Source organism: Eublepharis macularius, chromosome 1, assembly GCF_028583425.1.
Source record: "Eublepharis macularius isolate TG4126 chromosome 1, MPM_Emac_v1.0, whole genome shotgun sequence".
NCBI lineage: Eukaryota > Metazoa > Chordata > Lepidosauria > Squamata > Eublepharidae > Eublepharis > Eublepharis macularius.
Window position 1 is genome coordinate 3,605,569 of NC_072790.1, and position 67,136 is coordinate 3,672,704.

Here is a 67,136-nt window from a genome sequence, read left to right on the forward strand (position 1 = left end):
TCTAGCTCACCCTAGGGTCTTGAGCGTTCTTTGCCTGCTCCCCGCCTGAGAGCAGTCGGCCGCGGGTTATTTTCACCCCTCCGGCCGGTTAAAACGGCAATCCGGTCAGCTCCACAAATGGAGCTGCGTTAGACCTCCATGAATCCCAAACCGGAAGTCTATGTCTGTCTCTCTGTGTCTGTCTGCGTCTGTCTGTGTCTGTCTGTTTCTGTCTGTGACTGTCTGTGTCTGTCTCCCTGTCGGTCTATGTCTGTCTTTGTCTGTCCGTGTCTGTCTGTGTCTGACTGTCTCTATCCGTTTCTGTCTGTCTGTGTCTGTCTGTCTGTCTGTCTGTCGGTCTGTGTCTGTCTGTATCTGTCTGTGTTCATCTCTTTCTCTCTGTCTGTGTCTCTCTGTGTCTGAATGGTTCTGTCTTTGTCTGCCTGTGTCCGTCTGTGTCTTTCTGTGTCTGTCTATCTGTGTCTGTCTGTGTCTGTCTTTTCTGTGTCCGTCTGTCTGTGTCTGGCTGTCTGTCTGTCTGTGTCAGTCGGTGTCTCTCTGTGTCTGTCTGTCTGTGTCTGTCCGGTTTCTGTCTGTGTGTCTCTGTGTCTTTCTGTCTGTTTCTGTCTGTGTCTGTGTCTGTCTGTCTGTGTCTGTTTGTGTCTGTCGGTGTCTGTCTCTCTGTCTGTGTCTGTCTCTCTCTGTCTGTCTGTGTCTGTCTGTCTCTCTGACTATGTCTGTCTGTCTGTCTGTCTGTGTCTGCATGTGTCTGTCTGTGTCTGTCTGTGTCTGTCTGTCTGTGTCTGTCAGTCTGTCTGTTTTTGTCTTTCTGTGTCTGTCTGTCTGTGTCTGGCTGTCTGTCTGTCTGTGTCAGTCGGTGTCTCTCTGTGTCTGTCTGTCTGTGTCTGTCCGGTTTCTGTCTGTTTCTGTATGTCTGTGTATGTCTGTGTTTGTGTCTCTCTTTCTGTCTGTCTGTGTCTGTCCGTGTCCGTCTGTGTCTGTCTGCGTCTGTCTGTGTGTTTCTGACTGTGTCTGTCTTTGTCTGTCTCTGTCTGTCTGTTTCTGTCTGTGACTGTCTGGGTCTGTCTCCCTGTCGGTCTATGTCTGTCTTTGTCTGTCCGTGTCTGTCTGTGTCTGACTGTCTCTATCCGTTTCTGTCTGTCTGTGTCTGTCTGTCTGTCTGTCTGTCTTTGTCTGTCTGTATCTGTCTGTGTTCATCTCTTTCTCTCTCTCTGTCTCTCTGTTTCTGAATGTGTCTGTCTTTGTCTGTCTGTGTCCGTCGGTGTCTATCTGTGTCTGTCTTTCTGTGTCCGTCTGTGTCTGTCTGTGTGTCTCTGTGTCTTTCTGTCTGTGTCTGTCTGTGTCTGTGTCTGTGTCTGTCTGTCTGTGTCTGTTTGAGTCTGTGTCAGTGTCTGTCTGTCTATGTCCGTCTGTGTCTGTCTCTCTCTGTCTGTCTGTGTCTGTCTGTCTGTCTAACTGTTTCTGTCTGTCTTTCTGTGTCTGCATGTGTCTGTCTGTGTCTGTCTGTGTCTGTCTGTCTGTGTCTGTCAGTCTGTCTGTTTCTGTCTGTCTGTGTCTGTCTGTCTCGGTCTGTCTGTGTCTGTCTGTGTCCGTCTGTGTCTCTCTGTGTCTGTGTGTCTGTGTCTGTCCTGTTTCTGTCTGTTTCTGTCTGTCTGTGTGTGTCTGTGTGTCTGTCTTTGAATGTCTGTCTGTGTCTGTCGCTCTGTCAGGCTGTGTCTTTCTGTGTCTGTCTGTGTCTGTCTGTGTCTGTCTGTCTGTGACAGTCTGTCTGTGTCCGCCTGTGTCTCTCTGTTTGTCTGACCTTCTGTCTGTGTCTGTCTTTCTGTCTGTCTGTCTATGTCTGTCTGTGAATGTCTGTCTGTTTCTGTCAATCAGTCTGTCTGTGTCTGTCTGTGTCTGTCTGTGTCTGTGTCTTTCTGTCTGTCTGTGTCTGTCTGTGTCTGTCTGTGTCAGTCTGTCTGTGTCCATCTGTGTCTGTCTGTCTGTCTGTCTTTCTGTCTGTGTCTGTCTGTGTCTGTCTGTCTGTGTCTGTTTGTGTCTGTCTGTCTGTTTCTGTCTGTCTGTGTCTTTCTGTTTCTCTGTCTGTGTTTGTCTGTGTCCGTTTGTGTCTGTCTTTGTCTTTCTGTATGTCTGTCTCTGACTGTCCGTGTCTGTGTGTGTGTGTCTGTCTGTGATCTTGTGTCTGTGTCGTCTGTGTCTGTGTTTCTGTGTCTGTCTGTTTCTGTCTGTGTCTGTCTGTGTCTGTGTTTGTCTGTCTGTGTCTTTCTGTGTCTGTCTGACTGTGCCTGTCTGTGTCTGTCTGTTTGTGTCTCTCTGTGTCTGTCTTTGTCTTACTGTCTGTCTGTGTCTCTCTGTATGTTTCTGTCTGCGTCTGTCTATCTGTGTCTGTCTGTGTCTGTCAGTGTCTGTCAGTCTGTGTCAGTCTGTTTCTGTCATTGTCTGTCTGTGTCTACCACTCTGTGTTTCTCAGTCTTTGTCTGTCTGTGTCCGTCTGTGTCTGTCTGTGTCTGTCTGTTTCTGTCTGTCTGTCTCTGTCTATCTGTGCCTGTCTGTGTCTGTCTGTCTGTGTCAGTCTGTCTGTGTCCGTCTGTGTCTGTCTGTGTGTCTGTCTTTCTGTCTGGGTCTGTCTGTGTCTGTCTGGGTCTGTCTGTATTTGTCTGTCTGTCTCTCTGTGTCTCTCTGTCTGTCTGTGTTTGAGTCTGTCTGTGTCTGTCTGTCTGTCTGTCTTACTGTGTCTGTCTGTCTCTGTCTGTGTCTGTCTGTTGGTGTCTGTCTGTCTGTCTGACTGAGTCTGTCTATCTGTGTCTGCATGTGTCTGTGTCTGCGGTTGTCTGTCTGTCTTTTTCTGTACGTTTGTGTCAGTCTGTCTGTGTTTGTCTGTTTATTTCTGTCTGTGTCTGTCTGTGTCCGTCTGTGTCTGTCTGTGTCTGTCTGTCTGTGTCTTTCTGTTTGGCTGTCTGGCTGTCTCTGTCTGTCTGTGTCTGTTTGTGTCTGTGTCAGTGTCTGTCTGTTTGTGTCCGCCTGTGTTTGTCTGTGTCTGTCTCTCTGTGTCTGTCTGTGTCTGTCTGTGTCCGTCTGTGTCTGTCTGTGTCTGTCTGTCTGTGTCTGTCTGTCTGTCTGTCTCTGTCTGTCTGTGAATGTCTGTGTCTTTCACTCTGTCAGGCTGTGTCTGTCTGTGTCTGTCTGTGTGTGTGTCTTTCTATCTGTCTGTCTGTCTCTGTCTGTCTTTGTCTGTCTGTGTCTGTCTGTCTGTGTCAGTCTGTCTTTGTCCGTCTGTGTCTGTCTGTATTTGTTTGTCTGTCTCTCTGTGTCAGTTTGTGTCTTTCTGTGTCTGTCTGTGTCCGTCTGTCTGTCTGTCTTACGGTGTCTGTCTGTCTGTGTATGTCTCTGTCTGTCTGACTCTGTTCGTCTGTCTGCTTCTGTCTGTCTGTGTCTGTCTGTCTGTCTGTCTGTCTGTGTTTGTCTGTGTCCGTCTGTCTCTGTCTCTGTCTGTCTGTCTGTGTCTGCCTGTGTCGGTCTGGGATTGTCTGTCTGTGTCTGTCACTCTGTCTCTCTGTGTGTGTCTGTGTCTGTCTGTGTCTGTCTGTGTCAGTCTGTCTATGTCCGTCTGTGTCTGTCTGTGTGTCTGTCTTTCTGTCTGTGACTGTCTGTGTCTGTCTGTGTCTGTCTGTATTTGTCTGTCTGTCTCTCTGTGTCTGTTTGTGTCTGTCTGTGTCTGTCTGTGTTCGTCTCTGTCTCTCTGTCTGTGTCGGTCTGCATCTGAACGTTTCTGTCTTTGTCTGTGTCCGTCTGTGTCTGTCTGTGACTCTATATCTTTCTCTGTCTTTGTCGGTGTCTATCTGTGTCTGTATGTGTCTGTCTGTCTGTGTCTGTCTGTGTCTGTCTGTCTGTGCCTGTCTGTTCCTCTCTGTGTCTGTCTGTCTGTGTCTTTCTGTTTGGCTGTCTGGCTGTCTCTGTCTGTCTGTGTCTGTTTGTGTCTGTGTCAGTGTCTGTCTGTTTGTGTCCGTCTGTGTCTGTCTCTCTGTGTCTGTCTGTGTGTGTCTGTGTCCGTCTGTGTCTGTCTGTGTCTGTCTGTCTGTGTCTGTCTGTCTGTCTGTCTCTGTCTGTCTGTGAATGTCTGTGTCTTTCACTCTGTCAGGCTGTGTCTGTCTGTGTCTGTCTGTGTGTGTGTCTTTCTGTCTGTCTGTCAGTCTCTGTCTGTCTGTGTCTGTCTGTGTCTGTCTGTCTGTGTCAGTCTGTCTTTGTCCGTCTGTGTCTGTCTGTATTTGTTTGTCTGTCTCTCTGTATCAGTTTGTGTCTTTCTGTGTCTGTCTGTGTCCGTCTGTCTGTCTGTCTTACGGTGTCTGTCTGTCTGTGTCTGTCTCTGTCTGTCTGTGTCTGTTTGTCTGTCTGCTTCTGTCTGACTGTGTCTGTCTGTCTGTCTGTCTGTGTTTGTCTGTGTCCGTCTGTCTCTGTCTCTATCTGTCTGTCTGTGTCTGCCTGTGTCTGGGATTGTCTGTCTGTGTCTGTCACTCTGTCAGGCTGTGTCTGTCTGTGTCTGTCTGTGTCTTTGTCTTTCTTTCTGTCTCTCTGTGTGTGTCTGTGTCTGTCTGTGTCTGTCTGTGTCAGTCTGTCTATGTCCGTCTGTGTCTGTCTGTGTGTCTGTCTTTCTGTCTGTGACTGTCTGTGTCTGTCTGTGTCTGTCTGTATTTGTCTGTCTGTCTCTCTGCGTCTGTTTGTGTCTGTCTGTGTCTGTCTGTATTCGTCTCTGTCTCTCTGTCTGTGTCTTTCTGTGTCTGAATGTGTCTGTCCGTTTCTGTCTGTCTGTGTCTGTCTGTCTGTCTGTCTGTGTCTGTCTGTATCTGTCTTTGTTCATCTCTGACTCTCTGTCTGTGTCTCTCTGTGTCTGAATGTGTCTGCCTCTGTCTGTCTGTGTCCGTCTGTGTCTGTCTGTGTCTGTCTGTCTGTGTCTGTCTGTGTCTGTCAGTCTGTGTCAGTCTGTGTCTGTCTGTCTGTGTCTTTCTGTGTCTGTCTGTTTCTGTCTGTCTGTGTCTCTCTGTCTGTCTGTCTGTGTCTGTCTGTGAATGTCTGTCTGCGTCTGTCCCTCTGTCAGGCTGTTTCTGTCTGTGTCTGCCTGTGTCTGTCTGTCTGTCTCTCTTACTCTGTCTGTCTTTCTGTTTCTGTTTGTCTGTCTTTCTGTTTCTGTATGTTTCTGTCTGTCTGTCTGTCTGTCTGTCTTTGTCTGTCTGTCTGTGTCTGTCTTTCTGTTGGGTCAGTCTCTGTCTGTGTCTGTCTATCTGTTTCTGTCTGTCTGTGTCTGTTTCTGTCTGTGTTTGTCTCTGTCCTTCTGTGTCTGTCTGTGTCTGTCTGTGTCTGTCTGTGTCTGTCTGTGTCTGTCTGTCTGTTTCTGTCTGTGTCTTTCTGTCTGTATCTGTCTGTGTCTGTTTTTCTGTGTCTGTCTGTCTGTGTCTGTCACTCTGTCAGGCTGTGTCTGTCTGTGTCTGTCTGTGTCTGTGACTTTCTGTCTGCCTGTCTGTGTCTGTCTGTGTCTCTGTGTTTGTGTCTGTCTGTGACCGTCTCTGTGTGTTTATCTGTGTCTGACATTCTGTGTCTGTCTGTCTGTTTCTGTCTGTGTCTGTCTGACTGTGTCTGTCTGTGTCTGTCTGTGTCTGTCTGTCTGTCTGTGTCTGTCTGTATCTGTTTGTGTTCATCTCTGTCTCTCAGTCTGTGTCTCTCTGTGTCTGAATGTGTCTGTCTTTGTCTGTCTGTGTCCTTCTGTGTCTGTCTGTGTCTATCTGTGTGTCTCTGTGTCTTTCTATCTTTGTCTGTCTGTGTCTGTGGCTGTGGCTGTCTGACTGTGTCTGTTTGTGTCTGTCTTTCTGTTTCTGCATGTTTCTGTCTGTCTGTCTTTGTCTGTCTGTCTGTGTCTGTCTTTCTATTTTGTCAGTCTGTGTCTGTGTCTGTCTGTGTCTGTCTGTGTCTATCTGTCTGTATCTGTCTGTGTCTGTTTGTCTGTGTCTCTCTGTCTGTGTCTGTCACTCTGTCACGCTGTGTCTGTCTGTGTTTGTCAGTGTCTGTTACTTTCTGTCTGCCTGTCTGTGTCTGACTGTGTCTCTGTGTGTGTGTCTGTCTGTGACCGTCTGTGTGTGTCCGTCTGTGTCTGTCTTTCTGTTTCTGTCTGTCTTTGTCTGTCTGTGTCCGTCTGTCTGACTGTGTCTGTCTGTGTCTGTCTGTGCCTGTGTTTGTCTGTCTGTGTCTGTCTGTGTCTGTCTGTGCCTGTCTGTTTCTGTTTGTCTTTGTCTGTCTGTGTCTGTCTTTGTCTTTCTGTCTGTCTGTGTCTCTCTGTCTGTGTGTGTCTGTTTCTCTCTCTGTCTGTCTTTTTCTGTCTGTGACTGTCTGTGTCTGTCTGTGTCTGTCTGTTTCTGTCTGTCTGTCTCTGTCTATCTGTGCCTGTCTGTGTCTGTCTGTCTGTGTCAGTCTGTCTGTGTCCGTCTGTGTCTGTCTGTGTGTCTGTCTTTCTGTCTGGGTCTGTCTGTGTCTGTCTGGGTCTGTCTGTATTTGTCTGTCTGTCTCTCTGTGTCTCTCTGTCTGTCTGTGTTTGAGTCTGTCTGTGTCTGTCTGTCTGTCTGTCTTACTGTGTCTGTCTGTCTCTGTCTGTGTCTGTCTGTTGGTGTCTGTCTGTCTGTCTGACTGAGTCTGTCTATCTGTGTCTGCATATGTCTGTGTCTGCGGTTGTCTGTCTGTCTTTTTCTGTACGTTTGTGTCAGTCTGTCTGTGTTTGTCTGTTTATTTCTGTCTGTGTCTGTCTGTGTCCGTCTGTGTCTGTCTGTGTCTGTCTGTCTGTGTCTTTCTGTTTGGCTGTCTGGCTGTCTCTGTCTGTCTGTGTCTGTTTGTGTCTGTGTCAGTGTCTGTCTGTTTGTGTCCGCCTGTGTCTGTCTGTGTCTGTCTCTCTGTGTCTGTCTGTGTCTGTCTGTGTCCGTCTGTGTCTGTCTGTGTCTGTCTGTCTGTGTCTGTCTGTCTGTCTGTCTCTGTCTGTCTGTGAATGTCTGTGTCTTTCACTCTGTCAGGCTGTGTCTGTCTGTGTCTGTCTGTGTGTGTGTCTTTCTATCTGTCTGTCTGTCTCTGTCTGTCTTTGTCTGTCTGTGTCTGTCTGTCTGTGTCAGTCTGTCTTTGTCCGTCTGTGTCTGTCTGTATTTGTTTGTCTGTCTCTCTGTGTCAGTTTGTGTCTTTCTGTGTCTGTCTGTGTCCGTCTGTCTGTCTGTCTTACGGTGTCTGTCTGTCTGTGTATGTCTCTGTCTGTCTGTCTCTGTTCGTCTGTCTGCTTCTGTCTGTCTGTGTCTGTCTGTCTGTCTGTCTGTCTGTGTTTGTCTGTGTCCGTCTGTCTCTGTCTCTGTCTGTCTGTCTGTGTCTGCCTGTGTCGGTCTGGGATTGTCTGTCTGTGTCTGTCACTCTGTCTGTCTGTGTCTGTCTGTGTCTGTCTGTGTCTGTCTGTGTCAGTCTGTCTATGTCCGTCTGTGTCTGTCTGTGTGTCTGTCTTTCTGTCTGTGACTGTCTGTGTCTGTCTGTGTCTGTCTGTATTTGTCTGTCTGTCTCTCTGTGTCTGTTTGTGTCTGTCTGTGTCTGTCTGTGTTCGTCTCTGTCTCTCTGTCTGTGTCGGTCTGCATCTGAACGTGTCTGTCTTTGTCTGTGTCCGTCTGTGTCTGTATGTGTCTGTCTGTCTGTGTCTGTCTGTGTCTGTCTGTCTGTGCCTGTCTGTTCCTGTTTATCTGTGTCTGTCTGTGTTTGTGTCTCTCTTTCTGTCTTTCTGTGTCTGTCGGTGTCTGTCTGTGTCTGTCTCTCTGTGTCTGTCTGCGTCTGTCTGTGGGTTTCTGTCTGTGTCTGTCTGCGTCTCTCTGTGTCTGTCTGTCTGTGTCTTTCTGTTTGGCTGTCTGGCTGTCTCTGTCTGTCTGTGTCTGTTTGTGTCTGTGTCAGTGTCTGTCTGTTTGTGTCCGTCTGTGTCTGTCTCTCTGTGTCTGTCTGTGTGTGTCTGTGTCCGTCTGTGTCTGTCTGTGTCTGTCTGTCTGTGTCTGTCTGTCTGTCTGTCTCTGTCTGTCTGTGAATGTCTGTGTCTTTCACTCTGTCAGGCTGTGTCTGTCTGTGTCTGTCTGTGTGTGTGTCTTTCTGTCTGTCTGTCAGTCTCTGCCTGTCTGTGTCTGTCTGTGTCTGTCTGTCTGTGTCAGTCTGTCTTTGTCCGTCTGTGTCTGTCTGTATTTGTTTGTCTGTCTCTCTGTATCAGTTTGTGTCTTTCTGTGTCTGTCTGTGTCCGTCTGTCTGTCTGTCTTACGGTGTCTGTCTGTCTGTGTCTGTCTCTGTCTGTCTGTGTCTGTTTGTCTGTCTGCTTCTGTCTGACTGTGTCTGTCCGTCTGTGTTTGTCTGTGTCCGTCTGTCTCTGTCTCTATCTGTCTGTCTGTGTCTGCCTGTGTCTGGGATTGTCTGTCTGTGTCTGTCACTCTGTCAGGCTGTGTCTGTCTGTGTCTGTCTGTGTCTTTGTCTTTCTTTCTGTCTCTCTGTGTCTGTCTGTGTCTGTCTGTGTCTGTCTGTGTCAGTCTGTCTATGTCCGTCTGTGTCTGTCTGTGTGTCTGTCTTTCTGTCTGTGACTGTCTGTGTCTGTCTGTGTCTGTCTGTATTTGTCTGTCTGTCTCTCTGTGTCTGTTTGTGTCTGTCTGTGTCTGTCTGTGTTCGTCTCTGTCTCTCTGTCTGTGTCGGTCTGCATCTGAACGTGTCTGTCTTTGTCTGTGTCCGTCTGTGTCTGTCTGTGACTCTCTATCTTTCACTGTCTTTGTCGGTGTCTATCTGTGTCTGTCTGTGTCTGTCGGTCTGTGTCTGTCTGTGTCTGTCTGTCTGTGCCTGTCTGTTCCTGTTTATCTGTGTCTGTCTGTGTTTGTGTCTCTCTTTCTGTCTGTCTGTGCCTGTCGGTGTCTGTCTGTGTCTGTCTCTCTGTGTCTGTCTGCGTCTGTCTGTGTGTTTCTGTCTGTGTCTGTCTGCGTCTGTCTGTTTCTGTCTGTGACGGTCTGTTTCTGTCTCCCTGTCGGTCTATGTCTGTCTTTTCTGTCCGTATCTGTCTGTGTCTGACTGTCTCTATCCGTTTCTGTCTGTCTGTGTCTGTCTATCTGTGTCTGCATGTGTCTGTGTCTGTGGCTGTCTGTCTGTCTTTTTCTGTATGTTTGTGTCTGTCTGTCTCTGTCTGTCTGTTTCTGTCTGTCTGTGTCTTTCTGTGTCCGTCTGTGTCTGCCTGTGTCTGTCTGTCTGTGTCTTTCTGTCTGGCTGTCTGGCTGTCTGTGTCCGTCTGTGTCTGTCTGTGTCTGTCTGTCTGTCTCTGTCTGTCTGTAAATGTCTGTGTCTTTCACTCTGTCAGACTGTGTCTGTCTCTGTGTGTGTCTTTCTGTCTGTCTGTCTCTGTCTATCTGTGTCTGTCTGTGTCTGTCTGTCTGTGTCAGTCTGTCTTTGTCCATCTGTGTCTGTCTGTATTTGTTTGTCTGTCTCTCTGTGTCAGTTTGTTTCTTTCTGTGTCTGTCTGTGTCCGTCTGTCTGTCTGTCTTACGGTGTCTGTCTGTCTGTGTCTGTCTCTGTCTGTCTGTCTCTGTTCGTCTGTCTGCTTCTGTCTGTCTGTGTCTGTCAGTCTGTCTGTCTGTCTGTGTTTGTCTGTGTCCGTCTGTCTCTGTCTCTGTCTGTCTGTCTGTGTCTGCCTGTGTCGGTCTGGGATTGTCTGTCTGTGTCTGTCACTCTGTCTGTCTGTGTCTGTCTGTGTCTGTCTGTGTCTGTCTGTGTCAGTCTGTCTATGTCCGTCTGTGTCTGTCTGTGTGTCTGTCTTTCTGTCTGTGACTGTCTGTGTCTGTCTGTGTCTGTCTGTATTTGTCTGTCTGTCTCTCTGTGTCTGTTTGTGTCTGTCTGTGTCTGTCTGTGTTCGTCTCTGTCTCTCTGTCTGTGTCGGTCTGCATCTGAACGTGTCTGTCTTTGTCTGTGTCCGTCTGTGTCTGTCTGTGACTCTCTATCTTTCTCTGTCTTTGTCGGTGTCTATCTGTGTCTGTATGTGTCTGTCTGTCTGTGTCTGTCTGTGTCTGTCTGTCTGTGCCTGTCTGTTCCTGTTTATCTGTGTCTGTCTGTGTTTGTGTCTCTCTTTCTGTCTTTCTGTGTCTGTCGGTGTCTGTCTGTGTCTGTCTCTCTCTGTCTGTCTGCGTCTGTCTGTGGGTTTCTGTCTGTGTCTGTCTGCGTCTGTCTGTGTCTGTCTGTCTGTGTCTTTCTGTTTGGCTGTCTGGCTGTCTCTGTCTGTCTGTGTCTGTTTGTGTCTGTGTCAGTGTCTGTCTGTTTGTGTCCGTCTGTGTCTGTCTCTCTGTGTCTGTCTGTGTGTGTCTGTTTCCGTCTGTGTCTGTCTGTGTCTGTCTGTCTGTGTCTGTCTGTCTGTCTCTGTCTGTCTGTGAATGTCTGTGTCTTTCACTCTGTCAGGCTGTGTCTGTCTGTGTCTGTCTGTGTGTGTGTCTTTCTGTCTGTCTGTCAGTCTCTGCCTGTCTGTGTCTGTCTGTGTCTGTCTGTCTGTGTCAGTCTGTCTTTGTCCGTCTGTGTCTGTCTGTATTTGTTTGTCTCTCTGTATCAGTTTGTGTCTTTCTGTGTCTGTCTGTGTCCGTCTGTCTGTCTGTCTTACGGTGTCTGTCTGTCTGTGTCTGTCTCTGTCTGTCTGTGTCTGTTTGTCTGTCTGCTTCTGTCTGACTGTGTCTGTCTGTCTGTCTGTCTGTGTTTGTCTGTGTCCGTCTGTCTCTGTCTCTGTCTGTCTGTCTGTGTCTGCCTGTGTCTGGGATTGTCTGTCTGTGTCTGTCACTCTGTCAGGCTGTGTCTGTCTGTGTCTTTGTCTTTCTTTCTGTCTGTCTGTGTCTGTCTGTGTCTGTCTGTGTCTGTCTGTGTCAGTCTGTCTATGTCCGTCTGTGTCTGTCTGTGTGTCTGTCTTTCTGTCTGTGACTGTCTGTGTCTGTCTGTGTCTGTCTGTATTTGTCTGTCTGTCTCTCTGTGTCCGTTTGTGTCTGTCTGTGTCTGTCTGTGTTCGTCTCTGTCTCTCTGTCTGTGTCGGTCTGCATCTGAACGTGTCTGTCTTTGTCTGTGTCCGTCTGTGTCTGTCTGTGACTCTCTATCTTTCTCTGTCTTTGTCGGTGTCTATCTGTGTCTGTATGTGTCTGTCGGTCTGTGTCTGTCTGTGTCTGTCTGTCTGTGCCTGTCTATTCCTGTTTATCTGTGTCTGTCTGTGTTTGTGTCTCTCTTTCTGTCTGTCTGTGCCTGTCGGTGTCTGTCTGTGTCTGTCTCTCTGTGTCTGTCTGCGTCTGTCTGTGTGTTTCTGTCTGTGTCTGTCTGCGTCTGTCTGTTTCTGTCTGTGACGGTCTGTTTCTGTCTCCCTGTCGGTCTATGTCTGTCTTTTCTGTCCGTATCTGTCTGTGTCTGACTGTCTCTATCCGTTTCTCTCTGTCTGTGTCTGTCTATCTGTGTCTGCATGTGTCTGTGTCTGTGGCTGTCTGTCTGTCTGTTTCTGTATGTTTGTGTCTGTCTGTCTCTGTCTGTCTGTTTCTGTCTGTCTGTGTCTTTCTGTGTCCGTCTGTGTCTGCCTGTGTCTGTCTGTCTGTGTCTTTCTGTCTGGATGTCTGGCTGTCTGTGTCCGTCTGTGTCTGTCTGTGTCTGTCTGTCTGTGTCTGTCTGTGTCCTTCTGTGTCCTATGTCTGTCTGTGTCTGTCTGTGTCTGTCTGTCTGTCTCTGTCTGTCTGTAAATGTCTGTGTCTTTCACTCTGTCAGACTGTGTCTGTCTCTGTGTGTGTCTTTCTGTCTGTCTGTCTGTCTCTGTCTATCTGTGTCTGTCTGTGTCTGTCTGTCTGTGTCAGTTTGTCTTTGTCCGTCTGTGTCTGTCTGTATTTGTTTGTCTGTCTCTCTATGTCAGTTTCTGTCTTTCTGTGTCTGTTTGTATCCGTCTGTCTGTTTCTGTCTGTCTGTGTCTGTCTCTGTCTATCTGTCTCTGTTTGTCTGTCTGCTTCTGTCTGTCTGTGTCTGTCTGTCTGTCTCTCTGTGTTTGTCTGTGTCCGTCTGTCTCTGTATCTGTCTGTCTGTCTGTGTCTGTCTGTGTCGGTCTGCTTCTGTCTGTCTGTGTCTGTCTGTCGGTCTGTCTGTGTCTGTCTGGGATTGTCTATCTGTGTCTCTCACTCTGTCAGGCTGTGTCTGTCTGTGTCTGTCTGTGTGTCTCTGTGTCTGTCTGTGTCTGTCTGTGTCTGTCAGTCTGTCTGTTTCTGTATGTCTGTGTCTGTCTGTCTGTGTCTGTCTGTGTCTGTCTGTCTGTGTCTGTCTGTGTCCGTCTGTGTCTCTCTGTGTCTGTGTGTCTGTGTCTCTCCTGTTTCTGTCTGTTTCTGTCTGTCTGTGTGTGTCTGTGTGTCTGTCTGTGAGTGTCTGTCTGTGTCTGTCACTCTGTCAGGCTGTGTCTTTCTGTGTCTGTCTGTGTCTATCTGTGTCTGTCTGTCAGTGTCAGTCTGTCTATGTCCGTCTGTGTCTCTCTGTTTGTCTGACCTTCTGTCTGGGTCTGTGTCTGTCTTTCTGTCTGTCTGTCTATGTCTGTCTGTGAATGTCTGTCTGTGTCTGTCAATCAGTCTGTCTGTGTCTGTCTGTGTCTGTCTGTGTCTGTGTCTTTCTGTCTGTCTGTCTGTGTCAGTCTGTGTCTGTCTGTCTGTGTCAGTCTGTCTGTGTCCATCTGTGTCTGTCTGTCTGTCTTTCTGTCTGTGTCTGTCTGTGTCTGTCTGTCTGTGTCTGTTTGTGTCTGTCTGTCTCTTTCTGTCTGTCTGTGTCTGTCTGTTTCTCTGTCTGTGTTTGTCTCTGTCCGTTTGTGTCTGTCTTTGTCTTTCTGTATGTCTGTCTCTGATTGTCCGTGTCTCTGTGTGTGTGTCTGTCTGTGATCTTGTGTCTGTGTCCGTCTGTGTCTGTGTTTCTGTGTCTGTTTCTGTCTGTGTCTGTCTGTGTCTGTGTTTGTCTGTCTGTGTCTCTCTGTCTGTTTCTGTCTGTGTCTGTCTATCTGTGTCTGTCTGTGTCTGTCAGTGTCTGTCAGTCTGTGACAGTCTGTGTCTGTCATTGTCTGTCTTTGTCTACCACTCTGTGTTTCTCAGTCTTTGTCTGTCTGTGTCCATCTGTGTCTGTCTGTGTCTGTCTGTTTCTGTCTGTCTGTGTCTGTCTATCTGTGCCTGTCTGTGTCTTTCTGTGTCAGTCTGTCTGTGTCCGTCTGTGTCTGTCTGTGTGTTTGTCTTTCTGTCTGGGTCTGTCTGGGTCTGTCTGTGTCTGTCTGTATTTGTCTGTCTGTCTCTCTGTGTCTCTCTGTCTGTCTGTGTTTGAGTCTGTCTGTGTCTGTCTGTCTGTCTGTCTTACTGTGTCTGTCTGTCTCTGTCTGTGTCTGTCTGTCGGTGTCTGTCTGTCTGTCTGACTGAGTCTGTCTATCTGTGTCTGCATGTGTCTGTGTCTGCGGTTGTCTGTCTGTCTGTTTCTGTATGTTTGTCTCTGTCTGACTGTGTCTGTCTGTTTCTTTCTGTCTGTGTCTGTCTGTGTCCGTCTGTGTCTGTCTGTGTCTGTCTGTCTGTGTCTTTCTGTTTGGCTGTCTGGCTGTCTCTGTCTGTGTCTGTTTGTGTCCGTGTTAGTGTCTGTCTGTTTGTGTCCGTCTGTGTCTGTCTGTGTCTGTCTGTCTGTGTCTGTCTGTCTGTCTGTCTGTCTCTGTCTGTCTGTGAATGTCTGTGTCTTTCACTCTGTCAGGCTGTGTCTGTCTGTGTCTGTCTGTGTGTGTCAGTCTGTCTTTGTCCGTCTGTGTCTGTCTCTGTCTTTTTGTGTCTCTGTCAGTGATTGTCTGTCTGTGTCCGTCTGTGTCTGTCTGTGTCTGTCTGTCTGTGTCTGTCTGTGTCTGTCTGTCTGTCTCTGTCTGTCTGTAAATGTCTGTGTCTTTCACTCTGTCAGACTGTGTCTGTCTCTGTGTGTGTCTTTCTGTCTGTCTGTCTGTCTCTGTCTATCTGTGTCTGTCTGTGTCTGTCTGTCTGTGTCAGTTTGTCTTTGTCCGTCTGTGTCTGTCTGTATTTGTTTGTCTGTCTCTCTATGTCAGTTTGTGTCTTTCTGTGTCTGTTTGTATCCGTCTGTCTGTCTGTCTTACTGTGTCTGTCTGTCTGTGTCTGTCTTACTGTCTGTCTCTGTCTGTCTGTGTCCGTCTGTGTTTGTCTGTCTGTTTCTGTCTGTCTGTGTCTGTCTCTGTCTATCTGTCTCTGTTTGTCTGTCTGCTTCTGTCTGTCTGTGTCTGTCTGTCTGTCTCTCTGTGTTTGTCTGTGTCCGTCTGTCTCTATATCTGTCTGTCTGTCTGTGTCTGTCTGTGTCCGTCTGTGTCTCTCTGTGTCTGTGTGTCTGTGTCTCTCTTGTTTCTGTCTGTTTCTGTCTGTCTGTGTGTGTCTGTGTGTCTGTCTGTGAGTGTCTGTCTGTGTCTGTCACTCTGTCAGGCTGTGTCTTTCTGTGTCTGTCTGTGTCTATCTGTGTCTGTCTGTCTGTGTCAGTCTGTCTGTGTCCGTCTGTGTCTCTCTGTTTGTCTGACCTTCTGTCTGGGTCTGTGTCTGTCTTTCTGTCTGTCTGTCTATGTCTGTCTGTGAATGTCTGTCTGTCTGTCAATCAGTCTGTCTGTGTCTGTCTGTGTCTGTCTGTGTCTGTGTCTTTCTGTCTGTCTGTCTGTGTCTGTCTGTGTCAGTCTGTCTGTGTCCATCTGTGTCTGTCTGTCTGTCTGTCTTTCTGTCTGTGTCTGTCTGTGTCTGTCTGTCTGTGTCTGTTTGTGTCTGTCTGTCTCTTTCTGTCTGTCTGTGTCTGTCTGTTTCTCTGTCTGTGTTTGTCTCTGTCCGTTTGTGTCTGTCTTTGTCTTTCTGTATGTCTGTCTCTGATTGTCCGTGTCTCTGTGTGTGTGTCTGTCTGTGATCTTGTGTCTGTGTCCGTCTGTGTCTGTGTTTCTGTGTCTGTTTCTGTCTGTGTATGTCTGTGTCTGTGTTTGTCTGTCTGTGTCTTTCTCTGTCTGTCTGACTGTGCCTGTCTGTGTCTGTCTGTCTGTGTCTCTCTGTGTCTGTCTTTGTCTTACTGTCTGTCTGTGTCTCTCTGTCTGTTTCTGTCTGTGTCTGTCTATCTGTGTCTGTCTGTGTCTGTCAGTGTCTGTCAGTCTGTGACAGTCTGTGTCTGTCATTGTCTGTCTTTGTCTACCACTCTGTGTTTCTCAGTCTTTGTCTGTCTGTGTCCATCTGTGTCTGTCTGTGTTAATCTGTTTCTGTCTGTCTGTGTCTGTCTATCTGTGCCTGTCTGTGTCTTTCTGTGTTAGTCTGTCTGTGTCCGTCTGTGTCTGTCTGTGTGTCTGTCTTTCTGTCTGGGTCTGTCTGGGTCTGTCTGTGTCTGTCTGTATTTGTCTGTCTGTCTCTCTGTGTCTCTCTGTCTGTCTGTGTTTGAGTCTGTCTGTGTCTGTCTGTCTGTCTGTCTGTCTTACTGTGTCTGTCTGTCTCTGTCTGTGTCTGTCTGTCGGTGTCTGTCTGTCTGTATGACTGAGTCTGTCTGTCTGTGTCTGCATGTGTCTGTGTCTGCGGTTGTCTGTCTGTCTGTTTCTGTATGTTTGTCTCTGTCTGACTGTGTCTGTCTGTTTCTTTCTGTCTGTGTCTGTCTGTGTCCGTCTGTGTCTGTCTGTGTCTGTCTGTCTGTGTCTTTCTGTTTGGCTGTCTGGCTGTCTCTGTCTGTGTCTGTCTGTGTCCGTCTGTGTCTCTCTGTGTCTGTGTGTCTGTGTCTCTCCTGTTTCTGTCTGTTTCTGTCTGTCTGTGTGTGTCTGTGTGTCTGTCTGTGAGTGTCTGTCTGTGTCTGTCCCTCTGTCAGGCTGTGTCTTTCTGTGTCTGTCTGTGTCTATCTGTGTCTGTCTGTCTGTGTCAGTCTGTCTGTGTCCGTCTGTGTCTCTCTGTTTGTCTGACCTTCTGTCTGGGTCTGTGTCTGTCTTTCTGTCTGTCTGTCTATGTCTGTCTGTGAATGTCTGTCTGTGTCTGTCAATCAGTCTGTCTGTGTCTGTCTGTGTCTGTCTGTGTCTGTGTCTTTCTGTCTGTCTGTCTGTGTCTGTCTGTGTCTGTCTGTATTTGTCTGTCTGTCTCTCTGTGTCTCTCTGTCTGTCTGTGTTTGAGTCTGTCTGTGTCTGTCTGTCTGTCTGTCTGTCTTACTGTGTCTGTCTGTCTCTGTCTGTGTCTGTCTGTCGGTGTCTGTCTGTCTGTCTGACTGAGTCTGTCTATCTGTGTCTGCATGTGTCTGTGTCTGCGGTTGTCTGTCTGTCTGTTTCTGTATGTTTGTCTCTGTCTGACTGTGTCTGTCTGTTTCTTTCTGTCTGTGTCTGTCTGTGTCCGTCTGTGTCTGTCTGTGTCTGCCTGTCTGTGTCTTTCTGTTTGGCTGTCTGGCTGTCTCTGTCTGTGTCTGTTTGTGTCCGTGTTAGTGTCTGTCTGTTTGTGTCCGTCTGTGTCTGTCTGTGTCTGTCTGTCTGTGTCTGTCTGTCTGTCTGTCTGTCTCTGTCTGTCTGTGAATATCTGTGTCTTTCACTCTGTCAGGCTGTGTCTGTCTGTGTCTGTCTGTGTGTGTCAGTCTGTCTTTGTCCGTCTGTGTCTGTCTGTGTCTTTTTGTGTCTCTGTCAGTGATTGTCTGTCTGTGTCCGTCTGTGTCTGTCTGTGTCTGTCTGTCTGTGTCTGTCTGTGTCTGTCTGTCTGTCTCTGTCTGTCTGTAAATGTCTGTGTCTTTCACTCTGTCAGACTGTGTCTGTCTCTGTGTGTGTCTTTCTGTCTGTCTGTCTGTCTCTGTCTATCTGTGTCTGTCTGTGTCTGTCTGTCTGTGTCAGTTTGTCTTTGTCCGTCTGTGTCTGTCTGTATTTGTTTGTCTGTCTCTCTATGTCAGTTTGTGTCTTACTGTGTCTGTCTGTCTGTGTCTGTCTTACTGTCTGTCTCTGTCTGTCTGTGTCCGTCTGTGTTTGTCTGTCTGTTTCTGTCTGTCTGTGTCTGTCTCTGTCTATCTGTCTCTGTTTGTCTGTCTGCTTCTGTCTGTCTGTGTCTGTCTGTCTGTCTCTCTGTGTTTGTCTGTGTCCGTCTGTCTCTGTATCTGTCTGTCTGTCTGTGTCTGTCTGTGTCCGTCTGTGTCTCTCTGTGTCTGTGTGTCTGTGTCTCTCCTGTTTCTGTCTGTTTCTGTCTGTCTGTGTGTGTCTGTGTGTCTGTCTGTGAGTGTCTGTCTGTGTCTGTCACTCTGTCAGGCTGTGTCTTTCTGTGTCTGTCTGTGTCTATCTGTGTCTGTCTGTCTGTGTCAGTCTGTCTGTGTCCGTCTGTGTCTCTCTGTTTGTCTGACCTTCTGTCTGGGTCTGTGTCTGTCTTTCTGTCTGTCTGTCTATGTCTGTCTGTGAATGTCTGTCTGTCTGTCAATCAGTCTGTCTGTGTCTGTCTGTGTCTGTCTGTGTCTGTGTCTTTCTGTCTGTCTGTCTGTGTCTGTCTGTGTCAGTCTGTCTGTGTCCATCTGTGTCTGTCTGTCTGTCTGTCTTTCTGTCTGTGTCTGTCTGTGTCTGTCTGTCTGTGTCTGTTTGTGTCTGTCTGTCTCTTTCTGTCTGTCTGTGTCTGTCTGTTTCTCTGTCTGTGTTTGTCTCTGTCCGTTTGTGTCTGTCTTTGTCTTTCTGTATGTCTGTCTCTGATTGTCCGTGTCTCTGTGTGTGTGTCTGTCTGTGATCTTGTGTCTGTGTCCGTCTGTGTCTGTGTTTCTGTGTCTGTTTCTGTCTGTGTATGTCTGTGTCTGTGTTTGTCTGTCTGTGTCTTTCTGTGTCTGTCTGACTGTGCCTGTCTGTGTCTGTCTGTCTGTGTCTCTCTGTGTCTGTCTTTGTCTTACTGTCTGTCTGTGTCTCTCTGTCTGTTTCTGTCTGTGTCTGTCTATCTGTGTCTGTCTGTGTCTGTCAGTGTCTGTCAGTCTGTGACAGTCTGTGTCTGTCATTGTCTGTCTTTGTCTACCACTCTGTGTTTCTCAGTCTTTGTCTGTCTGTGTCCATCTGTGTCTGTCTGTGTTAATCTGTTTCTGTCTGTCTGTGTCTGTCTATCTGTGCCTGTCTGTGTCTTTCTGTGTTAGTCTGTCTGTGTCCGTCTGTGTCTGTCTGTGTGTCTGTCTTTCTGTCTGGGTCTGTCTGGGTCTGTCTGTGTCTGTCTGTATTTGTCTGTCTGTCTCTCTGTGTCTCTCTGTCTGTCTGTGTTTGAGTCTGTCTGTGTCTGTCTGTCTGTCTGTCTGTCTTACTGTGTCTGTCTGTCTCTGTCTGTGTCTGTCTGTCGGTGTCTGTCTGTCTGTATGACTGAGTCTGTCTGTCTGTGTCTGCATGTGTCTGTGTCTGCGGTTGTCTGTCTGTCTGTTTCTGTATGTTTGTCTCTGTCTGACTGTGTCTGTCTGTTTCTTTCTGTCTGTGTCTGTCTGTGTCCGTCTGTGTCTGTCTGTGTCTGTCTGTCTGTGTCTTTCTGTTTGGCTGTCTGGCTGTCTCTGTCTGTGTCTGTCTGTGTCCGTCTGTGTCTCTCTGTGTCTGTGTGTCTGTGTCTCTCCTGTTTCTGTCTGTTTCTGTCTGTCTGTGTGTGTCTGTGTGTCTGTCTGTGAGTGTCTGTCTGTGTCTGTCACTCTGTCAGGCTGTGTCTTTCTGTGTCTGTCTGTGTCTATCTGTGTCTGTCTGTCTGTGTCAGTCTGTCTGTGTCCGTCTGTGTCTCTCTGTTTGTCTGACCTTCTGTCTGGGTCTGTGTCTGTCTTTCTGTCTGTCTGTCTATGTCTGTCTGTGAATGTCTGTCTGTGTCTGTCAATCAGTCTGTCTGTGTCTGTCTGTGTCTGTCTGTGTCTGGGTCTTTCTGTCTGTCTGTCTGTGTCTGTCTGTGTCAGTCTGTCTGTGTCCATCTGTGTCTGTCTGTCTGTCTTTCTGTCTGTGTCTGTCTGTGTCTGTCTGTCTGTGTCTGTTTGTGTCTGTCTGTCTCTTTCTGTCTGTCTGTGTCTGTCTGTTTCTCTGCCTGTGTTTGTCTCTGTCCGTTTGTGTCTGCCTTTGTCTTTCTGTATGTCTGTCTCTGATTGTCCGTGTCTCTGTGTGTGTGTCTGTCTGTGATCTTGTGTCTGTGTCCGTCTGTGTCTGTGTTTCTGTGTCTGTTTCTGTCTGTGTCTGTCTGTGTCTGTGTTTGTCTGTCTGTGTCTTTCTGTGTCTGTCTGACTGTGCCTGTCTGTGTCTGTCTGTCTGTGTCTCTCTGTGTCTGTCTTTGTCTTACTGTCTGTCTGTGTCTCTCTGTCTGTGTCTGTCTGTGTCTGTCTATCTGTGTCTGTCTGTGTCTGTCAGTGTCTGTCAGTCTGTGACAGTCTGTGTCTGTCATTGTCTGTCTTTGTCTACCACTCTGTTTCTCAGTCTTTGTCTGTCTGTGTCCATCTGTGTCTGTCTGTGTCTGTCTGTTTCTGTCTGTCTGTGTCTGTCTATCTGTGCCTGTCTGTGTCTTTCTGTGTCAGTCTGTCTGTGTCCGTCTGTGTCTGTCTGTGTGTCTGTCTTTCTGTCTGGGTCTGTCTGGGTCTGTCTGTCTGTTTCTGTCTGTCTGTGTCTTTCTGTGTCCGTCTGTGTCTGCCTGTGTCTGTCTGTCTGTGTCTTTCTGTCTGGCTGTCTGGCTGTCTGTGTCTGTCTGTGTCTTTTTGTGTCTCTGTCAGTGTCTGTCTGTCTGTGTCCGTCTGTGTCTGTCTGTGTCTGTCTGTCTGTGTCTGTCTGTGTCCTTCTGTGTCCTTCTGTGTCCTATGTCTGTCTGTGTCTGTCTGTGTCTGTCTGTCTGTCTCTGTCTGTCTGTAAATGTCTGTGTCTTTCACTCTGTCAGACTGTCTGTCTCTGTGTGTGTCTTTCTGTCTGTCTGTCTGTCTCTGTCTATCTGTGTCTGTCTGTGTCTGTCTGTCTGTGTCAGTCTGTCTTTGTCCATCTGTGTCTGTCTGTATTTGTTTGTCTGTCTCTCTGTGTCAGTTTGTGTCTTTCTGTGTCTGTCTGTGTCCGTCTGTCTGTCTGTCTTACGGTTTCTGTCTGTCTGTGTCTGTCTCTGTCTGTCTGTCTCTGTTCGTCTGTCTGCTTCTGTCTGTCTGTGTCTGTCAGTCTGTCTGTCTGTCTGTGTTTGTCTGTGTCCGTCTGTCTCTGTCTCTGTCTGTCTGTCTGTGTCTGCCTGTGTCGGTCTGGGATTGTCTGTCTGTGTCTGTCACTCTGTCTGTCTGTGTCTGTCTGTGTCTGTCTGTGTCTGTCTGTGTCAGTCTGTCTATGTCCGTCTGTGTCTGTCTGTGTGTCTGTCTTTCTGTCTGTGACTGTCTGTGTCTGTCTGTGTCTGTCTGTATTTGTCTGTCTGTCTCTCTGTGTCTGTTTGTGTCTGTCTGTGTCTGTCTGTGTTCGTCTCTGTCTCTCTGTCTGTGTCGGTCTGCATCTGAACGTGTCTGTCTTTGTCTGTGTCCGTCTGTGTCTGTCTGTGACTCTCTATCTTTCTCTGTCTTTGTCGGTGTCTATCTGTGTCTGTATGTGTCTGTCTGTCTGTGTCTGTCTGTGTCTGTCTGTCTGTGCCTGTCTGTTCCTGTTTATCTGTGTCTGTCTGTGTTTGTGTCTCTCTTTCTGTCTTTCTGTGTCTGTCGGTGTCTGTCTGTGTCTGTCTCTCTCTGTCTGTCTGCGTCTGTCTGTGGGTTTCTGTCTGTGTCTGTCTGCGTCTGTCTGTGTCTGTCTGTCTGTGTCTTTCTGTTTGGCTGTCTGGCTGTCTCTGTCTGTCTGTGTCTGTTTGTGTCTGTGTCAGTGTCTGTCTGTTTGTGTCCGTCTGTGTCTGTCTCTCTGTGTCTGTCTGTGTGTGTCTGTTTCCGTCTGTGTCTGTCTGTGTCTGTCTGTCTGTGTCTGTCTGTCTGTCTCTGTCTGTCTGTGAATGTCTGTGTCTTTCACTCTGTCAGGCTGTGTCTGTCTGTGTCTGTCTGTGTGTGTCTTTCTGTCTGTCTGTCAGTCTCTGCCTGTCTGTGTCTGTCTGTGTCTGTCTGTCTGTGTCAGTCTGTCTTTGTCCGTCTGTGTCTGTCTGTATTTGTTTGTCTCTCTGTATCAGTTTGTGTCTTTCTGTGTCTGTCTGTGTCCGTCTGTCTGTCTGTCTTACGGTGTCTGTCTGTCTGTGTCTGTCTCTGTCTGTCTGTGTCTGTTTGTCTGTCTGCTTCTGTCTGACTGTGTCTGTCTGTCTGTCTGTCTGTGTTTGTCTGTGTCCGTCTGTCTCTGTCTCTGTCTGTCTGTCTGTGTCTGCCTGTGTCTGGGATTGTCTGTCTGTGTCTGTCACTCTGTCAGGCTGTGTCTGTCTGTGTCTGTCTGTGTCTTTGTCTTTCTTTCTGTCTGTCTGTGTCTGTCTGTGTCTGTCTGTGTCTGTCTGTGTCAGTCTGTCTATGTCCGTCTGTGTCTGTCTGTGTGTCTGTCTTTCTGTCTGTGGCTGTCTGTGTCTGTCTGTGTCTGTCTGTATTTGTCTGTCTGTCTCTCTGTGTCCGTTTGTGTCTGTCTGTGTCTGTCTGTGTTCGTCTCTGTCTCTCTGTCTGTGTCGGTCTGCATCTGAACGTGTCTGTCTTTGTCTGTGTCCGTCTGTGTCTGTCTGTGACTCTCTATCTTTCTCTGTCTTTGTCGGTGTCTATCTGTGTCTGTATGTGTCTGTCGGTCTGTGTCTGTCTGTGTCTGTCTGTCTGTGCCTGTCTATTCCTGTTTATCTGTGTCTGTCTGTGTTTGTGTCTCTCTTTCTGTCTGTCTGTGCCTGTCGGTGTCTGTCTGTGTCTGTCTCTCTGCGTCTGTCTGTTTCTGTCTGTGACGGTCTGTTTCTGTCTCCCTGTCGGTCTATGTCTGTCTTTTCTGTCCGTATCTGTCTGTGTCTGACTGTCTCTATCCGTTTCTCTCTGTCTGTGTCTGTCTATCTGTGTCTGCATGTGTCTGTGTCTGTGGCTGTCTGTCTGTCTGTTTCTGTATGTTTGTGTCTGTCTGTCTCTGTCTGTCTGTTTCTGTCTGTCTGTGTCTTTCTGTGTCCGTCTGTGTCTGCCTGTGTCTGTCTGTCTGTGTCTTTCTGTCTGGTTGTCTGGCTGTCTGTGTCCGTCTGTGTCTGTCTGTGTCTGTCTGTCTGTGTCTGTCTGTGTCCTTCTGTGTCCTATGTCTGTCTGTGTCTGTCTGTGTCTGTCTGTCTGTCTCTGTCTGTCTGTAAATGTCTGTGTCTTTCACTCTGTCAGACTGTGTCTGTCTCTGTGTGTGTCTTTCTGTCTGTCTGTCTGTCTCTGTCTATCTGTGTCTGTCTGTGTCTGTCTGTCTGTGTCAGTTTGTCTTTGTCCGTCTGTGTCTGTCTGTATTTGTTTGTCTGTCTCTCTATGTCAGTTTCTGTCTTTCTGTGTCTGTTTGTATCCGTCTGTCTGTTTCTGTCTGTCTGTGTCTGTCTCTGTCTATCTGTCTCTGTTTGTCTGTCTGCTTCTGTCTGTCTGTGTCTGTCTGTCTGTCTCTCTGTGTTTGTCTGTGTCCGTCTGTCTCTGTATCTGTCTGTCTGTCTGTGTCTGTCTGTGTCGGTCTGCTTCTGTCTGTCTGTGTCTGTCTGTCGGTCTGTCTGTGTCTGTCTGGGATTGTCTATCTGTGTCTCTCACTCTGTCAGGCTGTGTCTGTCTGTGTCTGTCTGTGTGTCTCTGTGTCTGTCTGTGTCTGTCTGTGTCTGTCAGTCTGTCTGTTTCTGTATGTCTGTGTCTGTCTGTCTGTGTCTGTCTGTGTCTGTCTGTCTGTGTCTGTCTGTGTCCGTCTGTGTCTCTCTGTGTCTGTGTGTCTGTGTCTCTCCTGTTTCTGTCTGTTTCTGTCTGTCTGTGTGTGTCTGTGTGTCTGTCTGTGAGTGTCTGTCTGTGTCTGTCACTCTGTCAGGCTGTGTCTTTCTGTGTCTGTCTGTGTCTATCTGTGTCTGTCTGTCAGTGTCAGTCTGTCTATGTCCGTCTGTGTCTCTCTGTTTGTCTGACCTTCTGTCTGGGTCTGTGTCTGTCTTTCTGTCTGTCTGTCTATGTCTGTCTGTGAATGTCTGTCTGTGTCTGTCAATCAGTCTGTCTGTGTCTGTCTGTGTCTGTCTGTGTCTGTGTCTTTCTGTCTGTCTGTCTGTGTCAGTCTGTGTCTGTCTGTCTGTGTCAGTCTGTCTGTGTCCATCTGTGTCTGTCTGTCTGTCTTTCTGTCTGTGTCTGTCTGTGTCTGTCTGTCTGTGTCTGTTTGTGTCTGTCTGTCTCTTTCTGTCTGTCTGTGTCTGTCTGTTTCTCTGTCTGTGTTTGTCTCTGTCCGTTTGTGTCTGTCTTTGTCTTTCTGTATGTCTGTCTCTGATTGTCCGTGTCTCTGTGTGTGTGTCTGTCTGTGATCTTGTGTCTGTGTCCGTCTGTGTCTGTGTTTCTGTGTCTGTTTCTGTCTGTGTCTGTCTGTGTCTGTGTTTGTCTGTCTGTGTCTCTCTGTCTGTTTCTGTCTGTGTCTGTCTATCTGTGTCTGTCTGTGTCTGTCAGTGTCTGTCAGTCTGTGACAGTCTGTGTCTGTCATTGTCTGTCTTTGTCTACCACTCTGTGTTTCTCAGTCTTTGTCTGTCTGTGTCCATCTGTGTCTGTCTGTGTCTGTCTGTTTCTGTCTGTCTGTGTCTGTCTATCTGTGCCTGTCTGTGTCTTTCTGTGTCAGTCTGTCTGTGTCCGTCTGTGTCTGTCTGTGTGTTTGTCTTTCTGTCTGGGTCTGTCTGGGTCTGTCTGTGTCTGTCTGTATTTGTCTGTCTGTCTCTCTGTGTCTCTCTGTCTGTCTGTGTTTGAGTCTGTCTGTGTCTGTCTGTCTGTCTGTCTTACTGTGTCTGTCTGTCTCTGTCTGTGTCTGTCTGTCGGTGTCTGTCTGTCTGTCTGACTGAGTCTGTCTATCTGTGTCTGCATGTGTCTGTGTCTGCGGTTGTCTGTCTGTCTGTTTCTGTATGTTTGTCTCTGTCTGACTGTGTCTGTCTGTTTCTTTCTGTCTGTGTCTGTCTGTGTCCGTCTGTGTCTGTCTGTGTCTGTCTGTCTGTGTCTTTCTGTTTGGCTGTCTGGCTGTCTCTGTCTGTGTCTGTTTGTGTCCGTGTTAGTGTCTGTCTGTTTGTGTCCGTCTGTGTCTGTCTGTGTCTGTCTGTCTGTGTCTGTCTGTCTGTCTGTCTGTCTCTGTCTGTCTGTGAATGTCTGTGTCTTTCACTCTGTCAGGCTGTGTCTGTCTGTGTCTGTCTGTGTGTGTCAGTCTTTGTCCGTCTGTGTCTGTCTGTGTCTTTTTGTGTCTCTGTCAGTGATTGTCTGTCTGTGTCCGTCTGTGTCTGTCTGTGTCTGTCTGTCTGTGTCTGTCTGTGTCTGTCTGTCTGTCTCTGTCTGTCTGTAAATGTCTGTGTCTTTCACTCTGTCAGACTGTGTCTGTCTCTGTGTGTGTCTTTCTGTCTGTCTGTCTGTCTCTGTCTATCTGTGTCTGTCTGTGTCTGTCTGTCTGTGTCAGTTTGTCTTTGTCCGTCTGTGTCTGTCTGTATTTGTTTGTCTGTCTCTCTATGTCAGTTTGTGTCTTTCTGTGTCTGTTTGTATCCGTCTGTCTGTCTGTCTTACTGTGTCTGTCTGTCTGTGTCTGTCTTACTGTCTGTCTCTGTCTGTCTGTGTCCGTCTGTGTTTGTCTGTCTGTTTCTGTCTGTCTGTGTCTGTCTCTGTCTATCTGTCTCTGTTTGTCTGTCTGCTTCTGTCTGTCTGTGTCTGTCTGTCTGTCTCTCTGTGTTTGTCTGTGTCCGTCTGTCTCTGTATCTGTCTGTCTGTCTGTGTCTGTCTGTGTCCGTCTGTGTCTCTCTGTGTCTGTGTGTCTGTGTCTCTCCTGTTTCTGTCTGTTTCTGTCTGTCTGTGTGTGTCTGTGTGTCTGTCTGTGAGTGTCTGTCTGTGTCTGTCACTCTGTCAGGCTGTGTCTTTCTGTGTCTGTCTGTGTCTATCTGTGTCTGTCTGTCTGTGTCAGTCTGTCTGTGTCCGTCTGTGTCTCTCTGTTTGTCTGACCTTCTGTCTGGGTCTGTGTCTGTCTTTCTGTCTGTCTGTCTATGTCTGTCTGTGAATGTCTGTCTGTCTGTCAATCAGTCTGTCTGTGTCTGTCTGTGTCTGTCTGTGTCTGTGTCTTTCTGTCTGTCTGTCTGTGTCTGTCTGTGTCAGTCTGTCTGTGTCCATCTGTGTCTGTCTGTCTGTCTGTCTTTCTGTCTGTGTCTGTCTGTGTCTGTCTGTCTGTGTCTGTTTGTGTCTGTCTGTCTCTTTCTGTCTGTCTGTGTCTGTCTGTTTCTCTGTCTGTGTTTGTCTCTGTCCGTTTGTGTCTGTCTTTGTCTTTCTGTATGTCTGTCTCTGATTGTCCGTGTCTCTGTGTGTGTGTCTGTCTGTGATCTTGTGTCTGTGTCCGTCTGTGTCTGTGTTTCTGTGTCTGTTTCTGTCTGTGTATGTCTGTGTCTGTGTTTGTCTGTCTGTGTCTTTCTGTGTCTGTCTGACTGTGCCTGTCTGTGTCTGTCTGTCTGTGTCTCTCTGTGTCTGTCTTTGTCTTACTGTCTGTCTGTGTCTCTCTGTCTGTTTCTGTCTGTGTCTGTCTATCTGTGTCTGTCTGTGTCTGTCAGTGTCTGTCAGTCTGTGACAGTCTGTGTCTGTCATTGTCTGTCTTTGTCTACCACTCTGTGTTTCTCAGTCTTTGTCTGTCTGTGTCCATCTGTGTCTGTCTGTGTTAATCTGTTTCTGTCTGTCTGTGTCTGTCTATCTGTGCCTGTCTGTGTCTTTCTGTGTTAGTCTGTCTGTGTCCGTCTGTGTCTGTCTGTGTGTCTGTCTTTCTGTCTGGGTCTGTCTGGGTCTGTCTGTGTCTGTCTGTATTTGTCTGTCTGTCTCTCTGTGTCTCTCTGTCTGTCTGTGTTTGAGTCTGTCTGTGTCTGTCTGTCTGTCTGTCTGTCTTACTGTGTCTGTCTGTCTCTGTCTGTGTCTGTCTGTCGGTGTCTGTCTGTCTGTATGACTGAGTCTGTCTGTCTGTGTCTGCATGTGTCTGTGTCTGCGGTTGTCTGTCTGTCTGTTTCTGTATGTTTGTCTCTGTCTGACTGTGTCTGTCTGTTTCTTTCTGTCTGTGTCTGTCTGTGTCCGTCTGTGTCTGTCTGTGTCTGTCTGTCTGTGTCTTTCTGTTTGGCTGTCTGGCTGTCTCTGTCTGTGTCTGTCTGTGTCCGTCTGTGTCTCTCTGTGTCTGTGTGTCTGTGTCTCTCCTGTTTCTGTCTGTTTCTGTCTGTCTGTGTGTGTCTGTGTGTCTGTCTGTGAGTGTCTGTCTGTGTCTGTCACTCTGTCAGGCTGTGTCTTTCTGTGTCTGTCTGTGTCTATCTGTGTCTGTCTGTCTGTGTCAGTCTGTCTGTGTCCGTCTGTGTCTCTCTGTTTGTCTGACCTTCTGTCTGGGTCTGTGTCTGTCTTTCTGTCTGTCTGTCTATGTCTGTCTGTGAATGTCTGTCTGTGTCTGTCAATCAGTCTGTCTGTGTCTGTCTGTGTCTGTCTGTGTCTGTGTCTTTCTGTCTGTCTGTCTGTGTCTGTCTGTGTCAGTCTGTCTGTGTCCATCTGTGTCTGTCTGTCTGTCTTTCTGTCTGTGTCTGTCTGTGTCTGTCTGTCTGTGTCTGTTTGTGTCTGTCTGTCTCTTTCTGTCTGTCTGTGTCTGTCTGTTTCTCTGCCTGTGTTTGTCTCTGTCCGTTTGTGTCTGCCTTTGTCTTTCTGTATGTCTGTCTCTGATTGTCCGTGTCTCTGTGTGTGTGTCTGTCTGTGATCTTGTGTCTGTGTCCGTCTGTGTCTGTGTTTCTGTGTCTGTTTCTGTCTGTGTCTGTCTGTGTCTGTGTTTGTCTGTCTGTGTCTTTCTGTGTCTGTCTGACTGTGCCTGTCTGTGTCTGTCTGTCTGTGTCTCTCTGTGTCTGTCTTTGTCTTACTGTCTGTCTGTGTCTCTCTGTCTGTTTCTGTCTGTGTCTGTCTATCTGTGTCTGTCTGTGTCTGTCAGTGTCTGTCAGTCTGTGACAGTCTGTGTCTGTCATTGTCTGTCTTTGTCTACCACTCTGTTTCTCAGTCTTTGTCTGTCTGTGTCCATCTGTGTCTGTCTGTGTCTGTCTGTTTCTGTCTGTCTGTGTCTGTCTATCTGTGCCTGTCTGTGTCTTTCTGTGTCAGTCTGTCTGTGTCCGTCTGTGTCTGTCTGTGTGTCTGTCTTTCTGTCTGGGTCTGTCTGGGTCTGTCTGTGTCTGTCTGTCGGTGTCTGTCTGTCTGTCTGACTGAGTCTGTCTATCTGTGTCTGCATGTGTCTGTGTCTGCGGTTGTCTGTCTGTCTGTTTCTGTATGTTTGTCTCTGTCTGACTGTGTCTGTCTGTTTCTTTCTGTCTGTGTCTGTCTGTGTCCGTCTGTGTCTGTCTGTGTCTGTCTGTCTGTGTCTTTCTGTTTGGCTGTCTGGCTGTCTCTGTCTGTGTCTGTTTGTGTCCGTGTCAGTGTCTGTCTGTTTGTGTCCGTCTGTGTCTGTCTGTGTCTGTCTGTCTGTGTCTGTCTGTGTCCGTCTGTGTCCGTCTGTGTCTGTCTGTGTCTGTCTGTCTGTGTCTGTCTGTCTGTCTGTCTGTCTCTGTCTGTCTGTGAATGTCTGTGTCTTTCACTCTGTCAGGCTGTGTCTGTCTGTGTCTGTCTGTGTGTGTCAGTCTGTCTTTGTCCGTCTGTGTCTGTCTGTATTTGTTTGTCTGTCTCTCTGTGTCAGTTTGTGTCTTTCTTTGTCTGTCTGTGTCTGTCTGTCTGTCTTACTGTGTCTGTCGGTCTGTGTCTGTCTTACTGTCTGTCTCTGTCTGTCTGTGTCCGTCTGTGTTTGTCTGTCTGTTTCTGTCTGTCTGTGTCTGTCTCTGTCTGTCTGTCTCTGTTTGTCTGTGTGCTTCTGTCTGTCTGTGTCTGTCTGTCTGTCTGTCTGTGTTTGTCTGTGTCCGTCTGTCTCTGTCTCTGTCTGTCTGTCTGTGTCTGTTTGTGTTGGTCTGCTTCTGTCTATCTTTGTCTGTCTGTCTGTCTGTCTGTCTGTCTGTCTGTCTATCTGTGTCTGTCTGTCTGTCTGTCTGTCTGTCTGTCTGTCTGTGTCTGTTTTTCTGTCTGTGTATGTCTGTCTGTGTCTGTCTGTGTCTGTCTGTCTGTTTCTGTTTGTCTGTGTCTGTCTGTTTCTCTGTCTGTGTTTGTCTGTGTCTGTTTGTGTCTGTCTTTGTCTTTCTGTCTCTCTGTCTCTGACTGTCTGTGTCTCTGTGTGTGTGTCTGTCTGTGACCGTGTGTCTGTGTACGTCTGTGTCTGTGTTTCTGTGTCTGTCTGTCTGTTTCTCTCTGTGTCTGTCTGTGTCTGTGTTTGTCTGTATGTGTCTTTCTGTGTCTGTCTGACTGTGCCTGTCTGTGCCTGTCTGTTTGTGTCTCTCTGTGTCTGTCTTTGTCTTTCTGTCTGTCTGTGTCTCTCTGTCTGTTTCTGTCTGTGTCTGTCTGTGTCTGTCAGTGTCTGTCAGTCTGTGTCTGTCTGTGTCTGTCTGTGTCTCTCACTCTGTGTTTCTCAGTCTTTGTCTGTCTGTGTCTGTCTGTGTCTGTCTGTGTCTGTGTTTTATGTGTGTCTCTGTCTGTGTCTGTCTGTCTGTGTCTGTCCTGTTTCTGTCTGATTCTGTCTGTCTGTGTGTGTCTGTGTGTCTCTCTGTGAATGTCTGTCTGTGTCTGTCACTCTGTCAGGCTGTGTCTCTCCGTGTCTGTCTGTGTCTGTGTTTTCTGTCTGTCTGTCTGTGTCTTTCTGTGTCTGTCTGTGTCTGACTGTGTCTGTCTGTCTGTCCGTCTGTGTCTCTCTGTGTGTCTGTCCTTCTGACGGGGTCTGTCTGTGTCTGTCTTTCTGTCTGTCTGTCTGTGTCTGTCTCTGAATGTCTGTCTGTGTCTGTCAATCAGTCTGTCTGTGTCTGTCTGTGTCTGTGTCTTTCTGTCAGTCTGTCTGTGTCCGTCTGTGTCTGTCTGTCTGTGTCTGTCTTTCTTTTTTCTTTGAAAAATTTTTATTGGGTTAGAACATTTTTATTTTTACATTACAGTCAATTTTCCCCTAATTTTTCATTTCTAACCCCCTCCCTTTCCCCCCCTTTTGTTGACTTCCAACAGCTTTCCCACCCTCTGTCCCTTTTCCCTTACTTCTATTAAATTCCTCTGTCTAAAACAGATATACATTCTCCATTATATTAAGCAGTACATCTTTAACTCCTTTACTTATTATACACCCAAACTATACGTCTTTAGATAAACAATTTATCCCATTTTCCAGTTTTAAATATTTCTATATAAACCTATATATCATAAACCATAAAAATTTCCCACATTTAAATCAAACAATTTGATTTGTTCTCTATATATTACTCATTTCAACTTTTTATGGTAATTCTATATAACTCCTCGCATAATCAATCAATTTAACTCTTCTGTACATTCAGTTTGGTGCATATAAATCTTATCAAAGAAAGAAAATATTGTTATTTACTCAATCCTCATGTTTAAACCTTATCATTAATTATTCTCTATCAATGTTCTATCAGTTAACCTATACATATCTATATATATCTCAATCAATTAATCTAACTGCTTATAAATTCACATTTCCCTTCCTCCCCCGGTAAAGTCACCCCTCTCTTTTATACTTTTATTATACTTCAGTAGTTCTCAAACTGCCACAGTTTTCCTCCCACCTCCCATTTCTTCTCCAGATATTGTTTCAGCTTCTCCCAGTCCGTGTTAAACTGCCCTGAGTCCAGATCTCTCTGTTTTCTTGTCATCTTGTCCATTTCAGCCATATACAGCAATTTGTAGATCCAATCTTCAATAGTTGGCACTTCTTGTACTTTCCATTTCTGCGCATACAAAAGTCTAGCTGCTGCAGTCATATAAAAAATCAACGTCCTATGATGGGCTGGAATTCCCTCCATTCCCAAGTTTAGCAGCAGGAGTTCTGGGTTCTTATTTATTTGAAACTGTAAAATTTCACTCATTTCTCTTATTATTTCCCCCCAGAACTGCCTAGCTACCTCACACGACCACCACATATGATAGAGGGAGCCCTCATGTTTCTTACATTTCCAGCATTTATTAGAAGTATTCAAGTTCCCTAGCGCAATCTTCTTTGGTGTCATGTACCAACGATAGATCATTTTGAAAATGTTCTCTTTAATATTAATGCATGTCGTTGTCTTCATTGTAGTTTTCCACAAGTATTCCCATGCCTCCATTGTTATTTCTTTATTGAAATTTATAGCCCATTTCACCATCTGTGTTTTAACTATCTCATCCTCAGTATACCATTTCAACAGTACTTGGTATACCTTGGATATTCTTTTCTTGTCTTCTTTAAGAAGGGTCTGCTCTAGTTCCGAGTTCTCTGTTCGTATGCCCCCTTTTGCTAAGTCCGAGTTGTATAAGTCTCTAATCTGTCTATACTGGAACCAATCATAGTTAGGTGATAGTTCCTCTTGCGTCTTTATTCTAAGTTTAGATACTTCAATCTTAGTTATTTCTTTGTACGTTAAACATTGTTGTTCATTATCCACAGCTCTCGGATCTATCACCTCATATGGAACCACCCACAAGGGGGTTCCTTCTTGTAGGTAAGTTCTGTACTTCTTCCAGATTGTATATAGACTTCTCCTTACAAAATGATGCAGGAACATCGAGTTGACCTTTACTTTGTCATGCCATAGGTATGCGTGCCATCCAAAAAATTTTTTATATCCCTCTAGGGCTAATAGTTTCTTATTCTTTAATGTCATCCACTCTTTTAGCCAAACTAGGCAGATTGCATCATGGTAAAGTCTCAGATTGGGCAGTTGCATTCCGCCTCTCTCCTTTGCATCTTGTAGAACTTTTACTTTCACTCGAGGCTTCTTGCCTGCCCAAACAAAATCTGATATTTTCCTCTGCCATTTTTCAAATTGTTTAGAGTCTCTGATGATTGGTATTGTCTGTAACAAAAACATTACTCTTGGTAACACATTCATCTTAACTGCTGCAATCCTGCCCAACCATGACAAATTCAGTCTATTCCATTTGATCAAGTCTCTCTCTATCTGAGTCCATAATTTTTCATAATTATTCTTGAACAAATCTATATTTTTTGCAGTCAGCTCAACTCCCAAATATTTCACCTTACTAGTTACTTCACAGTCCGTTGTTTCCATTAACAATTGTTGTTTCTGCTTAGTCATGTTTTTACATAGTATCTTTGACTTCTTTTTATTAATGAAGAAACCTGCCAAGTCACCAAACTCCTTAATCTTATCTATCACTTTTGGCATGTTCTCCAATGGATCTTCTACAATTAACATTATGTCATCTGCAAATGCTCTAACCTTGTATGAATAGTCCTTTATTTTTATTCCTCGTATTTCCTCGTCTTGTCGTATTTGTATCATCAGAATCTCCAATACTAATATGAACAACAATGGAGATAACGGGCAACCTTGTCTTGTTCCTTTACTAATCGTCAATTTCTTGGTCAGTTCATCATTCACTACAATTGCTGCAGTCTGGTCCCTATATATTTCTTTAATTGCTCTGATGAATCTTTCTCCCAATTGTAGCTTTTCCATAGTGGCAAACAAAAAATCCCAGTTTAAATTGTCAAACGCTTTTTCAGCGTCTACAAAGAAGAAACCAACCTCTTTATCGCAACGCTTGTCATAGTATTCAATAGCATTGATCACTGTCCTTAAATTGTCTCTTATTTGTCTGTCCGGCAAAAAACCTGCTTGTTCTTCCTCTATAACTTCCGAGAGCCACCCCTTCAGTCTCTCCGCCAATATCTTTGCAAAAATTTTATAATCATTGTTAAGTAATGATATAGGCCTGTAATTTTTCACGCTAGTCAGATCTTGGCCCTCTTTTGGGATCAATGATATATTCGCTTCGCTCCAAGTGTCTGGAATTCTTTGATCCCTAAAAACTCCGTTCATCACCTCTTTTAGGAATGGTGCCAGTTCGTTGGCCATTGTCTTATAAAATTTAGCCGTAAGTCCATCTGGCCCTGGCGCCTTTCCTAGATTTGCGGATTGTATTGCCATACTTATTTCCTCGTCAGTTACTTCACTGTTCAACTTATTTCTCCAAGCTTCCGAGATCTCTGGAAGTTTGGTTTTCTCCAAATATGATGCTATTGATTCTTTGTTTACTTCTTTTTTATTATACAGCTTAGCGTAAAATTTATAAAAGGCTCTGCTAATGGTAGTCTGCTCCAAATACGTTTTGTTTTCTTCACAAATTTTATTTATTATTTTCTTTTCCCTTTTCTTCTTTAATTGCCATGCCAAATATTTCCCAGGTTTATTAGCACCCTCAAAAGCTTTTTGATTCAGTCTTTTAAGGTTCCACTCCAATTCTTTATTACTCATTGCTGTTAACTGTTCTTGAAGAATTTTGATTTCCTGATGTATTTTCTTTTTCCCTGGTCTCTTTTTTAACTGTACTTCTTTGGCCTTTATTTTCTCCTCAATCTCTTGTCTTTTCTCCTCTTTCTTTTTCCTTGCTCTACCATTTAAGTCCATTAGTATGCCCCTTACAACCGCCTTATACGCGTCCCAAACTTTACTGGTTGGTACTTCTTTATTCACGTTGTATCGTATAAAAAACTTAGTCTCTCTTCTCAATGTTTCCATATTCTCACTTTCCTGTAACAAGTCCTCATTTATTCTCCAGGCTTTCCTTTTTCTCCTTTTTCCAAATTTCCACATAATTGGGTTGTGATCTGAGCCTACCATCGGCATTATTTCTACCTCCTTAGTCCATAACGCTAAGTCCTTTGAGGCCCAGATCATATCGATTCTTGATAATGTAAGATGCCTTGCAGAATAAAAAGTAAACTGTCTGGTTTTAGGATATTCTCTCCTCCATACGTCTTCGAGAGTCTCTTGTTGAATCAACTCAAAAAAAAGCTTTGGCAATAGTCCTCTTTTCTTTTGTGCTTTTGTAGTCTTTTTGTCTAGTTCCAAATCTGTCACTCCATTGAAATCTCCAGCAAGAATTATCTGGTCATATACAAGATCGTCTAAGTGCTTCCTTAAGTCCTCAAAGAAGCTTTCCTTTGCACCGTTAGGTGCATAAAGTCCGACTACCAACACTCTCTTTAAGTTCCATTTACATTCCACTGCTACAAATCTAGCTTCCACATCTCTCATAACAAATTTTGGCTGCAGCTCCTCTTTTATATACAACACCACTCCTCTTTTTTTCTTGTTGGAAGCCGCTACAAATTCTTTGCCCAATTTTCCAGATTTTAAATATTTTACATCCTGTTTTCTAATATGGGTCTCCTGCAAACAGACAATATCACATTTTTGTTTTAGTAGCCAATGAAAAATATTTTTTCTCTTATTCGGTGAGTTTAGTCCATTTACATTCCAAGATAGTACTTTACACTCCATATTCATGGTTTTGTTGGTAAGTCTTTTTCATTGTCCTTAATAAATCTCTCCATCTCCCGCTCAGATCTGATACGCTTTTTTGCCCCTCCAAACTCAAAGGACACTCCTTCCGGTAACTCCCATCTGTACCTAATGTTCATGTCCTTCAAAGTCTGAATTAACACTCTATATTTTTTCCTATCCAGTAACACTGATCTGGGCAATTCCTTCATTATGATAATCGTCTTGCCATCAATCTCCAATGGATCTTGAAATTGTTTTGTCACAATCCTCTCTTTCATATTTCTAGTTGTAAACTGCACGATCACATCCCTTGGTAGTTTCCTCTGGGTTGCAATTCTCGAGTTCACACGATACGCCACATCTAGGATAGCCACAATTTCCTCCTCCTCCTTCCCCAGGTATTCAGTCAACACCTCAGTCATCTGTTCTTGCGCTGACTTCCCTTCAACTTCTGGCAGACCACGAAAACGAAGCTGCTTCTCCATGTGTTTAGTTTCTGCAACTGACATCCTCCCCTTTACCAATCTCATCTCTGTTTGTTGCGTTTCTATTAAATTCTCCATCGCGTCTTCTACTGTTTTGACTCTCTGTTTCGTTCCTTGTAATTCACTGCTAATCGTTTCCACGCCTTTTTTCACTTCTGACAGCTCCGACTTTACTGTCTGTGTAACTTCTTTGACCTCTTTAATAAGCTCCAATTTCGTGTCCTTAAGTTCTTTCATCATGTCTATAAGTTTTTTGTCCAAATTTTCTATTGCCGATTGCCACTCTTTTTTCGACATCGTGGGGCTTGCTTTTGCTCGCTCCCACGAATCTGCTCTCTTCCTCAGCTCCGTGGCGTATAATTAAACGTTTTCCTTTTTTTTCAAATGTCCCAATCTTTGCCAAAATTAATTTTTTATATCCAAAATGTCGGGCGTCTTTTCTCTATGGTTTCTCTATGTTATTATAATCCAAGATGGCCTACTTCCTCTTCCGCTGAAGCCACGACCCTTCCACTTTCAAAAATGGCGATTCCCCACTTCCTGTCCCTTGGCAAGGGCCGCTTCCCTCCAGCCACTCTATTGTTGTTACGCACTTCCTGTCTCCCGTCTTCCCACAGCAGGTCTCGCGATGGTGTCTTTTTCCCACAGCTCCAAAACCACAGGTATTCAAAACAATAGTCCGATTTTTGTAATAACTTCTTTAAACTTAGTCTCTTTTAAAATACAACTCCTGCCGAGTCTTCACCTCCTTTTCACTAGTCTGTTGCAGTTTAAAAATCTACTTTCTTTCCTCTCTGTTTTTGTCAATCTGTCCCGTTTCAAGAGATAGCGATCTTTACCTTCTCTTCAACTTTCTCGGGTTGTAATCGCTGTTTCGATCTTAAATTCTCCTCTCGACTTCCCTCCCCGATCGAAGCTTGGGTATGTAGGTCTTATGCCAGCCGAATTGGCCCCAAAATTGCCGCAGAGATTATAGCCGACCCGTCACAAGGTGGGACCTCAAGGATCGGGGGGGAGACTCCTTGTGTAGAGCCCCCCCTCGTCCGAGATCTAGCTCACCCTAGGGTCTTGAGCGTTCTTTGCCTGCTCCCCGCCTGAGAGCAGTCGGCCGCGGGTTATTTTCACCCCTCCGGCCGGTTAAAACGGCAATCCGGTCAGCTCCGCAAATGGAGCTGCGTTAGACCTCCATGAATCCCAAACCGGAAGTCCCTGTGTCTGTCTTTCTGTCTGTCTGTCTGTGTCTGTCTGTGTCTGTCTGTCTGTGGCAGTCTGTCTGTGTCCGTCTGTGTCTGTCTGTGTATCTGTCTTTCTGCATGTTTCTGTCTGTCTGTCTGTCTGTCTGTCTGTCTGTCTGTCTGTCTGTGTCTGTTTTTCTGTCTGTGTCTGTCTGTCTGTGTCTGTCTGTGTCTGTCTGTCTGTTTCTGTTTGTCTGTGTCTGTCTGTTTCTCTGTCTGTGTTTGTCTGTGTCTGTTTGTGTCTGTCTTTGTCTTTCTGTCTCTCTGTCTCTGACTGTCTGTGTCTCTGTGTGTGTGTCTGTCTGTGACCGTGTGTCTGTGTGCGTCTGTGTCTGTGTTTCTGTGTCTGTCTGTCTGTTTCTCTCTGTGTCTGTCTGTGTCTGTGTGTGTCTGTATGTGTCTTTCTGTGTCTGTCTGACTGTGCTTGTCTGTGCCTGTCTGTTTGTGTCTCTCTGTGTCTGTCTTTGTCTTTCTGTCTGTCTGTGTCTCTCTGTCTGTTTCTGTCTGTATCTGTCTGTGTCTGTCAGTGTCTGTCAGTCTGTGTCTGTCTTTGTCTGTCTGTGTCTCTCACTCTGTGTTTCTCAGTCTTTGTCTGTCTGTGTCTGTCTGTGTCTGTGTGTGTCTGTGTCTGTCTGTCTGTGTCTGTCTATCTGTGCCTGTCTGTGTCTGTCTGTCTGTGTCTGTCTGTCTGTGTCTGTCTGCATCTGTCTGTGTGTTTCTGTCTGTGTCTATCTTTGTCTGTCTGTGTCTGTCTGTTTCTGTCTGTGACTGTCTGTGTCTGTCTCCCTGTCGGTCTATATCTGTCATTGTCTGTCCGTGTCTGTCTGTCTCTGACTGTCTCTATCCGTTTCTGTCTGTCTGTGTCTGTCTGTCTGTCTGTCTGTCTGTTTCTGTCTGTATCTGTCTGTGTTCATCTCTTTCTCTCTGTCTGTGTCTCTCTGTGTCTGAATGTGTCTGTCTTTGTATGTCTGTGTCCGTCTGTGTCTGTCTGTGTCTGTCTGTCTGTGCCTGTCTGTGTCAGTGTCTATCTGTGTCTGTCTGTGTCTGTCTTTCTGTGTCCGTCTGTGTCTGTCTGTGTGTCTCTGTGTCTGTGTCTGTCTGTCTGTGTCTGTTTGTGTCTGTGTCGGTGTCTGTCTGTCTGTGTCCGTCTGTGTCTGTCTCTCTCTGTCTGTCTGTGTCTGTCTGTCTGTCTGACTGTGTCTGTCTCTCTGTCTGTCTGTGTCTGCATGTGTCTGTCTGTGTCTGTCTGTGTCTGTCTGTGTCTGTCAGTCTGTCTGTGTCTGTCTGTGTCTGGCTGTCTGTGTCTGGATGTCTGTGTCTGGCTGTCTGTGTCTGTCTGTGTCCGTCTGTGTCTCTCTGTGTCTGTCTGTCTGTGTCTGTCCTGTCTCTGTCTGTGAATGTCTGTCTGTGTCTGTCACTCTGTCAGGCTATGTCTGTGTCTGTCTGTTTCTGTGTTTTCTGTCTGTCTGTCTGTGTCTTTCTGTGTCTGTCTGTGTCTGTCTGTGTCTGTCTGTGTCTGTCTGTCTGTGTCAGTCTGTCTGTATCCGTCTGTGTCTGTCTGTGTGTCTGTTTTTCTGTCTTTGTCTGTCTGTGTCTGTCTGTCTTTGTCTCTTTCTGTCTGTCTGTCTGTATCTGTCTGTGTCTGTCAATCAGTCTGTCTGTGTCTGTCTGTGTCTGTCTGTCTGTCTGTGTTTGTCTGACTCTGTCTGTCTGTCTGTGTCTGCATTTGTTTGTCTGTTTCTGTCTGTCTGTGTTTATCTGTCTGTGTATGTCTATGTCTGTCTGTCTGTGTCTGTCTGTGTCTGTCTGTCTGTTTCTGTCTGTCTGTGTCTGTCTGTTTCTCTGTCTGTGTTTGTCTGTGTCCGTTTGTGTCTGTCTGTATCTTTCTGTCTGTCTGTCTCTGACTGTCTCTGTCTCTGTTTGTGTGTCTGTCTGTGACCGTGTGTCTGTGTCCGTCTGTGTCTTTGTTTCTGTGTCTGTCTGTCTGTTTCTGTCTGTGTCTGTCTGTGTCTGTGTTTGTCTGTCTGTGTATTTCTGTGTCTGTCTGACTGTGCCTGTCTCTGTCTGTCTGTTTCGGTCTCTTTGTGTCTGTCTTTGTCTTTCTATCTGTCTGTGTCTCTCTGTCTCTTTCTGTCTGTGTCTGTCTGTCTGTGTCTGTCTGTGTCTGTCAGTGTCTGTCAGTCTGTGTCAGTCTGTGTCTGTCTTTGTCTGTCTGTGTCTATCACTCTCTGTTTCTCAGTCTTTGTCTATCTGTGTCCGTCTGTGTCTGTCTCTGTCTGTCTGTTTTTGTCTGTCTGTGTCTGTCTATCTGTGCCTATCTGTGTCTCGCTGTCTGTGTCAGTCTGTCTGTGTCCGTCTGTGTCTGTCTGTGTGTCTGTCTTTCTGTCTGGGTCTGTCTGGGTCTGTCTGTGTCTTTCTGTCTGTGTATTTCTGTGTCCGTTTCTGTCTGTCTGTCTCTGTCTCTGTCTGTCTGTGTCTTTCTGTCTGTGTCTGTCTGTGTGTCTGTCTTTCTGTCTGTGTCTGTCTGTGTCTGTCTGTGTCTGTGTCCTTCTGTCTGTCAGTCTGTGTCTGTGTCTGTCTGTGTCTGTCTGTCTGTGTCAGGCTGTCTGTGTCCGTCTGTGTCTGTCATTGTGTCTATCTTTCTCTCTGTGTCTGTCTGTGTCTGTCTGTGTCTGTCTGTGTCTGTCTGTCTGTGTCTTTCTGTTTGGCTGTCTGGCTGTCTCTGTCTGTGTCTGTTTTTGTCTGTGTCAGTGTCTGTCTGTTTGTGTCCGTCTGTGTCTGTCTGTGTCTGTCTGTCTGTGTCTGTCTGTGTCTGTCTGTGTCCGTCTGTGTCTGTCTGTGTCTGTCTGTCTGTGTCTGTCTGTCTGTCTGTCTGTCTGTCTCTGTCTGTCTGTGAATGTCTGTGTCTTTCAATCTGTCAGGCTGTGTCTGTCTGTGTCTGTCTGTGTGTGTGTCTTTCTGTCTGTCTGTCTGTCTGTGTCTGTCTGTGTCTGTCTGTGTCTGTCTGTCTGTGTCAGTCTGTCTTTGTCCGTCTGTGTCTGTCTGTATTTGTTTGTCTGTTTCTCTGTGTCAGTTTGTGTCTTTCTGTGTCTGTCTGTGTCCGTCTGTCTGTCTGTCTTACTGTGTCTGTCGGTCTGTGTCTGTCTTACTGTCTGTCTCTGTCTGTCTGTGTCCGTCTGTGTTTGTCTGTCTGTTTCTGTCTGTCTGTGTCTGTCTCTGTCTGTCTGTCTCTGTTTGTCTGTCTGCTTCTGTCTGTCTGTGTCTGTCTGTCTGTCTGTCTCTGTCTCTGTCTGTCTGTCTGTGTCTGTCTGTGTTGGTCTGCTTCTGTCTATCTTTGTCTGTCTGTCTGTCTGTCTGTCTGTGTCTGTCTGGGATTGTCTGTCTGTGCCTGTCACTCTGTCAGGCTGTGTCTGTCTGTGTCTGTCTGTGTCTTTGTCTTTCTTTCTCTCTGTGTCTGTCTGTGTCTGTCTGTGTCAGTCTGTCTGTGTCCGTCTGTGTCTGTCTGTGTGTCTGTCTTTCTGTCTGTGACTGTCTGTGTCTGTCTGTGTCTGTCTGTATTTGTCTGTCTGTCTCTCTGTGTCTGTTTGTGTCTGTCTGTGTCTATGTTCGTCTCTGTCTCTCTGTCTGTGTCGGTCTGCATCTGAATGTGTCTGTCTTTGTCTGTGTCCGTCTGTGTCTGTATGTGCCTATCTATCTGTGTCTGACTGTGTCTGTCTGTGTCTGTCTGTCTGTGTCTGTCTGCGTCTGTCTGTGTGTTTCTGTCTGTGTCTATCTGTCTGTTTCTGTCTGTGACTGTCTCCCTGTCGGTCTATATCTGTCTTTGTCTGTCCGTGTCTGTCTGTTTCTGACTGTCTCTATCCGTTTCTGTCTGTCTGTGTTTGTCTGTCTGTCTGTCTGTCTGTTTCTGTCTGCATCTGTCTGTGTTCATGTCTTTCTCTCTGTCTGTGTCTCTCTGTGTCTGAATGTGTCTGTCTTTGTATGTCTGTGTCCGTCTGTGTCTGTCTGTGTCTGTCTGTCTGTGCCTGTCTGTGTCAGTGTCTATCTGTGTCTGTCTGTGTCTGTCTTTCTGTGTCCGTCTGTGTCTGTCTGTGTGTCTCTGTGTGTCTCTGTGTCTTTCTGTCTGTGTCTGTCTGTGTCTGTGTCTGTGTCTGTCTGTCTGTGTCTGTTTGTGTCTGTGTCGGTGTCTGTCTGTCTGTGTCCGTCTGTGTCTGTCTCTCTCTGTCTGTCTGTGTCTGTCTGTCTGTCTGACTGTGTCTGTCTGTCTTTCTGTCTATGTCTGCATGTGTCTGTCTGTGTCTGTCTGTGTCTGTCTGTGTCTGTCAGTCTGTCTGTGTCTGTCTGTGTCTGTCTGTCTGTGTCTGGCTGTCTGTGTCTGGCTGTCTGTGTCTGTCTGTGTCCGTCTGTGTCTCTCTGTGTCTGTCTGTCTGTGTCTGTCCTGTCTCTGTCTGTGTCTGTCTGTCTGTGTGTGTCTGTGTATCTGTCTGTGAATGTCTGTCTGTGTCTGTCACTCTGTCAGGCTATGTCTGTGTCTGTCTGTGTCTGTGTTTTCTGTCTGTCTGTCTGTGTCTTTCTGTGTCTGTCTGTGTCTGTCTGTGTCAGTCTGTCTGTATCCGTCTGTGTCTGTCTGTGTGTCTGTTTTTCTGTCTTTGTCTGTCTGTGTCTGTCTGTCTTTGTCTCTTTCTGTCTGTCTGTCTGTATCTGTCTGTGTCTGTCAATCAGTCTGTCTGTGTCTGTCTGTGTCTGTCTGTCTGTCTGTGTCTTTCTGTGTCTGTCTGTGTCTGTCTGTGTCTGTCTGTCTGTGTCAGTCTGTCTGTATCCGTCTGTGTCTGTCTGTGTGTCTGTTTTTCTGTCTTTGTCTGTCTGTGTCTGTCTGTCTTTGTCTCTTTCTGTCTGTCTGTCAGTATCTGTCTGTGTCTGTCAATCAGTCTGTCTGTGTCTGTCTGTGTCTGTCTGTCTGTCTGTGTTTGTCTGACTCTGTCTGTCTGTCTGTGTCTGCATTTGTTTGTCTGTTTCTGTCTGTCTGTGTTTATCTGTCTGTGTATGTCTGTGTCTGTCTGTCTGTGTCTGTCTGTGTCTTTCTGTCTGTTTCTGTCTGTCTGTGTCTGTCTGTTTCTCTGTCTGTGTTTGTCTGTGTCCGTTTGTGTCTGTCTGTATCTTTCTGTCTGTCTGTCTCTGACTGTCTCTGTCTCTGTTTGTGTGTCTGTCTGTGACCGTGTGTCTGTGTCCGTCTGTGTCTTTGTTTCTGTGTCTGTCTGTCTGTTTCTGTCTGTGTCTGTCTGTGTCTGTGTTTGTCTGTCTGTGTATTTCTGTGTCTGTCTGACTGTGCCTGTCTCTGTCTGTCTGTTTCGGTCTCTTTGTGTCTGTCTTTGTCTTTCTATCTGTCTGTGTCTCTCTGTCTCTTTCTGTCTGTGTCTGTCTGTCTGTGTCTGTCTGTGTCTGTCAGTGTCTGTCAGTCTGTGTCAGTCTGTGTCTGTCTTTGTCTGTCTGTGTCTATCACTCTCTGTTTCTCAGTCTTTGTCTATCTGTGTCCGTCTGTGTCTGTCTCTGTCTGTCTGTTTCTGTCTGTCTGTGTCTGTCTATCTGTGCCTGTCTGTGTCTCGCTGTCTGTGTCAGTCTGTCTGTGTCCGTCTGTGTCTGTCTGTGTGTCTGTCTTTCTGTCTGGGTCTGTCTGGGTCTGTCTGTGTCTTTCTGTCTGTGTCTTTCTGTGTCCGTCTCTGTCTGTCTGTCTCTGTCTGTGTCTGTCTGTGTCTTTCTGTCTGTGTCTGTCTGTGTGTCTGTCTTTCTGTCTGTGTCTGTCTGTGTCTGTGTCCTTCTGTCTGTCAGTCTGTGTCTGTGTCTGTCTGTGTCTGTCTGTCTGTGTCAGGCTGTCTGTGTCCGTCTGTGTCTGTCTGTGTGTCTGTCTTTCTCTCTGTGTCTGTCTGTGTCTGTCTGTATTTTTCTGTCTGTCTCTTTGTGTGTGTTTGTGTCTGTCTGTCTGTCTGTCTTACTGTGTCTGTCTGTCTCTGTCTGTGTCTGTCTTTTTTTTTTTAATAAATTTTTATTGGAATTAGAATAATATAATTTCACATTACAATCAATTCCCGTTTCCCAATTTCTAACCCCCTCCCTTTCCCCCCTTTTCTTTTGACTTCCAACAGTTTTCCAACCCTTTGTCCCTTTTCTCTTACTCATTTTAAATTCATCTATCTAAGAAACATATACTTTCCCTTTGATCTAAGCAATAATTCTTTAACTATTTTTAATACTCTATACCTTATCTTTGAGTCCCTTCTTCCATATTAGACAAACAATTTGTCCCTTTTTAACATAATTTCATAGTTTCCTGGTTTCAAATATTTCTATAAACCATATACCATATAACCATATACCATATACCATATACCATATACCATATACCATATAAACCATATAACCGATGCATTTGTATAAGTCAACCAATTTAACTTATATTCTGTATATTGCTTTGTATAACTATCCTCAAAAGTTATCAATCAATTCGATCCATATATTTCTTCAGGTAGGCTCATTCAGTTTAACATGTTACACGTTTATACCAGAAACAATGTTAATTAGTCGGTCCTTATAGTTAATTATTTTCTATCCATTTTCTATATATTTTTCTATATATAACACTCTAACAAAATAGCTGCTTAGATATTTTCATTTCCCTCTCTACCCTCCGGTAAAGTCACCCCCCTCTACATTTTGTCATATTTCAGTAGTTCTCAAACTGCCACAGTTCTCTTCCCACCTCCCATTTCTTCAGCAAATATTGCTTCAGCTTCTCCCAGTCTGTGTTGAACTGTCCTGGGTCCAGATTTCTCAGTTTTCTTGTCATTTTGTCCATTTCGGCCATATACAGCAATTTGTAAGTCCAGTCCTCAATAGTTGGCACTTCTTGTACTTTCCATTTTTGCGCATACAAAAGTCTGGCCGCTGCTGTCATGTAAAATAACAGTGTTCTATATTGGGCTGGAATGTTCTCCATTCCCAGGTTCAGTAGCAGGAGTTCTGGGTTCTTATTAATTTGAAATTGTAGAATCTCACTTATGACTTTTATTATTTCTCCCCAGTATTGCCTGGCTACCTCACACGTCCACCACATATGGTACAAAGAGCCCTCATGTTTTTTACATTTCCAGCATTTATTAGAAGTATTCAGATTCCCTAGCGCAATCTTCTTTGGTGTCATGTACCAACGATAGATCATTTTGTAAATGTTTTCTTTAATATTAGTACATGTTGTAATCTTCATTGTGTTTTTCCACAAGTGTTCCCATGCCTCCATTGTTATTTCTTTATTAAAGTTTATGGCCCACTTCACCATTTGTACTTTAACTATTTCATCTTCAGTATACCATTTCAACAGTACTTGGTATACCTTGGAAATTTCCTTCTTATCCTCTTTTAAAAGTGTCTGCTCTAGTTCCGAATTCTCTGTTCTTATGCCTCCCTTTGCACAATCCGAATTGTAGAGATCTCTGATCTGCCTATACTGGAACCAATCATAGTTGGGTGATAACTCGTCCTGTGTCTTTATTTTAAGTTTGGAAGATTCTATTTGGGTTATCTCCTTATATGTTAAACACTGTTGCTCAGTATAGACAGCTCTCGGATCTATTACTTCATACGGAACTACCCACATGGGGGTTCCTTCTTGTAGGAAGTCTCTATACTTCTTCCAGGTTGCATATAGGCTTTTCCGTATGTAATGATGTAGGAACATAGAGTTCACTTTTACTTTGTCGTACCATAGGTATGCATGCCATCCGAATATTTTTTTATATCCCTCTAGGGCCAATAATTTCTTATTCTTCAACGTCATCCAATCTTTCAGCCACACTAGGCAAATTGCGTCATAGTAAAGTCTTAGATTGGGCAGTTGCATTCCGCCTCTTTGCTTTGCATCTTGTAAAACTTTCATTTTCACTCGAGGCTTCTTGCCTGCCCAAACAAAGTCTGATATTTTCCTCTGCCATTTTTCAAACTGCTTAGAGTCTTGGATAATTGGTATTGTCTGTAACAAAAACATTACTCTTGGTAACACATTCATCTTAACTGCTGCAATCCTTCCCAACCATGACAAATTCAATCTATTCCATTTGATCAAATCTTGCTCAATCTGAGTCCATAATTTTTCATAGTTGTTTTTGAATAGATCTATATTCTTTGCAGTCAGTTCAATTCCCAAATATTTCACCTTGGTTGTTACTTCACAGTCCGTTATTTCCATTAACAGTTGTTGTTTTTGCTTAGTCATATTTTTACATAATATCTTTGACTTCTTTTTGTTAATATAAAACCCTGCCAAATCTCCGAACTCTTTGATCTTCTCTATCACTTTTGGCATATTCTCCATTGGATCTTCCACAATTAACATTATGTCATCCGCAAATGCTCTAACTTTATAAGAAAAGTCCTTTATTTTTATTCCGCGGATTTCTTCATCTTGTCGTATTTGTATCATCAGTATCTCCAGTACCAAAATGAATAACAGTGGAGACAATGGGCAACCTTGTCTTGTTCCTTTACTTATAGTCAGTTTCTTGGTAGTCTCATCGTTCACCACAATTGCTGCATTCTGGTCTCTGTAGATTTCTTTAACTGCTCTTATGAATTTTTCTCCCATTTGTAGCTTTTCCATAGTGGCAAACATAAAGTCCCAGTTCAAATTGTCAAACGCTTTTTCTGCATCAACAAAGAAGAAACCAACCTCTTTGTCACAACGCTTATCATAATACTCAATAGCATTTATCACAGTCCTTAAATTGTCTCTGATTTGTCTACCAGGTAAAAAACCTGCTTGTTCCTCCTCAATAATTTCCGAAAGCCACCCCTTCACTCTCTCTGCCAGTATCTTCGCAAAGATTTTATAATCATTGTTAAGTAAGGATATAGGCCTGTAATTTTTCACATTAGTTAGATCTTGGCCCTCTTTGGGGATCAGTGAAATGTTGGCTTCCTTCCAGGTATCTGGAATCCGTTGATCCTTTAATACTCCATTGATCACTTCTTTTAGGAATGGTACCAGTTCGTTGGCCATTGTCTTATAAAATTTAGCTGTAAGTCCATCTGGCCCTGGTGCCTTTCCCAAATTTATTGATTGTATTGCCATTTTTATTTCCTCATCCGTTACTTCATTGTTCAGTCTATCCCTCCACGCTTCCAAAATTACTGGGAGCTTCATTTTCTCCAAATATGTCGCTATTGATTCTTTATTCACCTCTTTCTTATTATACAATTTAGCATAAAATTTATAGAAGGCTCTACTAATGGATGTCTGTTCCAAATACATTTTGTTATCTTCACATATTTTATTAATTATTTTCTTTTCCTTTCTCTTTTTCAATTGCCATGCCAAATATTTCCCAGGTTTGTTTGCACCTTCAAACCCTTTTTGATTCAGTCTTTTGAGATTCCACTCCAATTCTTTATTATTCATTGCTGTCAGCTGTTCTTGTAATATTTTAATGTCCTGGTAAATTTTCTTTTTCCCTGGTCTCTTCTTTAACTGTATTTCTTTGGCTTTTATTTTTTCCATAATCTCCTGTCTCTTCTCCTCTTTCTTTTTTCTGGCTCTTCCATTTAAATCCATTAGTATGCCCCTAATTACCGCCTTGTAGGTGTCCCAAACCTTGTTGGTTGGTACTTCTTTATTCATGTGTATTGTATGAAGAATTTTGTCTCTCTTCTCAGCATCTCCATATTCTCTCCCTCTTGAAGTAAGTCCTCATTTATTCTCCATCCTTTCCTTTTGCTCCTTCTCCCCAATTTCCACATTATTGGATTATGATCCGAGCCTACCATCGGCATTATTTCCACTTCCTTAGTCCATAACGCTAAGTCTTTTGAGGCCCAGATCATATCAATTCTCGATAGTGTAAAGTGTCTTGCGGAGTAGAACGTAAATTGTCTGCTTTTCGGGTTTTGTCTTCTCCATACATCTTCTAAGGTTTCCTGTTGTATCAGTTCAAAAAACAACTTTGGTAGCAATCCTCTTTTCTTTTGTGCAGTTGATGATTTTTTGTCTACATCCAAATTTGTCACTCCATTGAAGTCTCCAGCAAGTATTATCTGATCATATGAAAGTTCATCTAGTTGCTTCCTTAAGTCCTCAAAGAACCTTTCTTTTGCTCCATTAGGTGCATAAATTCCAACTACCAGCACTCTCTTTAAATTCCATACGCATTCCACTGCTATAAATCTGGCTTCCACATCTTTCATTACAAACTTTGGCTGCAGCTCCTCTTTAATATAAAGCACTACTCCTCTTTTTTTCTTATTGGAGGCCGCTGCAAAATCATTGCCCAATTTTTTTGATTTTAAATACTTTACATCTTGTTTTCGAATATGGGTCTCTTGCAAACAAACAATATCACATTTTTGTTTTAATAGCCAGTGAAAGATACTTTTTCTCTTATTCGGTGAGTTAAGTCCATTTACATTCCAAGATATAACTTTACACTCCGTACTCATAATCTTGTTGCTGGTAAGTCCTTTTCATTGTCTCTTATAAATCGCTCCATCTCTCGTTCCGATCTGATGCGTCTTTTGGCCCCTCCAAATTCAAAGGACACCTTCTGGTAGTTCCCATCTGTACCTGATTTTCATGTCCTTCAAAATCTGAATTAGCGCCTTATATTTTTTCCGGTCCAATAACACCGATCTGGGTATTTCCTTCATAATGATAATCGTCTTGCCGTCAATCTCCAATGGATCTTGAAACTGTTTAGTCACAATCTTCTCTTTCATATTTCGAGTCGTAAATTGCACAATCACATCTCTTGGTAGTTTCCTCTGGGTCGCAATTCTTGAATTTACACGATATACCACGTCCAGGATAGCCACAACTTCCTCCTCCTCCTTCCCCAGGTATTCAGCTAACACCTCCGTCATCTGTTCTTGCGCTGTTTTTCCTTCCGCTTCTGGCAAACCGCGAAATCTTAGCTGCTTCTCCATGTGTTTGCTTTCCGCAACCGCCATTCTCCCCCTCATCAGCCTCATCTCTGTTTGTTGCGTGTCAGCTAAATTCTCCACCGCGCCTTCCACTACTATAACTCTCTGCTGTGTTCCTTGCAATTCATTTTGCATTATTTCCATAGCTTTCTTTACTTCTGACAGCTCACTTTTCACTGTCTGTTTGACCTCTTTGATCAGCTCCGGTTTCATGTCCTTAAGTTCTTTAATCACTTCTAAGAGTTTTTTGTCTAGGTTCTCTATTGCCGATTGCCACTCTTTTTTCGACATCGTGGGGCTTGCCTTGGCTCGCTCCCACGAGTCCGCCCTCTTCCTTAACTCCGTGGCGTGAAATTAAGCGTCTTTTTAATTTTTAATTTAAATGTCCCAGTCTTTTTGCAAAGAAAAAACTTTTAGAAAATCCAAAATGTCGGGCGTCTTTTCTCTATGGTTCTTCTATGGTTTTTGTAATCCAAAATGGCTTACTTCCTCTTCCGCTGAAGCCGCGGCTTTTCCCCTTTCAAAGATGGCGATTCCCTTCTTCCTGCCCTCCGGCAGGGGCCGCTTCTCTCCAGCAACTCTATTGTTATTACGTACTTCCTGTCTCCCGACTTCCCGCAGTAGCTCTCGCGATGGCAGGATTTTCTCACAGCTCCATAACCGCAAGTATTCAAAACAATAGTCCAAATTCTTTAATAACTTCTTTAAACTTAGTCTTTTTTCTGTTTCGACTCTTGCCGAGTCTTCTCCTCGTTATAATTAGCCTGTTGCAGTTTTAAAATCTACTTTTAATCTTCTTTACTTTTAACAATCTGTCCCATATCAGAAGATAGTGATCTTTACCTTCCCATTCACTTTCCGTGGGTTGTAATCACTGTTTCAATCTTCGTTTCCCTCCACTCCTCTTTCCCCTATTGAAGCTTGGGTACGTAGGTCTTATGCCAACCACATTGGAACCGAAACTGCCGCAGAGATCTTTGCCGACCTGTCACAGGGTGGGACCTCAAGGGTCGTGAGGGGGCCCGTCGCGTAGAGCCCCCCCTCGCCCGAGATCAACGCGCTCTGAGGTCTTGAGCGTTCTTTGCCTGCTCTCCGCCTGAGAGGAGTCGGCCGCGGGCTATTTTGCCCCCGCCGGCCGGTTGAAACGGCAGTCCGGTCAGCTCCGCAGTTGGAGCTGCGTCAGACCTCCATTAATCTGTCTGTGTCTGTCTTTATGTTTCTGCATGTTTCTGTCTGTCTGTCTGTCTGTCTGTCTGTGTCTGTCTTTCTGTCTGTGTCTGTCTTTCTGTCTGTCTGTCTGTGTCTGTCTGTCTCTGTTTGTAAGTGTCGGTCTGTGTCTTTCTGTGTCTCTCTGTCTGTGTCTGTCTCTGTCTGTCCTTGTCTGTGTCTGTCTGTGTCTCTCTGTCTGTGTCTGTCTGTATCTGTCTGAGTCTGTCTGATTGTGTCTGTCTGTGTCTGTCTGTGTCTCTCTGTGTCTGTCTGTCTGTGTCTGTCCTGTGCCTGTCTGTTTCTGTCTGCGTGTGTGTGTGTGTGTCTGTTTGTCTGTCTGTGAATGTCTGTGTCTGTCACTCTGTCAGGCTGTGTCTGTCTGTGTCTGTCTGTTTCTGTGACTTTCTGTCTGTCTGTCTGGGTCCGTCTGTGTCTGTCTGTGTGTCTATCTTTTTGTCTGTCTGTCTGTGTCTGTCTGTATTTGTCTGTCTGTCTCTCTCTGTGTGTTTGTGTCTGTCTGTGTCTGTCTGTCTGTCTGTCTGTGTCTGTCTGAGTCTGTCTGTCTGTCTATCTTACTGTGTGTGTCTGTGTGTGTCTGTCTGTGTCTGTCTCTCTGTTTCTGCATATTTCGGCCTCTCTGTCTGTCTTTCTGTGTCTGTCTGTCTGTGTCTGTCTTTCTTTCTCTGTCTGTCTCTCTGTATCTGTCTGTGTCTGTCTTCCTGTTTCTGCATGTTTCTGTCTGTTTGTCTGTCTGTGTCTGTCTGTCTGTGTCTGTCTTTCTGTCTGTGTATGTCTGTCTGTGTCTGTCTGTGTCTGTCTGTGTATGTCTGTCTGTGTCTGTTACCCTGTCAGGCTCTGTCTGTGTGTGTCTGTCTGTTTCTGTCTGTGACTCTCGGTGTCCGTCTGTGTCCGTTTGTGTCCGTCTGTGTCTCTCTGTCTGTGTCTGACTGTGTCTGTGTCTGTCTGTCTGTGACTGTCTGTATCTGTCTGAGTCTGTCTGTCTGTGTCTGTCTGTGTCTGTCACTCTGTCAGGCTCTGTCTGTCTGTGTCTGTCTGTGTCTGTCTGTTTCTGTCTGTGACTGTCTGTGTCTGTCTGCCTGTCTGTCTATGTCTGTTTGTGTCTATCCGCGTCTGACTGTGTCTGTCCGTTTCTGTCTGTCTGTGCCTGTCTGTCTTTCTGTCTGTGTCTGTCTGTATCGGTATGTGTTCATCTCTGTCTCTCTGTGTCTCTCTGTGTCTGAATGTGTCTGTCTTTGTCTGTCTGTGTCCTTCTGTGTCTGTCTGTGTCTGTCTGTCTGTCTGTCTCTGTCTCTGTCGGTGTCTATCTGTGTCTGTCTGAGTCTGTGTCTGTGTCTGTCTGTCTGTGTCTGTGTCTCTGTCGGTATCTGTCTGTCTGTGTCCGTATGTGTCTGTCTGTGTCTGTCTGCCTGTGTCTGTCTGTCTGACTGTGTCTGTCTGTGTCTCTCTGTCTGTGTCTGTCTGTGTCTGTCTGTCTGTGTCTGTCTGGGTCTGTCTGTTTCCGTCTGTGTCTGTCAGAGTCTGTCTGTCTGTGTCTGTCTGTGTCTGTCTGTCTGTCTGTCTGTCTGTCTGTGTCTGTCTGTCTGTGTCAGTCTGTCTTTCTCCATCTGTGTCTGTCTGTATTTGTCTGTCTGTCTCTCTGTGTCAGTTTGTCTTTCTTAGTCTGTCTGTGTCCGTCTGTCTGTCTGTCTTATTTCGTCTGTCTGTCTGTGTCTGTCTTTCTGTCTGTGTCTCTCTGTCTGTGTCCGTCCTTGTTTGTCTGTCTGTTTCTATCTGTCTGTGTCTGTCTGTGTCTGTCTGTCTGTGTTCGTCTGTGTCCGTCTGTGTCTGTCTGTTTCTGTCTGTTTCTGTCTGTCTGTCTGTCTGTCTGTTTCTTTCTGTATCTGTCTGTTTCTGTCTGTCTCTGTCTGTCTGTCTGTCTGTCTGTCTGTGTCCGACTGTGTCTATCTGTGACTCTCTATCTGTGTCTGTCTGTCTGTGTCCGTCTGTGTCTGTCTGTGTGTCTCTATGTCTTTCTGTCTGTGTCTGTCTCTGTCTGTCTGTGTCTGTGTCTGTATGTCTGTGTCTGCATGTGTCTGTCTGTGTCTGTCTGTTTCTGTCTGTCTGTGTCTGTCAGTCTGTCTGTTTCTGTATGTCTGTGTTTGGCTGTCTGTGTCTGGCTCTCTGTGTCTGGCTGTCTGTGTCTGTCTGTGTCCGTCTGTGTCTCTCTGTGTCTGTCTGTCTGTGTCTCTCCTGTTTCTGTCTGTTTCTGTCTGTCTGTGTGTGTCTGTGTGTCTCTCTGTGAATGTCTGTCTGTGTCTGTCACTCTGTCAGGCTGTGTCTCTCTGTGTCTGTCTGTGTCTGTGTTTTCTGTCTGTCTGTCTGTGTCTTTCTGTGTCTGTCTGTGTCTGTCTGTGTCTGTCTGTCTGTGTCAGTCTGTCTATGTCCGTCTGTGTCTCTCTGTGTGTCTGTCCTTCTCACGGGGTCTGTCTGTGTCTGTCTTCTGTCTGTCTGTCTGTGTCTGTCTCTGAATGTCTGTCTGTGTCTGTCAATCAGTCTGTCTGTGTCTGTCTGTGTCTTTGTCTGTCTGGGTCTGTCTGTTTCCGTCTGTGTCTGTCAGAGTCTGTCTGTCTGTGTCTGTCTGTGTCTGTCTGTCTGTCTGTGTCTGTCTGTCTGTGTCAGTCTGTCTTTCTCCATCTGTGTCTGTCTGTATTTGTCTGTCTGTCTCTCTGTGTCAGTTTGTCTTTCTTAGTCTGTCTGTGTCCGTCTGTCTGTCTGTCTTACTTCGTCTGTCTGTCTGTGTCTGTCTTTCTGTCTGTGTCTCTCTGTCTGTGTCCGTCCTTGTTTGTCTGTCTGTTTCTATCTGTCTGTGTCTGTCTGTGTCTGTCTGTCTGTGTCTGTCTGTCTGTGTTCGTCTGTGTCCGTCTGTGTCTGTCTGTTTCTGTCTGTTTCTGTCTGTCTGTCTGTATCTTTCTGTGTCTGTCTGTTTCTGTCTGTCTCTGTCTGTCTGTCTGTCTGTCTGTGTCCGACTGTGTCTATCTGTGACTCTCTATCTGTGTCTGTCTGTCTGTGTCCGTCTGTGTCTGTCTGTGTGTCTCTATGTCTTTCTGTCTCTGTCTTTCTCTGTCTGTGTCTGTGTCTGTGCCTGTATGTCTGTGTCTGCATGTGTCTGTCTGTGTCTGTCTGTTTCTGTCTGTCTGTGTCTGTCAGTCTGTCTATTTCTGTATGTCTGTGTCTGGCTGTCTGTGTCTGGCTGTCTGTGTCTGGCTGTCTGTGTCTGTCTGTGTCCGTCTGTGTCTCTCTGTGTCTGTCTGTCTGTGTCTGTCCTGTTTCTGTCTGTTTCTGTCTGTCTGTGTGTGTCTGTGTGTCTCTCTGTGAATGTCTCTCTGTGTCTGTCACTCTGTAAGGCTGTGTCTCTCTGTGTCTGTCTGTGTCTGTGTTTTCTATCTGTCTGTCTGTGTCTTTCTGTGTCTGTCTGTGTCTGTCTGTCTGTGTCAGTCTGTCTATGTCTGTCTGTGTCTCTCTGTGTGTCTGTCCTTCTGACGGGGTCTGTCTGTGTCTGTCTTTCTGTCTGTCTGTCTGTGTCTGTCTCTGAATGTCTGTCTGTGTCAGTCAATCAGTCTGTCTGTGTCTGTCTGTGTCTGTCTGTGTCTGTGTCTTTCTGTCTGTCTGTCTGTGTCTGTCTGTGTCTGTCTGTCTGTGTCAGTCTGTCTGTGTCCGTCTGTGTCTGTCTGTCTGTGTCTGTCTTTCTGTCTGTCTGTGTCTGTCTGTGTCTGTCTGTCTGTGGCAGTCTGTCTGTGTCCGTCTGTGTCTGTGTATCTGTCTTTCTGCATGTTTCTGTCTGTCTGTCTTTCTGTCTGTCTGTCTATCTGTGTCTGTCTATCTGTCTGTCTGTCTGTGTCTGTTTTTCTGTCTGTGTCTGTCTGTCTGTGTCTGTCTGTGTCTGTCTGTCTGTTTCTGTTTGTCTGTGTCTGTCTGTTTCTCTGTCTGTGTTTGTCTGTGTCCGTTTGTGTCTGTCTTTGTCTTTCTGTCTGTCTGTCTCTGACTGTCTGTGTCTCTGTGTGTGTGTCTGTCTGTGACCGTGTGTCTGTGTACGTCTGTGTCTGTGTTTCTGTGTCTGTCTGTCTGTTTCTCTCTGTGTCTGTCTGTGTCTGTGTTTGTCTGTATGTGTCTTTCTGTGTCTGTCTGACTGTGCCTGTCTGTGCCTGTCTGTCTGTGTCTCTCTGTGTCTGTCTTTGTCTTTCTGTCTGTCTGTGTCTCTCTGTCTGTGTATGTCTGTCTGTGTCTGTTACTCTGTCAGGCTCTGTCTGTCTGTGTCTGTCTGTTTCTGTCTGTGACTCTCGTTGTCCGTCTGTGTCCGTTTGTGTCCGTCTTTGTCTCTCTGTCTGTGTCTGACTTTGTCTGTGTCTGTCTGTCTGTGACTGTCTGTATCTGTCTGAGTCTGTCTGTCTGTGTCTGTCTGTCTGTGTCTGTCACTCTGTCAGGCTCTGTCTGTCTGTGTCTCTCTGTGTCTGTCTGTTTCTGTCTGTGACTGTCTGTGTCTGTCTGCCTGTCTGTCTATGTCTGTTTGTGTCTATCCGCGTCTGACTGAGTCTGTCCGTTTCTGTCTGTCTGTGTCTGTCTGTCTTTCTGTCTGTGTCTGTCTGTATCTGTATGTGTTCATCTCTGTCTCTCTGTCTGTGTCTCTCTGTGTCTCAATGTGTCTGTCTTTGTCTGTCTGTGTCCTTCTGTGTCTGTCTGTGTCTGTCTGTCTGTCTGTCTCTGTCTCTGTCGGTGTCTATCTGTGTCTGTCTGAGTCTGAGTCTGTGTCTGTGTCTGTCTGTCTGTGTCTGTGTCTCTGTCGGTATCTGTCTGTCTGTGTCCGTATGTGTCTGTCTGTGTCTGTCTGCTTGTGTCTGTCTGTCTGACTGTGTCTGTCTGTGTCTGTCTGTCTGTCTGTTTCTGTCTGTCTGTGTCTGTCTGTCTGTGTCTGTCTGTGTCTGTCTGTCTGTGTCTGTCTGGGTCTGTCTGTTTCCGTCTGTGTCTGTCAGAGTCTGTCTGTCTGTGTCTGTCTGTGTCTGTCTGTCTGTCTGTCTGTGTCTGTCTGTCTGTGTCAGTCTGTCTTTCTCCATCTGTGTCTGTCTGTATTTGTCTATCTGTCTCTTTGTGTCAGTTTGTCTTTCTTAGTCTGTCTGTGTCCGTCTGTCTGTCTGTCTTACTTCGTCTGTCTGTCTGTGTCTGTCTTTCTGTCTGTGTCTCTCTGTCTGTGTCCGTCCTTGTTTCTCTGTCTGTTTCTATCTGTCTGTGTCTGTCTGTGTCTGTCTGTCTGTGTTCGTCTGTGTCCGTCTGTGTCTGTCTGTTTCTGTCTGTTTCTGTCTGTCTGTCTGTCTGTATCTTTCTGTGTCTGTCTGTTTCTGTCTGTCTCTGACTGTCTGTCTGTCTGTCTGTCTGTCTGTCTGTCTGTCTGTCTGTCTGTCTGTCTGTGTCCGACTGTGTCTATCTGTGACTCTCTATCTGTGTCTGTCTGTCTGTGTCCGTCTGTGTCTGTCTGTGTGTCTCTATGTCTTTCTGTCTGTGTCTGTCTCTGTCTGTGTCTGTGTCTGTGTCTGTATGTCTGTGTCTGCATGTGTCTGTCTGTGTCTGTCTGTCTGTGTCAGTCTGTCTTTCTCCATCTGTGTCTGTCTGTATTTGTCTGTCTGTCTCTCTGTGTCAGTTTGTCTTTCTTAGTCTGTCTGTGTCCGTCTGTCTGTCTGTCTTATTTCGTCTGTCTGTCTGTGTCTGTCTTTCTGTCTGTGTCTCTCTGTCTGTGTCCGTCCTTGTTTGTCTGTCTGTTTCTATCTGTCTGTGTCTGTCTGTGTCTGTCTGTCTGTGTTCGTCTGTGTCCGTCTGTGTCTGTCTGTTTCTGTCTGTTTCTGTCTGTCTGTCTGTCTGTTTCTTTCTGTATCTGTCTGTTTCTGTCTGTCTCTGTCTGTCTGTCTGTCTGTCTGTCTGTGTCCGACTGTGTCTATCTGTGACTCTCTATCTGTGTCTGTCTGTCTGTGTCCGTCTGTGTCTGTCTGTGTGTCTCTATGTCTTTCTGTCTGTGTCTGTCTCTGTCTGTCTGTGTCTGTGTCTGTATGTCTGTGTCTGCATGTGTCTGTCTGTGTCTGTCTGTTTCTGTCTGTCTGTGTCTGTCAGTCTGTCTGTTTCTGTATGTCTGTGTTTGGCTGTCTGTGTCTGGCTCTCTGTGTCTGGCTGTCTGTGTCTGTCTGTGTCCGTCTGTGTCTCTCTGTGTCTGTCTGTCTGTGTCTCTCCTGTTTCTGTCTGTTTCTGTCTGTCTGTGTGTGTCTGTGTGTCTCTCTGTGAATGTCTGTCTGTGTCTGTCACTCTGTCAGGCTGTGTCTCTCTGTGTCTGTCTGTGTCTGTGTTTTCTGTCTGTCTGTCTGTGTCTTTCTGTGTCTGTCTGTGTCTGTCTGTGTCTGTCTGTCTGTGTCAGTCTGTCTATGTCCGTCTGTGTCTCTCTGTGTGTCTGTCCTTCTCACGGGGTCTGTCTGTGTCTGTCTTCTGTCTGTCTGTCTGTGTCTGTCTCTGAATGTCTGTCTGTGTCTGTCAATCAGTCTGTCTGTGTCTGTCTGTGTCTGTGTCTGTCTGGGTCTGTCTGTTTCCGTCTGTGTCTGTCAGAGTCTGTCTGTCTGTGTCTGTCTGTGTCTGTCTGTCTGTCTGTCTGTGTCTGTCTGTCTGTGTCAGTCTGTCTTTCTCCATCTGTGTCTGTCTGTATTTGTCTGTCTGTCTCTCTGTGTCAGTTTGTCTTTCTTAGTCTGTCTGTGTCCGTCTGTCTGTCTGTCTTACTTCGTCTGTCTGTCTGTGTCTGTCTTTCTGTCTGTGTCTCTCTGTCTGTGTCCGTCCTTGTTTGTCTGTCTGTTTCTATCTGTCTGTGTCTGTCTGTGTCTGTCTGTCTGTGTCTGTCTGTCTGTGTTCGTCTGTGTCCGTCTGTGTCTGTCTGTTTCTGTCTGTTTCTGTCTGTCTGTCTGTATCTTTCTGTGTCTGTCTGTTTCTGTCTGTCTCTGTCTGTCTGTCTGTCTGTCTGTGTCCGACTGTGTCTATCTGTGACTCTCTATCTGTGTCTGTCTGTCTGTGTCCGTCTGTGTCTGTCTGTGTGTCTCTATGTCTTTCTGTCTCTGTCTTTCTCTGTCTGTGTCTGTGTCTGTGCCTGTATGTCTGTGTCTGCATGTGTCTGTCTGTGTCTGTCTGTTTCTGTCTGTCTGTGTCTGTCAGTCTGTCTATTTCTGTATGTCTGTGTCTGGCTGTCTGTGTCTGGCTGTCTGTGTCTGGCTGTCTGTGTCTGTCTGTGTCCGTCTGTGTCTCTCTGTGTCTGTCTGTCTGTGTCTGTCCTGTTTCTGTCTGTTTCTGTCTGTCTGTGTGTGTCTGTGTGTCTCTCTGTGAATGTCTCTCTGTGTCTGTCACTCTGTAAGGCTGTGTCTCTCTGTGTCTATCTGTGTCTGTGTTTTCTGTCTGTCTGTCTGTGTCTTTCTGTGTCTGTCTGTGTCTGTCTGTCTGTGTCAGTCTGTCTATGTCTGTCTGTGTCTCTCTGTGTGTCTGTCCTTCTGACGGGGTCTGTCTGTGTCTGTCTTTCTGTCTGTCTGTCTGTGTCTGTCTCTGAATGTCTGTCTGTGTCTGTCAATCAGTCTGTCTGTGTCTGTCTGTGTCTGTCTGTGTCTGTGTCTTTCTGTCTGTCTGTCTGTGTCTGTCTGTGTCTGTCTGTCTGTGTCAGTCTGTCTGTGTCCGTCTGTGTCTGTCTGTCTGTGTCTGTCTTTCTGTCTGTCTGTGTCTGTCTGTGTCTGTCTGTCTGTGGCAGTCTGTCTGTGTCCGTCTGTGTCTGTGTATCTGTCTTTCTGCATGTTTCTGTCTGTCTGTCTTTCTGTCTGTCTGTCTATCTGTGTCTGTCTATCTGTCTGTCTGTCTGTGTCTGTTTTTCTGTCTGTGTCTGTCTGTCTGTGTCTGTCTGTGTCTGTCTGTCTGTTTCTGTTTGTCTGTGTCTGTCTGTTTCTCTGTCTGTGTTTGTCTGTGTCCGTTTGTGTCTGTCTTTGTCTTTCTGTCTGTCTGTCTCTGACTGTCTGTGTCTCTGTGTGTGTGTCTGTCTGTAACCGTGTGTCTGTGTACGTCTGTGTCTGTGTTTCTGTGTCTGTCTGTCTGTTTCTCTCTGTGTCTGTCTGTGTCTGTGTTTGTCTGTATGTGTCTTTCTGTGTCTGTCTGACTGTGCCTGTCTGTGCCTGTCTGTCTGTGTCTCTCTGTGTCTGTCTTTGTCTTTCTGTCTGTCTGTGTCTCTCTGTCTGTGTATGTCTGTCTGTGTCTGTTACTCTGTCAGGCTCTGTCTGTCTGTGTCTGTCTGTTTCTGTCTGTGACTCTCGTTGTCCGTCTGTGTCCGTTTGTGTCCGTCTTTGTCTCTCTGTCTGTGTCTGACTTTGTCTGTGTCTGTCTGTCTGTGACTGTCTGTATCTGTCTGAGTCTGTCTGTCTGTGTCTGTCTGTCTGTGTCTGTCACTCTGTCAGGCTCTGTCTGTCTGTGTCTCTCTGTGTCTGTCTGTTTCTGTCTGTGACTGTCTGTGTCTGTCTGCCTGTCTGTCTATGTCTGTTTGTGTCTATCCGCGTCTGACTGAGTCTGTCCGTTTCTGTCTGTCTGTATCTGTCTGTCTTTCTGTCTGTGTCTGTCTGTATCTGTATGTGTTCATCTCTGTCTCTCTGTCTGTGTCTCTCTGTGTCTCAATGTGTCTGTCTTTGTCTGTCTGTGTCCTTCTGTGTCTGTCTGTGTCTGTCTGTCTGTCTGTCTCTGTCTCTGTCGGTGTCTATCTGTGTCTGTCTGAGTCTGAGTCTGTGTCTGTGTCTGTCTGTCTGTGTCTGTGTCTCTGTCGGTATCTGTCTGTCTGTGTCCGTATGTGTCTGTCTGTGTCTGTCTGCTTGTGTCTGTCTGTCTGACTGTGTCTGTCTGTGTCTGTCTGTCTGTCTGTTTCTGTCTGTCTGTGTCTGTCTGTCTGTGTCTGTCTGTGTCTGTCTGTCTGTGTCTGTCTGGGTCTGTCTGTTTCCGTCTGTGTCTGTCAGAGTCTGTCTGTCTGTGTCTGTCTGTGTCTGTCTGTCTGTCTGTCTGTGTCTGTCTGTCTGTGTCAGTCTGTCTTTCTCCATCTGTGTCTGTCTGTATTTGTCTATCTGTCTCTTTGTGTCAGTTTGTCTTTCTTAGTCTGTCTGTGTCCGTCTGTCTGTCTGTCTTACTTCGTCTGTCTGTCTGTGTCTGTCTTCCTGTCTGTGTCTCTCTGTCTGTGTCCGTCCTTGTTTCTCTGTCTGTTTCTATCTGTCTGTGTCTGTCTGTGTCTGTCTGTCTGTGTTCGTCTGTGTCCGTCTGTGTCTGTCTGTTTCTGTCTGTTTCTGTCTGTCTGTCTGTATCTTTCTGTGTCTGTCTGTTTCTGTCTGTCTCTGACTGTCTGTCTGTCTGTCTGTCTGTCTGTGTCCGACTGTGTCTATCTGTGACTCTCTATCTGTGTCTGTCTGTCTGTGTCCGTCTGTGTCTGTCTGTGTGTCTCTATGTCTTTCTGTCTGTGTCTGTCTCTGTCTGTGTCTGTGTCTGTATGTCTGTGTCTGCATGTGTCTGTCTGTGTCTGTCTGTATCTGTCTGTCCGTGTCTGTCAGTCTGTCTGTTTCTGTATGTCTGTGTCTGGCTGTCTGTGTCTGGCTGTCTGTGTCTGGCTGTCTGTGTCTGTCTGTGTCCGTCTGTGTCTCTCTGTGTCTGTCTGTCTGTGTCTCTCCTGTTTCTGTCTGTTTCTGTCTGTCTGTGTGTGTCTGTGTGTCTCTCTGTGAATGTCTGTCTGTGTCTGTCACTCTGTCAGGCTGTGTCTCTCTGTGTCTGTCTGTGTCTGAGTTTTCTGTCTGTCTGTCTGTGTCTTTCTGTGTCTGTCTGTGTCTGTCTGTGTCTGTCTGTGTCTGTCTGTCTATGTCCGTCTGTGTCTCTCTGTGTGTCTGTCCTTCTAACGGGGTCTGTCTGTGTCTGTCTTTCTGTCTGTCTGTCTGTGTCTGTCTCTGAATGTCTGTCTGTGTCTGTCAATCAGTCTGTCTGTATCTGTCTGTGTCTGTCTGTGTCTGTGTCTTTCTGTCTGTCTGTCTGTGTCTGTCTGTGTCTGTCTGTCTGTGTCAGTCTGTCTGTGTCCGTCTGTTTCTGTCTGTCTGTGTCTGTCTTTCTGCCTGTCTGTCTGTGTCTGTCTGTGTCTGTCTGTCTGTGGCAGTCTGTCTGTGTCCGTCTGTGTCTGTCTGTGTATCTGTCTTTCTGCATGTTTCTGTCTGTCTGTCTGTCTGTCTGTCTGTCTGTCTGTCTGTCTATCTGTGTCTGTCTGTCTGTCTGTCTGTGTCTGTTTTTCTGTCTGTGTCTGTCTGTCTGTGTCTGTCTGTGTCTGTCTGTCTGTTTCTGTTTGTCTGTGTCTGTCTGTTTCTCTGTCTGTGTTTGTCTGTGTCCGTTTGTGTCTGTCTTTGTCTTTCTGTCTCTCTGTCTCTGACTGTCTGTGTCTCTGTGTGTGTGTCTGTCTGTGACCGTGTGTCTGTGTACGTCTGTGTCTGTGTTTCTGTGTCTGTCTGTCTGTTTCTCTCTGTGTCTGTCTGTGTCTGTGTTTGTCTGTATGTGTCTTTCTGTGTCTGTCTGACTGTGCCTGTCTGTGCCTGTCTGTTTGTGTCTCTCTGTGTCTGTCTTTGTCTTTCTTTCTGTCTGTGTCTCTCTGTCTGTTTCTGTCTGTGTCTGTCTGTGTCTGTCAGTCTGTGTCAGTCTGTGTCTGTCTTTGTCTGTCTGTGTCTCTCACTCTGTGTTTCTCAGTCTTTGTCTGTCTGTGTCTGTCTGTGTCTGTGTGTGTCTGTGTCTGTCTGTCTGTGTCTGTCTATCTGTGCCTGTCTCTGTCTGTCTGTCTGTGTGTCTGTCTTTTTGTCTGTGTCTGTCTGTGTCTGTCTGTATTTGTCTGTCTGTCTCTCTGTGTGTTTTTGTGTCTGTCTGTGTCTGTCTGTCTGTCTGTCTTACTGTGTCTGTCTGTCTCTGTCTGGGTCTGTCTTTCTGTTTCTGCATGTTTCTGTCTGTCTGTCTGTCTGTGTCTGTCTGTCTGTGTCTGTCACTCTGTCAGGCTCTGTCTGTCTGTGTCTGTCTGTGTCTGTCTGTGTCTGTCTGTGACTGTCTGTGTCTGTCTGCCTGTCTGTCTATGTCTGTTTGTGTCTATCCGCGTCTGACTGTGTCTGTCCGTTTCTGTCTGTCTGTGTCTGTCTGTCTTTCTGTCTGTGTCTGTCTGTATCTGTATGTGTTCATCTCTGTCTCTCTGTGTCTCTCTGTGTCTGAATGTGTCTGTCTTTGTCTGTCTGTGTCCTTCTGTGTCTGTCTGTGTCTGTCTGTCTGTCTGTCTCTGTCTCTGTCGGTGTCTATCTGTGTCTGTCTGAGTCTGTGTCTGTGTCTGTCTGTCTGTGTCTGTGTCTCTGTCGGTATCTGTCTGTCTGTGTCCGTATGTGTCTGTCTGTGTCTGTCTGCCTGTGTCTGTCTGTCTGACTGTGTCTGTCTGTGTCTCTCTGTCTGTGTCTGTCTGTGTCTGTCTGTCTGGGTCTGTCTGGGTCTGTCTGTTTCCGTCTGTGTCTGTCAGAGTCTGTCTGTCTGTGTCTGTCTGTGTCTGTCTGTCTGTCTGTCTGTGTCTGTCTGTCTGTGTCAGTCTGTCTTTCTCCATCTGTGTCTGTCTGTATTTCTCTGTCTGTCTCTCTGTGTCAGTTTGTCTTTCTTAGTCTGTCTGTGTCCGTCTGTCTGTCTGTCTGTCTTATTTCGTCTGTCTGTCTGTGTCTGTCTTTCTGTCTCTGTCTCTCTATCTGTGTCCGTCCTTGTTTGTCTGTCTGTTTCTATCTGTCTGTGTCTGTCTGTGTCTGTCTGTCTGTGTTCGTCTGTGTCCGTCTGTGTCTGTCTGTTTCTGTCTGTTTCTGTGTGTCTGTCTGTCTGTATCTTTCTGTGTCTGCCTGTTTCTGTCTGTCTCTGTCTGTCTGTCTGTCTGTCTGTCTGTGTCCGACTGTGTCTATCTGTGACTCTCTATCTGTGTCTGTCTGTCTGTGTCCGTCTGTGTCTGTCTGTGTGTCTCTATGTCTTTCTGTCTGTGTCTGTCTCTGTCTGTCTGTGTCTGTGTCTGTATGTCTGTGTCTGCATGTGTCTGTCTGTGTCTGTCTGTTTCTGTCTGTCTGTGTCTGTCAGTCTGTCTGTTTCTGTATGTCTGTGTCTGGCTGTCTGTGTCTGGCTCTCTGTGTCTGGCTGTCTGTGTCTGTCTGTGTCCGTCTGTGTCTCTCTGTGTCTGTCTGTCTGTGTCTCTCCTGTTTCTGTCTGTTTCTGACTGTCTGTGTGTGTCTGTGTGTCTCTCTGTGAATGTCTGTCTGTGTCTGTCACTCTGTCAGGCTGTGTCTCTCTGTGTCTGTCTGTGTCTGTGTTTTCTGTCTGTCTGTCTGTGTCTTTCTGTGTCTGTCTGTGTCTGTCTGTGTCTGTCTGTCTGTGTCAGTCTGTCTATGTCCGTCTGTGTCTCTCTGTGTGTCTGTCCTTCTGACGGGGTCTGTCTGTGTCTGTCTTTCTGTCTGTCTGTCTGTGTCTGTCTCTGAATGTCTGTCTGTGTCTGTCAATCAGTCTGTCTGTGTCTGTCTGTGTCTGTGTCTGTCTGGGTCTGTCTGTTTCCGTCTGTGTCTGTCAGAGTCTGTCTGTCTGTTTCTGTCTGTTTCTGTCTGTCTGTCTGTCTGTATCTTTCTGTGTCTGTCTGTTTCTGTCTGTCTCTGTCTGTCTGTCTGTCTGTCTGTCTGTGTCCGACTGTGTCTATCTGTGACTCTCTATCTGTGTCTGTCAGTCTGTGTCAGTCTGTGTCTGTCTTTGTCTGTCTGTGTCTCTCACTCTGTGTTTCTCAGACTTTCTCTGTCTGTGTCTGTCTCTGTCTGTGTGTGTCTGTCTGTCTGTCTGTGTCTGTCTATCTGTGCCTGTCTGTGTCTGTCTGTCTGTGTGTCTGTCTTTTTGTCTGTGTCTGTCTGTGTCTGTCTGTATTTGTCTGTCTGTCTCTCTGTTTGTGTTTGTGTCTGTCTGTGTCTGTCTGTCTGTCTTACTGTGTCTGTCTGTCTCTGTCTGGGTCTGTCTTTCTGTTTCTGCATGTTTCTGTCTGTCTGTCTGACTGTGTCTGTCTTTTTGTCTGGGTCTGTCTTTCTGTCTGGGTCTGCCTGGGTCTGTCTGTCTGTGTTTGTCTGTGTCCGTCTGTGTCTGTCTGTGTCTCTCTGTTTGTGTCTGTCTCTGTCTGTCCTTGTCTGTCTGTGTCTGTCTGTGTCTCTCTGTCTGTGTCTGTCTGTATCTGTCTGAGTCTATCTGTCTGTGTCTGTCTCTGTCTTTCTGTGTCCGTCTGTGTCTCTCTGTGTCTGTCTGTCTGTGTCTGTCCTGTGCCTGTCTGTTTCTGTCTGTCTGTGTGTGTCTGTTTGTCTGTCTGTGAATATCTGTCTGTGTCTGTCACTTTGTCAGGCTGTGTCTGTCTGTGTCTGTCTGTTTCTGTGACTTTCTGTCTGTCTGTCTGTGTCCGTCTGTGTCTGTCTGTGTGTCTGTCTTTTTGTCTGTGTCTGTCTGTGTCTGTCTGTATTTGTCTGTCTGTCTCTCTCTGTGTGTTTGTGTTTGTCTGTGTCTGTCTGTCTGTCTGTCTGTGTCTGTCTAAGTCTGTCTTTCTGTTTCTGCATGTTTCTGTCTGTTTGTCTGTCTGTGTCTGTCTGTCTGTGTCTGTCTTTCTGTCTGTGTATATCTGTCTGTGTCTGTCTGTGTCTGTCTGTGTCTGTCTGTCTGTGTCTGTCTTTCTGTCTGTGTATATCTGTCTGTGTCTGTCTGTGTCTGTCTGTGTCTGTCTGTCTGTGTCTGTCTTTCTGTGTTTGTCGGTGTCCGTCTGTCCGTTTGTGTCCATCTGTGTCTCTCTGTCTGTGTCTGTCTGTCTTTGTCTGTCACTCTGTTTCTGCATATTTCGGTCTCTCTGTCTGTCTTTCTGTGCCTATCTGTCTGTGTCTGTCTTTCTGTCTCTGTCTTTCTCTCTGTATATGTCTGTGTCTGTCTTTCTGTTTCTGCATGTTTCTGTCTGTTTGTCTGTCTGTGTCTGTCTGTCTGTGTCTGTCTTTTTGTCTGTGTCTGTCTGTCTGTGTCTGTCTGTGTCTGTCTGTGTCTGTCTATCTGTGTCTGTCTGTCTGTGTTTGTCGGTGTCCGTCTGTCCGTTTGTGTCCATCTGTGTCTCTCTGTCTGTGTCTGTCTGTGTCTGAGTCTGTCTGTGTCTGTCTGTGTCTGTCTATCTGTGTCTGTCTGTCTGTGTTTGTCGGTGTCCGTCTGTCCGTTTGTGTCCATCTGTGTCTCTCTGTCTGTGTCTGTCTGTGTCTGAGTCTGTCTGTCTGTGACTGTCTGTGACTGTCTGTATCTGTCTGAGTCTGTCTGTCTGTGTCTGTCTGTCTGTGTCTGTCACTCTGTCTGTCTGTGTCTGTCTGTGTCTGTCTGTGTCTGTCTGTTTCTGTCTGTGACTGTCTGTTTCAGTCTGCCTGTCTGTCTATGTCTGTTTGTTTCTATCCGTGTCTGACTGTGTCTGTCCGTTTCTGTCTGTCTGTGTCTGTCTGTCTGTCTGTGTCTGTCTGTATCTGTATGTGTTCATCTCTGTCTCTCTGTCTGTGTCTCTCTGTGTCTGAATGTGTCTGTCTTTGTCTGTCTGTGACCTTCTGTGTCTGTCTGTGTCTGTCTGTCTGTCTGTCTCTGTCTCTGTCGGTGTCTATCTGTGTCTGTCTGAGTCTCTCTTTCTGTTTCCGTCTTTGTCTGTCTGTTTCTCTGTGTCTTTCTATCTGTTTCTGTCTGTGTCTGTGTCTGTGTCTGTCTGTCTGTGTCTGTGTCTCTGTCGGTATCTGTCTCTCTGTGTCCGTATGTGTCTGTCAGTGTCTGTCTGCCTGTGTCTGTCTGTCTGACTGTGTCTGTCTGTGTCTGTCTGTCTGTCTGTTTCTGTCTGTCTGTGTCTGTCTGTCTGTGTCTGTCTGTCTGTCTGTGTCTGTCTGTATCTGTATGTGTTCATCTCTGTCTCTCTGTCTGTGTCTCTCTGTGTCTGAATGTGTCTGTCTTTGTCTGTCTGTGACCTTCTGTGTCTGTCTGTGTCTGTCTGTCTGTCTGTCTCTGTCTCTGTCGGTGTCTATCTGTGTCTGTCTGAGTCTCTCTTTCTGTTTCCGTCTTTGTCTGTCTGTTTCTCTGTGTCTTTCTATCTGTTTCTGTCTGTGTCTGTGTCTGTGTCTGTCTGTCTGTGTCTGTGTCTCTGTCGGTATCTGTCTCTCTGTGTCCGTATGTGTCTGTCAGTGTCTGTCTGCCTGTGTCTGTCTGTCTGACTGTGTCTGTCTGTGTCTGTCTGTCTGTCTGTTTCTGTCTGTCTGTGTCTGTCTGTCTGTGTCTGTCTGGGTCTATCTGAGTCTGTCTGTTTCCGTCTGAGTCTGTCAGTGTCTGTCTGTCTGTGTCTGTCTGTGTCTGTCTGTCTGTCTGTCTGTGTCTGTCTGTCTGTGTCAGTCTGTCTTTCTCCGTCTGTGTCTGTCTGTATTTGTCTGTCTGTCTCCCTGTGTCAGTTTGTGTCTTTCTTAGACTGTCTGTGTCCGTCTGTCTGTTTGTCTTACTTGGTCTGTCTGACTGTGTCTGTCTTTCTGTCTGTGTCTCTCTGTCTGTGTCCGTCCTTGTTTGTCTGTCTGTTTCTATCTGTCTGTGTCTGTCTCTGTCTGTCTGTCTGTCTGTGTCCGTCTGTGTCCGTCTGTGTCTGTCTGTTTCTGTCTGTTTCTGTCTGTCTGTGTCTGTCTGTCTGTCTGTCTGTATCTTTCTGTGTCTATCTGTTTCTGTCTGTCTCTGTCTGTCTGTCTGTCTGTCTGTGTCCGACTGTGTCTATCTGTGACTCTCTATCTGTGTCTGTCTGTCTGTGTCCGTCTGTGTCTGTCTGTGTTTGTCTGTCCTGTGTCTCTGTGTCTGTCTGTGTCCGTCTGTGTCTGTCTCTGTCTCTCTGTCTCTTTCTTTCTGTGTCTGTCTGTATGTGTCTGTATTTCTGTTGTATCTGTCTGTCTCTATGTCAATCTCTGTGTCTGTCTGTGTCTGTCTGTTTCTGTCTGTGACTGTCTGTGTCAGTCTGCCTGTCTGTCTATGTCTGTTTGTTTCTATCCGTGTCTGACTGTGTCTGTCCGTTTCTGTCTGTCTGTGTCTGTCTGTCTGTCTGTGTCTGTCTGTATCTGTATGTGTTCATCTCTGTCTCTCTGTCTGTGTCTCTCTGTGTCTGAATGTGTCTGTCTTTGTCTGTCTGTGACCTTCTGTGTCTGTCTGTGTCTGTCTGTCTGTCTGTCTCTGTCTCTGTCGGTATCTATCTGTGTCTGTCTGAGTCTCTCTTTCTGTTTCCGTCTTTGTCTGTCTGTTTCTCTGTGTCTTTCTATCTGTTTCTGTCTGTGTCTGTGTCTGTGTCTGTCTGTCTGTGTCTGTGTCTCTGTCGGTATCTGTCTCTCTGTGTCCGTATGTGTCTGTCAGTGTCTGTCTGCCTGTGTCTGTCTGTCTGACTGTGTCTGTCTGTGTCTGTCTGTCTGTCTGTTTCTGTCTGTCTGTGTCTGTCTGTCTGTGTCTGTCTGGGTCTATCTGGGTCTGTCTGTTTCCGTCTGAGTCTGTCAGTGTCTGTCTGTCTGTGTCTGTCTGTGTCTGTCTGTCTGTCTGTCTGTGTCTGTCTGTCTGTGTCAGTCTGTCTTTCTCCGTCTGTGTCTGTCTGTATTTGTCTGTCTGTCTCCCTGTGTCAGTTTGTGTCTTTCTTAGACTGTCTGTGTCCGTCTGTCTGTTTGTCTTACTTGGTCTGTCTGACTGTGTCTGTCTTTCTGTCTGTGTCTCTCTGTCTGTGTCCGTCCTTGTTTGTCTGTCTGTTTCTATCTGTCTGTGTCTGTCTCTGTCTGTCTGTCTGTCTGTGTCCGTCTGTGTCCGTCTGTGTCTGTCTGTTTCTGTCTGTTTCTGTCTGTCTGTCTGTCTGTGTCCGACTGTGTCTATCTGTGACTCTCTATCTGTGTCTGTCTGTCTGTGTCCGTCTGTGTCTGTCTGTGTTTGTCTGTCCTGTGTGTCTGTGTCTGTCTGTGTCCGTCTGTGTCTGTCTCTGTCTCTCTGTCTCTTTCTTTCTGTGTCTGTCTGTATGTGTCTGTATTTCTGTTGTATCTGTCTGTCTCTATGTCAATCTCTGTTTCTGTCTGTCTGTGTTTTCTGTTTCTGTCTGTGTTTGTCTGTGTCTATCTGTCTGTATCTGTCTGTGTCTGTTTGTCAGTGTCTGTCTGTCTGTGTCTGTCACTCTGTCAGGCTGTGTCTCTCTTTCTATGTCTGTGTCTGTGACTTTTTGTCTACCTGTCTGTGTCTGTCTGTGTCTCTGTGTGTGTGTGTGTGTGTCTGTGACCATCTGTGTGTGTCCGTCTGTGTCTATTTTTCTGTGTCTGTCCATCTGTGTCTGTCTGTGTCTGTCTGCCTGTGTCTCCGTCTGTCTGACTGTGTCTGTCTGACTGTGTCTGTCTGTCTGTGTATCTGTCTTTCTGTCTGGGTCTGTCTGGGTCTGTCTGGGTCTGTCTGTATTTGTCTGTCTGTCTCTCTGTGTGTGTTTGTGTCTGTCTGTGTCTGTCTGTCTGTCTGTCTTACTGTGTCTGTCTGTCTCTGTCTGGGTCTGTCTTTCTGTTTCTGCGTGTTTCTGTCTGTCTGTCTGTCTGTGTCTATCTTTCTGTCTGGGTCTGTCTTTCTGTCTGGGTCTGTCTGTGTCCGTCTGTGTCTGTCTGTGTGTCTCTATGTCTTTCTTTCTGTGTCTGTCTCTGTCTGTGTCTGTGTCTGTGTCTGTATGTCTGTGTCTGCATGTGTCTGTCTGTGTCTGTCTGTATCTGTCTGTCTGTGTCTGTCAGTCTGTCTGTTTCTGTATGTCTGTGTCTGGCTGTCTGTGTCTGGCTCTCTGTGTCTGGCTGTCTGTGTCTGTCTGTGTCCGTCTGTGTCTCTCTGTGTCTGTCTGTCTGTGTCTGTCCTGTTTCTGTCTGTTTCTGTCTGTCTGTGTGTGTCTGTGTGTCTCTCTGTGAATGTCTGTCTGTGTCTGTCACTCTGTCAGGCTGTGTCTCTCTGTGTCTGTCTGTGTCTGTGTTTTCTGTCTGTCTGTCTGTGTCTGTCTGTGTCTGTCTGTGTCTGTCTGTGTCTGTCTGTGTCTGTCTGTCTATGTCCGTCTGTGTCTTTCTGTGTGCCTGTCCTTCTAACGGGGTCTGTCTGTGTCTGTCTTTCTGTCTGTCTGTCTGTGTCTGTCTCTGAATGTCTGTCTGTGTCTGTCAATCAGTCTGTCTGTGTCTGTCTGTGTCTGTCTGTGTCTGTGTCTTTCTGTCTGTCTGTCTGTGTCTGTCTGTGTCTGTCTGTCTGTGTCAGTCTGTCTGTGTCCGTCTGTGTCTGTCTGTCTGTGTCTGTCTTTCTGCCTGTCTGTCTGTGTCTGTCTGTGTCTGTCTGTCTGTGGCAGTCTGTCTGTGTCCGTCTGTGTCTGTCTGTGTATCTGTCTTTCTGCATGTTTCTGTCTGTCTGTCTGTCTGTCTGTCTGTCTGTCTGTCTGTCTGTCTATCTGTGTCTGTCTGTCTGTCTGTCTGTGTCTGTTTTTCTGTCTGTGTCTGTCTGTCTGTGTCTGTCTGTGTCTGTCTGTCTGTTTCTGTTTGTCTGTGTCTGTCTGTTTCTCTGTCTGTGTTTGTCTGTGTCCGTTTGTGTCTGTCTTTGTCTTTCTGTCTCTCTGTCTCTGACTGTCTGTGTCTCTGTGTGTGTGTCTGTCTGTGACCGTGTGTCTGTGTACGTCTGTGTCTGTGTTTCTGTGTCTGTCTGTCTGTTTCTCTCTGTGTCTGTCTTTGTCTGTGTTTGTCTGTATGTGTCTTTCTGTGTCTGTCTGACTGTGCCTGTCTGTGCCTGTCTGTTTGTGTCTCTCTGTGTCTGTCTTTGTCTTTCTGTCTGTCTGTGTCTCTCTGTCTGTTTCTGTCTGTGTCTGTCTGTGTCTATCAGTGTCTGTCAGTCTGTGTCAGTCTGTGTCTGTCTTTGTCTGTCTGTGTCTCTCACTCTGTGTTTCTCAGTCTTTGTCTGTCTGTGTCTGTCTGTGTCTGTGTGTGTCTGTGTCTGTCTGTCTGTGTCTGTCTATCTGTGCCTGTCTGTGTCTGTCTGTCTGTGTGTCTGTCTTTTTGTCTGTGTCTGTCTGTGTCTGTCTGTATTTGTCTGTCTGTCTCTCTGTTTGTGTTTGTGTCTGTCTGTGTCTGTCTGTCTGTCTGTCTTACTGTATCTGTCTTTCTCTGTCTGGGACTGTCTTTCTGTTTCTGCATGTTTCTGTCTGTCTGTCTGACTGTGTCTGTCTTTCTGTCTGGGTGTCAGACTGTGGCTAAATAAGGTACTCTCTGCAAGATTCCCTTTAGAAGCAAGAATAAGTCCAATGTCTGGCAAAGGAAGCTTTATTGCAGAAAAGATCCATTATAGTCCACTGTCCTGAATAGGAGACTCAGGATGGTACATGATCATTGTTACCAATGAAGAGCAAGCATAGGATACAGAGTAACAATACCCATCTGGAACAGCCTCCCCCCACAGTTCTCAAAACAACATCTTTCAGTCCTGGGAAGCTGCTCTCCTTCAAGGCCAATGCCTGGTGGAACGGTGTTAGACAAAACAGTCTCCTCTGGTGGGAATGCTGCTTGGGAACTGGTGCACCTGAGGAGAAAATACTTAAACACTAAAAGCATTAGAAAATGGAGTCAGTATAGTTAAGATATATATTGGACCTG